We start from the raw sequence: 72,089 nt of genomic DNA on the forward strand, positions 1-72,089 counted from the left end.
TATTCAGAAAAAGCAGGATAAGAGTAGCTATATTCGGCATCGTTACGACTACATATTTTATGTACCTGAGAAGAAAATATATCCAAAGACAAGCAGCAGTTGTACTAGAAGGTGGTTTTCATCTGTAGAGTCAAGAAAAGAGAGACAAAGGGGACCGTGACTGCAGTGGGAAGGGCGCAGTGGGGCTGGCGAGAAGACCCACAATGCCATGAAGATGGTCCAGGTGAGAGATGATGAAAGTCCAGCCGTTGAGATGGAGAGAAGATGGCAGCGAGGAGAAGGCAAGTGTCTGGGAGAGGACTCAGTCAACTGCGAAGGGTGAGAGAGAAGAAACCCGAGGTGGATCCAGGTTTGTAGCTCATGCAACAGGGCGGACAATGGTGCCATGCACCAAGCCCTAGACTGCAAGCAGCACATCCTGGGTGGGGGCCAGGTAGACTCCATGCCTTTTTCACCTGTGCATGAGTTTCTGGGGAGATGTAGAGCTCTCATCAGCAATGAAGGCATTTGTAAGTCCAGGAAACAGATGAGCCTTGGAAGAGTAAATACAATGATGAAAGAAGAGGATGATGACAGTACCTGGGGGAATACCACTCTTTGAGTAACAGAACTCAGGCATGAGAGAGGAAAGCACACAGGAGCAGAAGACCAAGAGCCCAGTAGCCCAAGAGCCAAGCACCTACCCATTGTTGGGCAAAGGAAGCAGCTCCGAAGGAAGCAGGATTCTGGGAGGGCTCTAGGCATTTCCCCCTTGGCCTGCTCTGTCCTTCCATGGCTACTCATTGCATTTGGAAAAATGCATGGCCCAGCACCCAACGCTGATCTCTGCTCGATCACTCGGGGAAGGTAATAACTGTCATGGTTTTCAAGTTTACCCATTGACCTCACTGGTTTTGGCCAGGAGTTTACCGAGCTCTTCAGGTATTCATCAGAATTTTCAGTAAGGACACACTTAAAATGCAGGAAGCAGAGTATTGTGGCCTTTGGATGTGGCCCAATTGATACAGTAACCAGATCTGCGGGTATATCCAAATTCCTCGCTGGTGCACAGTAAGAGGGAGCTGGCATCATTTTTAGAATACTAAGAAAATCCTGAGAGCTCCCAGCCCTTAATTAATATTTATGGTCCTCTTCCTAGAAATTTTAGACTTTGAAAGCACCTTAGATGTCATCAACTCCGACCTCTAAAACTCATGGACTTTGGGTGGTGTCATTCGAAGGCAGGGACCAGGGGATTTTAATTTAACTGGGCGCAGAACAAGAAGAGGAACTTGATCCTGTGCAGAGCTGACCTGCAGGTGGATATAAATTATTGATGAGGACTCAGCCTGATGAATCTAGGGGTAAAGGTGGGTTGGCTGCAGATGAATCACAGACTTTCCCTCCACTGGAGTGCCCGGGGCCAGGACTCGGACTCGAATTTTCCAGATGAAGAAACTGCAGAAGTTAAGCCACTTGCCAAGGTCAAACCCAAGCTAGAGCCAGAGCTGGGATGATTTCTGGGGCTGACCCACTGCAGGGCATGTTTCCTTCTGCCCAGCCACCTGCAGGCCACCTCTGGCTTTATCTGATGTGTCTATGTCAAATATCATGAATATGGAAGGCAGATCTTGTTTTGTGTTGACAAATGCTTTTCCAACATCAGCAGCCACTTGCATTTAGGGAATATTTTTTTTTTATTTTTTGCAAAGCTTTCCCAATGCCTACCAAAAACAGCTGTGGAATACGCAAACAAAATTCATACTGCATCTGGGCCAATCTGATGGATCTTAGAAATTCAGTGCTTATTGTATACTTGAAACCGGGTTGGGAAATTAAGTAAAATTTTATCCACAGAAAGAATGTAATTGCAAACTGCTTCTCCAAATCTAATTGTTTTTATTTCTCAGGATATGGATTATAGCATCACAGAGTGCTACTAAGAACTCAGCAATTACAGCCTAAATCTCCCAGCTCCCAATGCAATGCTCCCTTCAGCAGAAAACTGCCACCAAGTCAATGCCCTCAAACTTCCCCTGGTCCACAAGACCTCCTATTTTCTTAGCCAAGCAGGCTTTTACATTCTTTGCTCTGTTTTGACTCTCTCTTATATTGAAAATGACTCCCACCCACCCCTTGCTCTGTGCAAGTCTTTCTTCTCTTAATTTCCATGAGACAGGGATAGCTCAAGGACTAAATCTGAGGACTTAGAATCACTTCCAGGACCACAGTGTTGGGAAAGACTTTGAGGCCAGTCCACACTCTGTTGACAAAATTGTCATGATCGATTAGTGATGTCTGCAGTGGGCAGACCAGCGTAGGGTAGTAGCTGCTGGATCTGGTATTCGCCATTGCTGATTGTTATTCTCAATCCTGTAAATGTTGGTCATTGCTAAACACCTGTCCTCAGCTCAGCATAGTGTCTGGTACCTTGTAGATGCTCAGAGCTTGTTAGTTGATTTCTCCATTTCTGTCTTCTCTCCCTCAACAATCTTTTCTAATCTCTTCTATTGTATCAACCTCCCACTTCCATATGCCTAACTCTTATATCTCTTGACTGAACAGACAGATGCAGGATGGACAGCCCCCTTGGACAGCACACCCACTTGAGTGCAAAATTTCTAAGACCTAATTAACCTTTCTCACCTGCATACCATTCCCCTTTTTTGCATATGTTACTTCCATTAATGGCAACTTTACCTCCATCCCATGTCTTGTTTTCTCTTAAGCATCCTCTTAATTGAATCCTGCTCACCTGGACACTGGCATCATCTCTTCTCTGTTCTGTTTGGACAGTCTATCAACCCTCTGATCTACTGTACACACTGCTACCAGATTGTTTTTCTTAAAGCCGCAAACCACATGATTTCTGTCTTTGTTTGGGTTCCCCCAAAAGCAAAGCCTTAGACAAGAATGTGGGGGGAGGTAGTTCATTTGGAACATGACCCTAAGATGGGGGGGTGCAGTGAAGAAGATAGATAGGGGAGGGGGGAAGCTGATGGAATAAGTAAGTGCTATGGTGCATTTCCAGGCTCTCCCTCAAGACTGAGATCCTCACTGCCCCACCTGCTGGGATTATTAAAAGCTGATGGCTCTTAGCTGAGCCAGGAACGGCTCTCAGCAAATGATAGCAGCCCTAACCCAAGTCCCTACCTAGGGGCAGCCACATCTATTGACTAGTCAATAAGGGGATGTACAGGCCTGTCCCCCATCTTGGTTTCAAGTGGGTCAACTCTGAAGGGCAATCCTAGCTCCAGAGTTTCCTGTGGAAGCCCCTGAGGCTTGAATTGCACCACATCTCAACAACTCCTGCTCTCTAACCCTTCTTCCCCTCTCCCTCATAGACAGAGACCTTCCTCATGTTGATCTCAAAGGAATTCCCCAATAAACTTCCTGCAGGCAACTTTCTATGGTAGGTTCTACTTCTTAGGTAACCCCTCCTAAGACAGCTAAAGAAGTTGCATTCATGAGTAAGGTGCCACTGTGAGCTACGAGGCTCATTCTGCTGGGACCCTTTGAGAAGCTGCGTAGACCTCAGCATGGACCATGAAAGAGCGAGGAAGCTGGGTGTTTATGCAGCAACACCTGTCCTTCAGTAGTGACAGATGCTCGTGGCACTTCCAGCCTGCCTACAGGTGGCCAGGCACACTCCGTTGGCCAGAGGATGCTCTAAGGCAAAGAGATGCAGGAAGGTATCAGCTTGAGGGGAATTGTCTGCAGGTACCTTTCAGGGTGGGCCAATGGGATCTGGACCGAGAGCGCCGACAGCATCCTCTACAACTCCCCTCCCCAGAATCATCACCCCAAAATCTCCATTGGAGGAGATTTTCTAAAGCAGGAATCACAAACTCACAGAGCAGTCATGTGGACCCTGACATGACTAATTGGACAATCATAGCATTCTGACATTCTGAATTGGAACAGGACAATCACGCCCAGGGACTTCACACATTTGCTTCTTATCTGGCCTGTGAAGGCATTTGCGATCTGGACCCTTGGTCTAGAAAATAAAGTCCCAACTTCTTCGGCCACACATATGACAGTATTTATGACCTGTTATCAGGCAATCTTTCTAATCCAGTGTTCCTCTAGACCAGGGGTCCTCAAACTTTTTAAACAGGGGGCCAGTTCACTGTCCCTCAGACCCTTGGAGGGCCGGACTGTAGTTTAAAAAAAGACTATGAACAAATTTCTATGCACACTGCACATATCTTAATTTGAAGTAAAAAATCAAATGGGCAAAAACACCCGCATGTGGCCCGCGGGCCGTAGTTTGAGGACGCCTGTTCTAGACACTTCGTTCCACCCAGATTTGTCTATCCTAAAGTGTGTCTGTGAAAGAAACAAACAAAATTCAAATCACGCTGTTCTTTTCTAGAGACTTTCCACTGACCAGAAGATCAACCTCAAACTCCTTGTTTGAAGTGAGGGCTCCCACTATCTGGCTAACCCCTTTCCAAACATATATCACATACAGTCTCCCTCGGTACTCTCAGGGGACTGGTTCCAAGACCCCCACAAATACCAAAATCCAAGGATGTTATGCCTCTTACAAAAAATGGTGTAGTATTTGCATATAACCTATGCCCATCCTTCTGTATACTTCAAATCACCTCTAGATTACTAACAATAACTAATATGATGTAAATGCTATGTAAATTAATAGTTTTTATACTATATTTTTTATTTGTATTGTTTTTCGTTGTTTTATTTTTTGTCCTTTTTTTCCTAATTTTTTTCTATCACAGTTGGTTGAATCCGCACATGCAGAACCCCCAGATACAGAGATCTATATCTTTCCTTTTGCCAGGGGAGCCAATCTTGTAACTCCCAGTCCAAGGCCTGAGAACCAGGAGGGGGTGTGGGTTCTGGGTAAGTCCTGGAGTCTGAAAGTCTAGGCATTTGGCATTGACATTGAACCCAGAAAGATAAGGAAAAAGCTGCCGGGGAAGGAAGATTGCAGTGGGGGCTGTCTGTCCCCTGGGTGGCAGGGGACAGGGGTGGGCAGGAAGACTGCCAAGGCTGTGGCACGCTGTTGGTCAGTAGATACTTACCAAACCGAGGGCAGACCCTCCAGCCTGGGTCCTTCAGAAACAGGGCGAGTATCTGGCTCCTTGGCTGTGTGAATGGCCACAGTGCCAAGACGAAGGTGCACGAAAATGGTGGCCTTTGAAACCTTTGAATCTGTTGAGGAATGGTGGTGGCAGCTGGGCAGTAGGGAGACTTCTGTGACTCTCAGGCTGCTTCCCATTGTTTGCAGGTGTCTCTAGGACAGCACGCACAATTTGCGATTTTTACAGTTTAGTAATAGCTTGTCATCCATTTCCAAGCATTAGGCTGAGTAGCATTGATGTGATTATTACAGGCATAAGTGGCCTGCCTATTACTGCAATGAACACTATATTAAAACAAACAGTGTTTGCGTGGCCTGAGGCTGCCTAAGCTAAAATGCAGGGCGACGTTAAAATGTGGCCAAGAACAAGAAGACTGTCCATTCCCTTTCAGAAGGGGGCCGGGTTCCCTAAGCATGTCTCTGGCCAATGCATGTGACTTGATAGAGGCCCTTCGTTGCTAGAAAGGGATTTTGCGAGAAACTTTCCATTTTACCATTCGTATAGGAAGCAACTGAAAGCCGTTAGTCATTCCACCCAACGCTACTGCAAAACACGTGCGCCATCTCGCCATATTGCGATTTGACGCAAGTTACCAAGCAGGTCAGCAACACAGCCAAATTCCAAGATTCAACCTTTTACCTTTGGATGTTTTCCAGCAACTTCCAGAGTGCTGTCTTCTGTCTGCTTTGAGAGGCTTCAGGAGAAGAGATACCCTGCCAACCGCGGTAGTTAATGTTTGGTTTTATAAACAATTAAACAACCATCTGTTAGTTTGATTCAGCGACTGTGACAGCACGGCTTAATTGCTGTAGGGATTAAAATGGACATGGCACGTCTGGGTGGTTACATTCTGGGTTCAGTCTAGTGGTTCCATTCATCGTAGTATTAAAGAACCTAGCATGTCAACCAGAGTGATTTTTTTTTTTTTTTGAGACAGATTCTGGCTTTGTTGCCCAGGCTAGAGTGAGTGCTGTGGCATCAGCCTAGCTCACAGCAACCTCAAACTCCTGGGCTCAAGCAATCCTCCTGCCTCAGCCTCCCGAGTAGCTGGGAATACAGGTATGCACCACCATGCCCAGCTAATTTATTTTTCTATATATATTAGTTGGCCAATTAATTTATTTCTATTTATAGTAGAGACGGGGTCTCATTCTTGCTCAGGCTGGTTTTGAACTCCTGACCTCAAGCAATCCGCCCGCCTCGGCCTCCCAGAGTGCTAGGATTACGGGCGTGAGCCACCGTGCCCGGCCCCAAGTGATTTTTTACAATCACAGCCCTGTCCAATGGTGAGCACCAACATGACACCAACAAATTGCACCAACATTGCAGCATTTGTTCACTCTGCAGTCTCTGCCCTCAAAAAGCAGCTAGTGCATCGAGGCAATCAATAAATTGTATTGAATGAATGAATGAATGTGGATCCTACAAAGATAAAAACTCCATTTTTAAAGGAACCTCGAGTTTTCCCTTTAAAACCTGCACTAAATGTTAATGTGAATGGGTTTATTTCTAGTCCTAGTGCTGGCATACGTGAAGCACTTGTACCTTGTCCTTAGGCGTCTGTATTTTTTTTTTTTTGAGACAGAGTCTCGCTTTGTTGCCCAGGCTAGAGTGAGTGCCATGGCGTCAGCCTAGCTCACAGCAACCTCAAACTCCTGGGCTCAAGCAATCCTCCTGCCTCAGCCTCCCGAGTAGCTGGGACTACAGGCATGTACCACCATGCCCGGCTAATTTTTTCTATATATATTAGTTGGCCAATTAATTTCTTTCTGTTTATAGTAGAGACGGGGTCTTGCTCTTGCTCAGGCTGGTTTCGAACTCTTGACCTCGAGCAATCCGCCCGCCTCGGCCTCCCAGAGTGCTAGGATTACAGGCATGAGCCACCATGCCCGGCCAGGCGTCTGTATTTATACAATGATGGGATGTTGGGGTATGTCTTCATTCCTTACTGATGAGTTTTAGACTGGTCAATGCAATCTCTTCCATTTGGTTCTAGTTCTTCCGCTGCAGCTCGGTTCAATCCTTGGGTGGATGAAGTGAAGAAGTCACCCTTCTGATGGTCCTGTTTTAGAAAAAATTGTTCAGCACATGATCCGTTGGAATTATTTTCTTCCTTCCTCTCTATTGAGGTCTAACATTGCAAAGAACTAAATCATGCATAATGTATTTCCCGATGATATTAGAATTTCTTTTCTAAAATTTTAATCTGGCACAGTGTTATGATCTGAATGTTTGTGTCCCCCCGCCCAAATTCAAACATTGAAATCCTAACCCCTAAGGTGATGGTATTAGGAGACAAGACCATTGGGGGGTCATTAGGTTATGAGAAGGCAAAATCCTCATGCATGAGATTAGTGTCCGTATAAAAGAGGCTAAAGAGAGCTCCTTTGTCCCTTCTACCATGTGAAGTCACAGCAAGGCAGTACCGTCTATGAGGAAGCAGCCCTTTGCCAGAGGCAGAATCTGCTGCCACCTTGATCTTGGACTTCCCAGCCTCCAAAACGGTGAGCAATAAATGTGTGCTGTTTATAAGCCACCCAGCTTAGGGTATTTTGTTATAGAAGCCTGAACGGACTGAGACACTCACCCATGTTCATTTTGTTCTCCTTTTACTCCTTTCCATACAGTCAAATGCAACATTGCAGGAAACATAAGTTCTCAGATCAATTTGAGAAGTTCCAGGTAAAATAAACATAGCCAGATTCCCTCACTGCAGGACTTATCAGAGCCTACACTGAGTATGCTCCCAAGTGCTGTGAATCTCCTCGTGGGGTTACAGTATGTCAGAGTCTCCAGGTTTCTTTGATCCCAGAAACCATTTTATGGTGAATTTCTCTTGGGATTAGTGTCCCACCCAGGCACTTTGGGAAAGAATAACATATCGAAGATGTATTGCTTTGGTTTCTTTACACTATCGCACCTTTTCTCCAACATTTCTCTAAATATAAAATTATTTCCCGGGCTCTTCCTCTATCCAATTGTGGGCATCCCTTAACCCAAAAGTCTGGTTTAAACAAATAGGTATTAAATACATTTTAAAAGGTCTTTAAGTGTTTTCCAAATAGAGGGAAGCTTAGAAAATATTGAGGAGGAGGGTGGGCACAGCCCATTTCCTGCCTCCCCCATGGGAGAGGGTGAGGGGGCTTCCCTGCCAGCCGGCAGCACAAGTGCAAGGGTTTCTGCAGAGTCACCGTACAAAAGCACTAGGGACACTTACCCCAATGATGGTTTTTCCAGAATCCCCATAACCCTAAATTCATGACTAAATTAATAACCCTAAATTCATCCAGTGATTTTTGGAGCCCTGAAATTATTCATTACTTGCCTCTGTAACATACCCTCTTACTCATAAAAATGCCAGATGGCACATATTCATGTTTTAAACTAGAATTAAAGTTAATTTTTGTTTTGGCAAGATGTCTTGGAGGCTGGCATGACTCCCTAGGGAAAAGAGTCTTGTTTTGAGATCCCAGGAGTCCTCAAGGCATAAAGGTCACTGGGACACGGAAGTCACGTCCCAGATGGCAAACTGTTCCCTCGCTCCCGGTCACGCCCTCTCCTGACGCCCAGTAAGAGTCACGCATACTTAACACGCCACCATGTGACACGCGCCAGCCCTGGCTGGGGATGAGAGGATGGGACCCAGTCACCCAGGAGCGTCCTCTTCCCCACCGCAAACCACGAAGCCACGTGTTACACGCTGTCCGCACATCGTGGCATCTGTGCCCCAACGTGTGACAAAGCCAGAGACGCCACCAGCAATGTCTAGCTGCCCTGGCCTCCAAGTATTCACCCACCCTAGACAAGCCTCCCAAAGCAGATTTGAATAAAGTGAATTCCTTCCAGGGTTTACTATAAAATTTCTCCGCCGCCGCCACTGCATTTACAGCAGGCTGTTTGTTCATTCATTTTTTTTATGCTGTCTCAGGACGCGGGTGTACTGGAAAAATGTTTGGGGTAGGAGGACGTTTTTTCTATGCCTGGGTTCCTCCTGGAAACAGAGATATTTGGCATGTGTTCAGCCATTGTGTTAGCCTTTCCCTTCTCTCCCAGCACAAACCTCCGAAATCTGCACCCCCCCCCCCCAAGCGTCCCTTCTTCCTCCTGGTCTCCAGCCTGGTGGTTTCCCTCTGCAGCCCCCTGCACTTCCTTCCTGCCCCCTCTGCTGCAGCCATGGGGAGGCTGTAACACCCCCCCACCCCCCCCACACCCCCCACACACCCCGGCTCCAGCCCAAGCCACAGCCCCGGTAACTTAATCACCCTTTCATTACCGCCCTCCTGTGAATGAGCTGGTTGTCCCCGCAGTCAAATCGAATCAAGGGCTATGTCTGCAAAATCCCCGAAACTTATTCTGCTGGGGCCCAATGAAGGCTCTAAAATTCAGTGTAGCAGACTGGGGAAGTAAGAAAAGGAACCCCAGAGGCGGGGCTGTCACCCTGTTCCATCTGGCTTTGGGGAACTGCATGCTGGTGTGGTGGCGACAGCCTGGACTTTGGGGTCAGACAGATATGACTCTGAATCAAGACGCTGCCATTCGCTGCTGTGTGATCTTAGGTGAGTTGCTTAACTTCTCTGAGTTTGGTTTCTCTTGTCTCCCGCTTTGCTCGAGTGGCACCAGCCAGCTCGCCAAAGACAGAGCCAAGGTCTCACCTGGGCTGCTGAGACCACACAGCGATGCACCTTCTAAGGCTGACGCACATTCCCAATGCCCGTCCAATAGAGCATGAGGACATCCTCTTGGAGACTTGGGCTTGGGTGTCTCCTTCTCACCTGGAGTGACAAGTGAACCTGTTCCCTAAGCCAGTCCTGGATACACCATCCTGCCCCTCCCTGCTGGTGACTACCTTATTTGCGGTGGGGGAGGGGAGAGAGCCCACCATGTCCCCTGGAAGGGACTCTGAGAGAGGAGAAAGTGTCCACCACGGGTGCCTTGGTGACCACGCAGGTTCCTAAGTACCTGTGCTCTTGGGTGGTCTTTCCTGAGCAGGAAGCAGGCTAGGGAGCGTCCCACCCCTTCCAAAATTGAGCTTGGTCACAACCAAGAGAAAGCAAAATAGGAGAATTCTTAATTTCTTGGAAATGCAAGGCAGCAGTAGCCACAGAAAGCTAGCAAGCTGCATGCTAACTGAAACCTGCTACAGATAACATCGCGGCCACTGTCTGTATCTGCCCTGTGCCATTTCCTGCCTATGTCCCTTAACTGAATGACACATGTGCCTCACCGGGGTGGCAAGCCTGGAAACGGTCTGAGTCGTCCCTCTGGCCCTCAGTGTCCCTCCTGGGAATTTTGTGTTCCCAACAGCAGCTGGAAGATGTCATCTTTCCGCTCTTGTTCTCTGAGTAGCATCGATGCTGCAAAGAGACTTGCTGGTCCCCCCCCCCCTAAGACAGTCTCCAGCAGGGACAATGGGATGGTGTGTCCAGGGGTTAGAGCAGGGGTCCTCAAACTTTTTAAACAGGGGGCCAATTCACTGTCCCTCAGACCGTTGGAGAGTGTGGTGCACATTCTACACATGCGCACTGTGGGCCTGGGATGAGTCAGCTGCTAAGCAGGACAGGCAGCGGTGGCAAAAACACCCGGAGGGCAAGATAAATGTGCTAGGTGGCCCGCATGTGGCCCTCGGGCCGTAGTTTGAGGACACCTGGTAGAGAACAGGTTCACTTGGTACCAGGTGGGAAACAAACTCATTGTGGGGTCGTTACAGGTGAGGAGGAGACACTCAAGTTGGAATCTCCAAGATGATGTCCTCATGCTGTACTGGACGGGCAGCGGGAATGTGCATCAGCCTTGGAAGGTGCATCTCTGTGGCCGGGCGCTGTGGCTCACACCTGTAATCCAAGCACTTGGGGAGGCCGAGGCAGGAGGATCGCTTGAGCTCAGGAGTTGGAGGCTAGCCTGAGCAAGAGCGAGATCCTGTCTCTATTAAAAATAGAAAAAAGTTAGCCAGGCAACTAAAAATAGAAAAAATTACTTGGGTATTCTGCTGCATGCCTATAGTCCCAGCTACTCGGGAGGCTGAGGCAGGAGGATCACTTGAGCCCAGGAGTTTGAGGTTGCTGTGAGCTAGGCTGATGCCACGGCACTCTAGCCCGGGGAGACCAGTGAGACACTGTATCAAAAAAAAGGAAGAAGGAGGAGATGCATCTCTGTGCAGTGTAAGCAGCCCAAGCCCAAGTGAGACCTTGGCTGTGTCATTGGTGAGCTGGTTGGTGCCACTTGAGCAAAGCTGGAGCCATGGCCTCCCACGGGGAAAGCCCAAAGCGAGCAGTCATGTTCCCTGAGAGTGGAGACGCTAATCCTAAGACCAACTCTACCGCTGCCTTGCTGGTATTTGGTTGTGAGCCAATTCATTTTTTTCTTTTTGTTTGTTTGATTAGGCTGGTTGGAGTGGGGCTCCTCCCTTTTGCAGCCTAAAGAGTTCCTGACTCACCTAAGTACCATGTACAAATGCCATGCAATCTGCAGATGCAGGAGGTGACCTTGTCCTCCAAACTTAGACCAGTGTTGGACAAAGGGATGCCAGGTGTCGAGAGCCAACTCTTCTTGCTTAGAAAGGAAGAAGGGTCCTAGGATTCCTGTATAATGAATACCTTCAGTTGTCAGTTGCTTCGCGGTGTTGTGTTAAATAGGTGTCTCCACTTACTACTGTTGGAAATTCACTGATCTTTGGATCAGGTGGCCTTGGCTTGCCTTTGGCCGGTCCACAGGCTTTGGGCACAAGCGCTCACGAACCTCAGGTGAAGACTGGCTCATGTCAGCCTGTCATTAAATCCTGCCCATCAGTGTCAGCCTGGCAGTGGGAACAGAAAAACCAGGAGCCTAGCGAGACCCAACTCAAACAGTATCTGGATCTGTGACTCTACACAAGTGATGACCCTTTTCTGGACGTCCAGTGTCCTCACCTGGAAACTGAGGTTGCTAGACTAGAAGACACAATGTCCTTTGAACTCTAACACCCTGTGGCTTGTTGATATGATTTATAAACTAAAGTCTTGACATTTGGGAAAAAATTAAGCAGTAAAGACTTGGTGTGTCTAGCTCTTCCACCTGAGCAAACACTACGCCCATAAAGTATAAATTCCCAGTGGCGAGGCAAACAATAGGGCCACCCTGGAGTGGGAGAGGCGGGTTAGAGAAAAGCCACTGGGAGGGAGACCTCTGTTCTCAGCAGCAAATAACACGACCACTGCCAGATCAGAGGATCATTAAAATGCACAGAGATGGTGAGGCATAAAATGGGTGTCTACATGTGATTTTAGAATCGCACGAAGAAACTGAGATTATCATAGTGGGTAAGATATAATATCTACTCTTTGTGAATACTAATCAGTCTCATTGCTATATTTTGTAATGTAGGGAGAAATATGGGGAAAAAAACCGGGAAATGTTAGGAAGCAAGGTCATGCACACACAAAAGTCAACTTGGCTGAATATATAATTCTTTTAGATGCTTCTCCATTGTTTTCTGATCATGAGTACTGCAAAGAGGTGAGAAGTCAGTCCGGTGTTTCTTCTTCCTGCATAATTTGTTTGAGGTAGGGTGGTTATTTCCTGCCTGGATATTTGCAGCATTTTCTCTCTCTTTTTTTTTTTTTTTTTGGTCTTTGTAACTTAAAAATGTTGTCCATATGCATGTAAGGTTGGGTTTTTAAAAGCTGATTTTACCTGGAATTTGTGCATCCAGTTAGTCAATATACTCTGGTCTTTTTCCAACTTAGAAAACTTTTCTTCAATAACATTATTGCTACTTATTTCTATTGTTCTTATTTCTTTGTTAGTAATACTGTAAGTCTTAAATTGGATTCCCATTTTCTTTATCTATCAGTATCTACTTATTTTCCCTCATCATTTATAACTCTATGTTCTCTTCCTGTCCATCCTGGAAGACTTCTCAAGGTTAACCTCCAAACCAATGATTCCATTTTCCACACTGCCAGTTTTGCTTATTTCTACCTCCATGAGAGATTTTAATTCCTTCATTGCATTTTTTCTGCCATCCATTCTTGTCTCATCTCTCTTTATATCTTTTCTTCCTAACTTTTCATCTGAGTTTTTTCTCTGTGCATGGTTTTCCATAATTCTCAGACCATGTCTACTTGTTGTCAAAGATATTTTTAAAATTTTCTTTTTTTTGTTGTTTTTTTTGTTTTTTGAGACAGACTTTCACTCTGTCACCTGGGCTAGAGTGCAGTGGTGTGATCATAGTTCACAGCAACCTCAAACTCCTGGGTCTCACTCAGTCCTCCTGCCTCAGCCTCCCAAGTAGCTGGGATTACAAGGCCCACACCTCTATGCCTTGCTAGTTTTTCCTATTTTTTGCAGGGATGAGGCCTTGCTGTTGCTCAGGCTGGTCTTGAACTCCTGAGCTCAAGCAGTCTTCCCGCCTCCGCCTCCCAGAGTGCTAGTGAAAGGGGCGGCCTTGCAAAAATAACAGGAAAATATCAAATCCTACAATTTTTCCAGTAACATCTAAAGACCAATCCTTGAGCTCTTGCTCCTCTCTGCTCTCCCTAGCTAGCAGGCTCCCTGCATGGACTCTGTTTTTCACAAACATCTGAAAAGAGACCCAAATGCAAATCTTTCTCTTTACATTTCCCAGAAACTGCTTTTAGAATTTGTTTTATAGCCTCAAGGTGTTCCTAAGAAGTTCCCAAGGAACAGCAGGGGGACAAACTCCAGGCCTTGGTTTCCTGCCCAAAACCATATCTCAGGGACAAAATCACATCTCCTGTGATAAGCTTGACTACATCTCAGAGATAACCAAGTCTCCAGGAACAGAAAAAACAAGAAAGGTGAACAACTTGATGTCTCCAAACTGCCTGCTAATTGCTCCACAGCCATTTCTGTTTCAACTGACAACAATCACTATTTTTTTTTTCCTTTCTCTTTGTCTTCCAAAAATTAGCAAGCCACTTGGCCTCACTGCTGCCTTCCAGTCCCAACTCTTTTTTTGGGATGCCATGCCTTCTCCCTGTTCTCTTTCCCTCTCTCTCTCCCCACCCTCTCCCTCTCTCTCCCCCTGTCTCCTAAGAAGATAAACTTTTTTTTACTTTTATATCTTAATCTCTGCATGAAAAATCTTTCTCCAGCTGCGCTGTGAGCATCTACTAGGCTTTCTGCTCCAACACAAGGATTACAGGTATGAGCCACTGCACCGACCTAAATTTTCCTTTTTTGTTTTCTGTAGGAAACCTATTTCAGAGGTCTGCTCACCTACTCTCAATTGAGGGGGTATCTGGCAAACTAGTGATGCCTTTGGAATATTTGCCGTGTGCTTAATAGTTTCCAAACATGTCAGCATGTGAATTGTGTTACATTCTCACACACTCCAGCACTTTCCACCGGAGGGAAAGACAGGTCTTTGTTTTCTAAGGTCTTGGCTCTTTAGCCTCAAAGAAGTGCTGACAGCTCATTCGTGTTCCAGAAAACTCTCAAGAAATTGCCTCCATACAAGCCTTTGTTTGGGGATTCTGGATCCTCCCAGGAAAGGGGCCACGAAGAGCAGGAGGGGATGGAGCCTGGGGTTTCTGTGGGTTGGCAGAAAGATCCAGCCCAGAAAGGGGGTGAATCCCTAGGATCTGTGAGCTATGGGACCGAAGTTTCTGCAGATGATGGAAACTGACACCCTGCCCAAGTGCGACATTCTAGAAGGGGCTTCACTACAGGGGTGCATGAACTTCACATCAGGACTGCTAACTGGGCGTCACCAAAGCCTGCCTCTAGCAGCAGCTCCAGAGGGTGGTGACAGCTCCATCTCCACAGAGGCTGGTCTGCAGAAGGAGCAGTCCTGAGGGCAGTGACCACAGAGTGGCCACAAAGAACAAAGGGCCTGTTCCCAGTTTTTGTGAGCTGCATAAGCCAACTGCTACCAAGCTTCTTGCAGGCCTCGGAAAGTGGAGGGTTCAGATCCAGACTTTATGGTGTTAGATATAACATTCAGAATAATCAAGAAATGTGCCTTTTGTTGCATGGGTTTTGCATGGGTTTGCGTGGGTTTTGTGAAGCAAGTCATCCTGGTTATACATAAATACTGTTGTAGGAAATCCTCAGATTAACCCCCACCCCTACCCCTACCAGACAGGCATTGGAATCCCCATTTTACAGATTGGGAAACAGAGGCACAAAGTTGGTAGGTCATTTTCTCAAGGTCGACAGCTTCCTACTGCGGCGGAATCAACATTCTCCTCCAGGACCACAGGATGTCCAAACTCCGAACCGCTATGTTTCATCATCTCCCGGATACGAGGGTTAACTGAGCCTTCATCTTCGTCTCTGTCTTCCTAGGAATTTCAGCAGGAAGTTGAGTCAGAAACTTCCTCATATATTTTGTAATAGGTTTCTTTTGCTTATAATCCATGTGTTGGGATTGTTCCGAAACATGGATGAATAATGAAAATTTCTAAGAAAGGAAAGTGAGAAAGAGAATTACTCATTTATTCATCTTATGAGAGAAATTTCTAGTCTTTATAAACTAAGGAGCAATACCAAAAACAAAAAAAAAAAAGAGGAAGGAAGGGAAAAACACAAGTGTCAAAATTGAGGAAGAAAGGCTAAATCACTATACTTTTTGGACATAAGAAAAATAAGAGAAGACAAAGGACTCTGCATTGGGGAGATTTTGCATTTGAAGATGACCAAGGAATTAACAGGAAGAAAATGGGAATCATGCCACATCATTTTTGTTAAGGCTGAATATATCGTTATAGCAATCTCTAAAGTTTAGATGGAAACAATGGCCAAGTTTGGCTTTGTGTATTTTATAGCCCTGGCTATATACCAAGCAAGACTCATACTCACAGTTAGTTATCGGGTTGTTGTTTCTGGTGAAGTATAATTTTATAATAAACTTGAGTAGCCTTCAAAACAAATGCGCTATTGTCCTCTGCATTTTTATTATACGTAGGGAAATAATAACCTCATTAGACGATGGCTCCCCCGCTGCCCTCCAAGATTTGTGTCCCCTCGGGGCACACAAGCAGGGCAAGGGGCAGAAGAGGAATATTCTCAACACATGTGACTTCCACTTTTAACTGCTCACTTCGAACACCAAAAACCGCCCGTGGCTCTGCGTGGAGAAATTTCTAACATGGATTTCGAGAAGGAAGAATGCCTTCTTTAAGTCATAATTCTCTAGAGGGTATCAAATGATGGCGAGGAAAACCATGAAGTCAGTTAGCTTCTGACTCAAGATTTCAAAGAAAAAGAGGAGTGACAGAAAATTGAAGACTGCTGGAAAATACAGTGGGGTGTTCATTTAGGAATCACTGGACACGAAAACTTAGTTTGCTTTCCTTCATCCCTCCAGTGAGTCATTGTTTTCTTAATATAAATAGATATCATTGCGTGTTCCTAAGTACACTCCAGGCAGTTTTGTAAATATCAGGAGAGAACCAGCTGAAATACAATTGCTTATACAAACCCTGAGTTGTTGCAGTCTCTACGTCCTTTGACTTCAGAGGCATGCAACAGAAACATCCCAGACCTAAGGTACCAGGCATGCAATAGCCAAGGGGTCACAATCCTAAAGGCAGCTCAACATATTTTTCTCCTCCCAGAAATGCATGCCACTTGTCATGAAATTCTGGATGCAATTTTGCTCTATGTTGCATCACATGTCTATAGAGTTACAGGTTTAAATATAATTTATGACCACACTAGTCAGGAACAGAGAGTGAATGAGCAAAGAATATAAATATATACTGGGTTCTGTCTAATGCTTTTGAAGCCTGTGGCAAGGTGGTATTCCCCAGTCTCTAGCTTCTCCACTTTTTGGATGGTCAGCCATCACTTAATACCATTTAAGTCAATAATATGTGCTATTAAGTCCCCATTCATAACACAAATTGGCTGTGTACTTCAAGATTCAAAACTAAAGTAAAAGATAAGGTGTGCAGCTATTTTCACCCAAGGAATAGACTGTATGATCCATTAGTAAAAATTTTCATATGGCTTCTTTGCAAGATAAAGAATAATTTGCCCAAAGTCCACACACAAGACCTTCTAGAACTATTTAACTTCATTTTCCCCAGTAGCAGGGATGAAAAAATCAATACTAACCTTTCTAAAAACAATTTGGGGCTGGGCACAGTGGCTTACGCCTGTAATCCTAGCACTTTGGGAGGCCAAAGAGGGAGGATTTCTTGAGCTCAGGAGTTCGAGACCAGCCCGAGCAAGAGCGAGACTCCATCTCTACACAAAATAGAAAAAGTTAGCCAGGCATGGTGGTGAGTGCCTGTAGTCCCAGCTACTTGGGAGGCTGAGGCAGGAGGATCGCAGGAGTTTGAGGTTGCAGTGAGCTATGATGACACCACTACACTCCAGCCCAGGTAACAAAGGAAGACCCTGTTTCAAAAAACAAACAAACAAACAAATGAAAATAATTTGGCAATATGAATCAGGTCTGAAGAATGTCCAGGCCGGGCGCTGTGGCTCACGCCTGTAATCCTAGCTCTTGGGAGGCCGAGGCGGGTGGATTGCTCAAGGTCAGGAGTTCAAAACCAGCCTGAGCAAGAGCGAGACCCCGTCTCTACTATAAATCGAAAGAAATTAATTGGCCAACTGATATATATATAAAAAAAATTAGCCGGGCATGGTGGCGCATGCCTGTAGTCCCAGCTACTCGGGAGGCTGAGGCAGAAGGATCACTCGAGCCCAGGAGTTTGAGGTTGCTGTGAGCTAGGCTGACGCCACAGCACTCACTCTGGCCTGGACAACAAAGCGAGACTGTGTCTCAAAAAAAAAAAAAAAGAATGTCCATACTCTGTGGAAAATAGGGTTATAGGAAATAACCAGGTATGTGGACAAATATTTAAATATGAAGATGCTTATTAAAGTATATTTATGCTAGAGAAAATTTGGGGAAAAATCCAAGTGTCCCACAGTAAGAAAACAGTTAAATAAAGTATGGTCTCTCTTCATAAAAGAAAATTATACAGCCATTAAAAAGCATATCTCAGGCCAGGAGCAGTGGCTCATGCCTGTAATCCTAGCACTCTGGGAGGCCCAGGTGGGATGATCACTTGAGGTCAGGAGTTTAAGACCAGCCTGAGCAAGAGCAAGACCCCGTCTCTACGAAACATAGAAAAATTAGTTGGGTGTGGTGGCATGTACCTGTAGTCCCAGCTACCCAGGAGGCTGAAGCAGGAGGAGCACTTGAGCCCAGGAGTTTGAGGTTGCAGTGAGCTATGATCATGCCACTGCACTCTAGCCAAGGTGACAGAGCGAGATTCTGTCTCACCAAAAAAAAAAAAAAAAAAAAAAAAAGCATATGTCAGAAAAACTATAATACTATTACGCTTAGAATGAGAAACGGTCATGAATAAAAATTAAGATATTAACCCATATCTATACCTATATCTATATAGATATATATATAGATATAGATATATATATACTATGATCCTGATAATAAATGGTTTATGCACAAAATAAATACTGAAAGAAAATACAGTGAATTACATCGGTAGTTACTACCGGGTGGTGGGGACTCTATTTTCATCTTTATATTTTCCTATATTTTCCACGATGTCTACAATGACCTTGTGTTAGTTTCATACAAATGACCCTTGAACAACACACGGGCTTGGACTGCCCAGCTCCACTTACACTCGGATTTTCTTCCACCTCTGCGCCCCCTAACCCAGCCCTGACACAAAACCAACCCCTTTTTCTCCTTCCTCCTGCTCAGCCTACTCAAGTGAAGACAATGACCATGAAGACCTTTGGGGTGATCCACTTCCTCTTAATGAACAGTAAATCTATTGTCATTCCTTAGGATTTTCTTAATAACAGTTTCTTTTCGTTAGCTCACTCTATTGTGAGAATATGGTATACAATAGATGTAACATACAAAATCTGTGTTCACCGACTGTGCATGTTTTCAGTAAGGCCTTCAGTCAACAGTAAGTTATTAGTAGTTAAGTCTGGGGGGAGTCAAAAGTTATACAGAGATTTTTTTTTTTTTTTTTGACTGTGCAGAGGATTGGCAGCCCAGCCCCCTAGTTGTTCAAGGTCAACTGTAATCATAAAAAATAATTAACAATACAAATTAAAGAAATGCTATGAAACTCATACAAAAAGCACTGCATAAAGTATGAAGGTGTGGAATAAAAGCAGCTCTGTAGTCACTTAGCTTTATAAAAGAGTGATCTCTCTACCAACCTCACCCGGGAACTCAAAAGCCTAAACAATGAGAAAAACAAATTAACAAAGCTCTCGTGGGCTCTAGAAGATTTGGCGGGTAAACTGCTCAAGATTTTCTCATAGGCTAAGCACACATTCTCCATACACAGAGGCTTATAGAGCTCCTTTGTGCATGTTCGTCTGCCTGTCCCCATAAAACACAACCTCGCAAGCCAGTGTCAGTCGAATCTGAAAGAGGGGCAGCCGGGCCCCAGGTAACATGACGCGCCAGAACATGTCTGCGGCTCTGACAGGTGCAAACAACTCCACTCGTCTAAATATAAATTGACTTAGGCAGTTTGGAAACAGTCTTTCCCACTTTCTATTCTGATCAAGCAGAAGAATGCTCTCTTCTTGAGTCTGACTTCTGATGCTGGTTATTTTTATTTAGATTAATTCTGCAATAATTTTCGTCCTAAGAGAAGCAACATTAAAACTCAAAAAAATAACAATTTCTCTTCCAGAATCTTGCCTGAGAATAGAACGACCTCGGTTTGAGCTGTTTTGCACTGAGTTGAGAAAGAGATAAAATATTTGCAGTATTTGAAAAGACTTTCTGAATGTGCAGAAAGCTAACGTTAACACAAATATAAAGGAACATTGTCTAATATTTAAGCCAGAAAGGGGACGTAAGTTTTAATCAGCAGAGTGGCAATTCTTTGGGGGATCTATAGAATTCTGCAGTCTTTGCCGATTTTTGCCATGTTCCCTCCCATCGCCTCTCGACTCTGACTCCTCCTCCCAGTACCCTGCTCAATGGTCACTCTGGGAGTGTCCTCTGATCTCCCCCATTCTTCAGCCACTCCTGCTGCAAAACACACAGAATCTTCCTCTTAATTCCCCAAACACAGAGACTCACCTTTCATATATTTATCTCAAATCATTATTTATTAGTCTATGAGCTTCTTGGGGTAAGATTCTATTTCATTCATTTTTCCATTTCCAGCATTCAGGCTTATGGTGGTTACTCAATAATGTGATGAATGAATGAATGAATGAATGAATGAATGAATGAATAAGAGAGAACTGGAGGAGCCACAGATGAGCCTAAGTGCAAGGAAGAAGACAGTGCTACCACCGATAGCCATGAAAAAAGGACAGTTTATGGAAGAAGAATAATTAGCTCTGCTTAGCTACTACTGTTTCCTGGTTTGTGGGGGAGGGTATTAAATCAAATGAAGGCTAAAATCCAATGCCAGATATTATATAAAGAATTCGGTGTGCATTGAGTAAAGGGTTGAAATTTTTTATTTTCACTTTCACTGTTTTTTGCCATAAAATGAGAAGGTGAAGCAAAGATAGTATCCGATGATGAGTCCAGCTCTCAGCTTCTGGGGTTCCAGACTGCTGTGTCTCCTGCTGGGACAGTCTCCCCTTGTCCCACCCCAAGCTTGCACCCCAGCTCTATTCTGATTGCAAAGAAGACTGTACTCTTTTCAAACTCACAGATGCCACACTCCTACCTACCAAGGCTGTGGTGTGCCACAACTAAGTTTAGCCCCACTCTGCTGGTCTGAAATAGTCACCTAAACCACAGGGGGAAATTATTGCCCATGGTTTCCTAGATCTATGTAGGAAAAAGGCTTCCAAACCCTAATTCCCTAAAGTTGTATTTACTGTCCCAACTCCTTCCCAATTTGGTTCAGATCACCCTTTGCCTGCATACATTTTGCAATACCTATTGGCTCTTGGTCTTTGTGCACTCTTTGAGCATGCTCACTACACTCAAGAAAAACTTAGCCAGCACCTGGCTTAAAAATTTCCAACCTACTCATTCAGTTAACAAGAGGGGGAATAAAGTTGGCACAGGGAATATTGCATAGAAATGCTACTTGACTACAATGCAAAATTCTACATCAACAAAAAACATAAAAAAATAAAAAAATAAAATAAAAATAAAAAAAAAGAAATGCTACTTGCCAACCGCCTACCACCTTATGATTTCCCAGGTGGTCTTTTATCAGATCTGCCCATCTAGGAGAAGAAGGAAGAGGACTAATGATCAGCCTTCATCTTTCCTAGGGGAAGACTTCTGGGGAAGCTCTATAGAGCCAAAGGCTTACATGGAATTACTGCAACCAGTTAGTGTTAAGACTTGCATTGCTAATAAAACTGGAAGCTGACCTTACATCCCTTAAATCACACATTCCCAAATGCCATATTCAACATGATGAATTCTCCTAAAGGCTAATATATCCAATGCGAAGGAAGGGCCTTTGTCTGACATTAAAGCCCCTCCAGCATTTTGTTCTTATTGCCCTTAAAGGGTACTTGAAAAATAAATAAATAAATAGATGGTAATAGAACACGGTAGGGTTTGTTTAAATTCAATGTCTTTACTTGGCACTTTAAAAAGCTGGCAATCCTATATCTGTTTTCAATAGTCTTTCTAAAAGTTTACTGGTCATTAAAACTAGAAAACTGGGAGCCTTATCCCTAAGGTGGCTAGCTCTGATCAATTTACATATAAATTGATCTCCTATGGGAGGAGGATCCTCTGATCCAAACTCTCCTAAGAAGAGAGTTTCTTCTTCTTCTTCTTCTTTTTTTTTTTTTTTTGCTTAGGTTTTTTTTCGAGGTCATCATTCCATGTAGACCTCAAGGTGCACCGGAGTTGTCACAGAGGCCCTGTAGATTTCAGTAGTTATCATAACAGATTCAAGTCAGTTCCGTCTCTCAGATAAACCTACCTGAGCAACTCAAGTTATCTGGGGCACTCAGTGCCATGGGTGTTGGTCCTCTGCCCCAATACCGGCTTTATAAAAAGCCCTCTCCTGCAAGGGGACTGCCTCTGCCCCTGGCGCCCGGCCCCGGGCTCCTGACGAAACGGTGACCCACCGCCCCCTTCCCAGCCCCTGGCCTGCCGCCTGGCACTCCGGGCGCGCTGCCGATCACGCGGCGGAGCGGTGCTCCCGGGGCCGGCCTACGCGCCCATTGGTCAGCGGCTCGCGTCCCGGGCGCGCCCATTGGCTGCGGGGCGCGTTCACGTGAAGGGGGCTCTGGGATGGGACCCCGCGGCCGGAGAGGTGGCCGGAAAGTTAAAGGGGGCAGCGCGGCCGCGGGCGGCGCGAGTCCTGGTGCGACCTGAGCCCGTTCCCACTGCTGCCGTCGCGGCCGCTGCCCCGTCCCCCTGCGCGGATGCCGCCCCGGGACTTGGGAGCCGCACCGGTACGTACGTACCCCGTCGAGCCTCGACTGCGGGGTGCGGCGCCAGGGACACCTACGCTTTCGCCGTCCGACTCGCAGTGACACGACGGGGGTGGAGTCCTCCAGGCCGGCCCCAGGACGCTGTGGCTTCCACGTGGAGAGGACGACCCGGGGCCGCAGCTGGGCTGAGCCGCGTCCGACCCACGTGTGCCGCCGGGCTGCGGGGCCGGGCGCGAGGGGTGGCCGGGGCTAGGGCTGGGACTGTTGATACCCTGCCTTGGCCCCGCTTGTCCTGGGCTCGGAGGCGGCACAAGTGTCTGGCCTGGGATCTGGCACTTCTGGAGGATGTCTCTGGAGTTGGGCGGTGGGGTCTGGAGCAACGGGCCTCAGTTTCCCCCTGAGGGAAAGTTTCCCCTAAACGCAAGGAAACACACTTGGTAGTCTCTCCGGTCGCCGAGGGCGACGGGACATAGGGCCAGCCCCGGGCCCCGGACCCCAGGCAAAGCCGTCCGGGGCGGGGGGCGTCCCAGGCGGCCGCGCGGGGGTGCTCGTGCTGCGCGCTGTGTCCGGGGTGGCCCCGCCGCCGCCCGCCCGGGCGCCCCGCCCCGGTGCAATATCTCGGGCTCCTCCTCCTCGTCGTCTCCCTCCCCCTGCCGGTCACATCTCCGGGAACGGAGCCCAGACCTTGCCTCCCGGACACCCCGACGCTCACGTAGGCGGCAGCTCTGATGCGGCGGGCGAGCTGGGGCGGGGGCTCCTCCGCGGCCCAGAAGGTGGGTGCACCGCGACGGCGACCCGGCTCGCGCGGGGAGCGTGGGGGCGGGATGGCGAGGACTGAAGGGACGGGGTCGAGGAGTGACTTGTGGGATCCTCCAGCCTGGACGCACCGGCCTGCCCCGGGCGCCCTGTTCGTGCCGCCCTTTGCAACCCAGAGAAAGTGGCGTGGGAGGGACAGTAGCTGTGACACACCAGTGGGGACCTAGAACAACATACTAGAAGACGGGGGCCCGTCGTGCCATTGTTTTCTTAAGAAGAGGCGTCCACGAAGGAAAGACTGGACTTGGGAACTCCGAGAGTTGTTGGAAGGTGTCCTTGGAAGTTGTCGCCTGTGGCTCTGTGGCCCTGCCTCCCGGGAGACCCAGGGTCCCGCAGAGGAGAAAGTTAGGGCTCTGGGCCGGAGGAAGAGGAGAAGAGGAAACGGTTCATTCGGCGGGTTTGTCCAGGAGCCGAAGCAAAAGGGAAGACAGCTGGAGGACTTACCGCAGAAGTAAAATTGGGGTATTGAGGGAAAAGTTAGTGGGAAGAGAAGCGCCACCAGGCATTGTTAGCAACATAGACTGTCAGAGCTATCAGGGACCTCAGAGGAGAAACCTCAGGCCCAGAGCAGTCGAGTGACTCGCCCAAGTGGCACAGCTAGCTGCACCGCTTCTTAGGCCAATGCTGTTTGTTTTTAGATGGCAGGGACTGTGTGTCATTCTAACTTACCTCTTTGGTAGAACATGCAGCGTCATTCTCAAATATTTATCTCAGAGATGCTTTGGATGAAGGGGACAGGCTCAAAGGGCACAAGTAACTTTTAAGGCTGTTGAATAAGGGCCCCAGGGTCCGAGTACAAAGGGAAAAGATGTCCACTCTGTCCATACTGTATCAGTCAGGCCTTTGGGGTGGAAATAAAGAATTGTTGAAGGGAGCGAGATGGCCGAGTCTTAATAATATTCTAACTTCGTTGTGAATGCTTGCCTAAAGCACTTTGGCAGTTTTCAGTGTTCCTTGTGGGCTGTGCATGCGTCTGATTTTTCCGTCTTTTCTTATCAGAAAAAAAAAAAAAAAAGGAGAGAAGAGAGAATGGAGGGGAAAATCTCTTGGCTCCAATGCAAAAAAGATTTGCTTTCTGTAAAAGGCACAGCCAGAAAGTCAGTAGCTCAGCTGCCTGAAACTGTGAATGTCATGGGGTTATTTCTGTACCTGTCTATAGTTTTCACAAGAACAATCACCATGGGTGCCTAACCTTGGCAGGCTTGAGAAGACGTGTTGCTTGTCACTAGTGGAACAGAGAAAGCATTTATGCAAAACTCTCCATATGCTCTACAGTTCTCCTGGCGTGTTAAGAGTTCGCCCTGTTTTAGCCTTGAACTTGAATGCTGAAATCTACCCTCAGGCATGGCCCTGTCCCCCATCAGGGAAAATTTATCTCTGATCTCTGAGGCATCTGTATGGGAGCAAAGTATTTGAGAATTTATAGTGGCCGAGGGCCCAGCACTCCTGTGCTCATGTTCCTGTCTTGCAACTGGTATCCAGATCCTGTGTCTTGCTCTGCTGATCAAACATGGATCCATATCTTCTGATTCTTTTTCCCCCCCTGACCAACCTTGGTGACAGATATTCTTCCTGGCCTGGTGTAGCTGCCAGAGACTCTGTTAGGAGGCTGGAGGTGCAGCCTGGTGCATCTTGTGTTGGAACTGATCATTTTCATGTCATTTGCAAATGAAACACCTGTCCAGGTGCCTTCCTTCCAGCGACTTAAGAAAGTATTACTTTGTATATGTCAGTAGCTAGGAGCACCTGTAGGTGGTCGTTGTCGTGGTCACAGTCTGTCGGGGGACTCCTGAGCAGGTCGGGAAAGCCTGCAGCAAACCAGCTCTTTGGGGCACTGATTCTTAGAGAAAAATCAGATTAATAAAAGCTGGAATCTACCTGTGAGGACAGGCAAGGTGGCCGACAGACAAGTCAGACCCCAAACTGAGGTGACAGGGGTTAATGTCCTCACCTGCAGTTACGGTAACGCACACAAAAAGCGAAGGGACTCTTGTGCAATGTCCCTGGGGTAGTTGCCCTCATGGTAATTCTCGGGCCAGCATAACCTTACTTTTGCCTCTCATGGAAGAATTTTGCAAAAGCAGTTTGGCTCACGGAAGCACCGGTGGAATTGTTTGATTAGCTCTGGCTCCGGCTACAGCCTCACCTCCCCAGCCCCCATTCCACGTTTTCTTACAGCTTGGTGATAAAAGGGACCTCAGGACAAATTTACACCACTGGGTCCAAACAGAGAAAGTTTACCGAGGTCTTCATCTAAGTTTCCTTAACCTGTAGGATTAGAACTGGGGAAAGTGGCTTTAGCCAGCTGCAAGTGTGCGGACTCTTTCATTGATCCCTTCACTGTGGAATTCTTCTTCTACAGTATCTTGAGAGTTTACTTCTTCTAGTGTGCGGGAAAGCACGGATGAGGTGGAAGGTGCACAGAGAACTTGCACTTGACCTTATGCTGACTCAGGCCAGGGGGAAGTGGTGGAGGAGGAAACACCCCCCACCCCCACACCCCCCACAGTTCACACCCAGGATTTTAAGGGTGGACAGAGTGAGAGGCACTGGGTGCAGGACTTGAGCTGTCATTTGGCTTTCATACATATTATTTTTTCTTTCTTTTTCTCATTCATTCACTCACTCACCCTCCCATACACATTTAAAACAAGACAAAACAAAACAAAAACTACGTGTGTCAAAGTGGGAGCTGAAGGTATAACTCTAATACATTCCAACATAAAGTTTCGCAATGGGCAAGAAGAACTAAAATGCAAGTAATTTGTACATATAGGATTTTTTTTTTTACATTGAACCCATTAGTCAACCCACTATTCCTATGTAAAGCCATCGTGCCTGATTCAGTCAGAACTTTCCTTTCTAGAACAATTGCATGGGTAGAAGAGCAGATAATAGAAAGCAAATTTGCCCTTAAAATTTTTGCTAGATTGACTTTTTTAGAGGGGAAACAGTAAGATATATATCCTTTAAAATGAATGTTTAAGTACTTGGTTTTATGGCCATGAGTTATTCTGTTTTATTTGACTCTGAATTTGAGTGTTTCTCTGGCTGGTCATCTCTAAGAGCTTCTTGCATCCTAGAGAAGTGCTGTACTTTTGGAAAAACAGGATCAAACCTGATATGTGTGTGTCCTTCAACATTTTTTCTTTTTATATTTGGTTAATCAAAATCAGACGTTGAAAATGAGAGATGATTTATTGGACCAAACCAGCGGTCCCAGCTTTTGAGCTTGTCACTTCTCAGGGGCTGCAGTGGCTTCCTAAGAGTGAGTGCCAGGACACGCCTATACCTTTGTCATAAGGAGGGGAGACACGTTTAGGAACTAATCCCGATCCTATGCTCTTTGATTCTCAGACTTGAGATTCTAATTCCAGTTTTGTCACTGACTTCAGTTTAGCCCATTGAAACTGCTGAATCAAAATACAAATTTGCTATAGTAATTAGAATGATAAAAAGTGCTTGGCTTTAATGAGGCAGCAGTGGTGGAATAGGTTTTTTAGCAAATCTCAAAATATTTGAGGGTCTTTTTTAATTCATTTTTTTCTGATTACAGAAGCAATATTATTTGAGAAGACATAAGAAAATACAAACCAAGAAAACGGAAATCCTGTCACCTAGATATTCTGACAGTTTTTAACTATATCTCTAGTCTTTTTTCTATGCATCTACGTAATAACATATTTTTTTTTGAGACAGAATCTTGCTAAACTAGCTCACAGCAACCTCAAACTCCTGGGCTCAAGCAATCCTTCTGCCTTGGCCTCCCAAGTAGCTGGGACTACAGGCATGTGCCACCATGCCTGGCTAATTTTTCTCTATATATTAGTTGGCCAATTAATTTCTTTCTATTTATAGTAGAGACGGGGTCTTGCTCTTGCTCAGGCTGGTTTTGAACTCCTGACCTCGAGCAATCCGCCTGCCTCGGCCTCCCAGAGTGCTAGGATTACAGGCATGAGCCACCACGCCCGGCCCATAATAACATTTGACCCTTAAAGAACATGGGGGTTAGGGGCACTGACCCCCACAAAGCTGAAAACCCACATATAACTTTTGACTCTCCAGTAACTTAACTACTAATTGACCAGAAGGCTTACCAATAACATAAACAGTATATTAACACATATTCTATAGGTTTTAGGTATTATATACTGTGTTCTTACAATACAATAAGCTAGAAGGAAGAAAATATTATTAAGAAAATTATAAGGAAGAGAAAATATGTTTACTGTTCATTAAGTGGAAATGGATCATTATAAAGGTGTTCATTGTCATTGTCATCAAGTTGAGTAGGCTGAGGAAGAGGAGGGGTTGGTCTTGCTGTGTCAGGGATGGCAGAGGCTGAAGAAAATCCAAGTATAAGTAGACCCACAAGTTCAAACCTGTGTTGTTCAAGGATCAACTGTATTGTATTCCCCACAAATCTAGTCTCTAAGTACAATTTTTTCTGTATTTTTCACATTAATAATATATTATACAATTTTTTCATGTCTTTTAAATCTTCTCCCAAATAATGGTTTTAATGATTGAATGCATGCTAAATTAAAGTGCATTGAAAACTTTAGTACATTAAGCTGCATGCATTTTTAATTATTTACATAGAATAGATGCCTCTATGTGACATTAGAACAAAAAGTGATAAGAACATTTAGAAAGGTTGTGCTAATTTAGATCAATAAAAGTAATCGTCTTATCTTTTAAATTTTTTCCTAATTCTTTTTTTTTTTTAATTTTAAAAAACATCTTGCTAGTCTTCTCTATATCATTCCATTTGTAGTATATGTGCTGGCAAACCAAGCTTGTTTTTCCTAATTAAATAGGTAAAATCAGGCATGGTGTCTAATCTAAATTTCTTAAATTAATTATAAGGTTGGACATTTATGGGCCACTTTTAAATTTCTTTCATGAATTTTCTATTCATGTCCTATTCATTTTTCTATGTGAAATATTTGACTTTGGTATTGCTCTGTAAGAAAACTTTATATATTAAGGTATTAACTAATTGCTGCTATGCTTTTTGAAAAATATTTTCCCAGTTTGTGTTTAACCTTTTCGGTTTTACTTTTTTCATTTCTAGAAAAATCTAGTTTCATAAACACAAATTTAACCTCTTTTAGCTTGATTCTGTTTGTTTTTTATTCTTGCAGAGGCTATTTTCACCTGTAGAAAAGACAAATATTCCCCTATGTGAAAGATTTAAAAATACTAAATTGCTGGTTCTTTTGTAATGAAAGATATCCTGGAATATAAAAACCTACCATAAGTTTGATGAAGGCAGGTACCCTGTCTTCACTATTGAAGCCCAGTGTCTAGCACAATGTCTGGCATATAATAAACACCAAATCATTATTCGTGCGATGAATTCATTTCTTTTTATCCGATTAAAGCAATATTTACCATTAAGACCACAATGAGCTGTCATCTCGCACCTGTTAGAATGGCTATAATCAAAAAGACAAAAGAAAACAAGTGTTGGCAAGGGTGTGGAGAAAAGGGAACCCTTGTATAGTGTTAGTGGGAATGTAACTTAGTACAGCCATTATGGAAAACATTACAGAGGTTCCTCAAAAAATTAAGAAACTATCATATGACCCAGCAATCCCACTACTGGGTATATCTCCAAAGAAAATGAAACCAGTATGTTGAAGAGCTATCTCCCATGTTAAGTGCAGTATATTCACAATAGCCAAGATATGGAATCAACCTATGTGCCCATCAACAGATGAATGGATAAAGAAAATGTACTGTATATACACAGTGGAATACTATTCAGCCATGTAAAAGAAAAACTCCTATCATTTGGGACAACATGGATGAACCTGGAGGACATTATGTTAAGTAGAATAAGCCAAGCACAGAAAGACAAATACTGCATGATCTCACATGTGCTATCTAAAAAAGTCAAACTCATAGAAACAGAGAGGAGAATGGGGGTTGGGTGGGGGCGAGGGAGGACCGGAAAGGTGTTGGTCAAAGGACACAAAATTTCAGTTAGACGAGAGGAATTAAGTTCAAGAGAGCTATTGTACAATACAGTGACTATGGTTAATAACAATATATTATATTCTTGAAAGTTGCTAAAAGAGTGGATTTTAAGTGTTCTTTGTGCACACACACACAAAAATAAGTATGTGAGGTAATGCATATTAAATAGCTTAATTTAGCCATTCCATAATACATACATATATCAAGACATCATGTTGTACACCATAAACATATATATATATGGTTTTTACTTGCCGATTAATAAATACCAGTATTTGCCAAAGTGTATTCCTCAGTGTGGCTGTTTGTGAGAGATACTCCAGAAAATAAAAGGGTTCTTTAGGCAAATAAGTTCAGGAAATTCTGCAAACAGTATGCGCTTTCCATTATCCTCTGTGGCCCATGAGCAGATGGAAGGCCCCAGGAAATCCTGACCAAAAGTCCTGGTAACTTGGTGTTAAAACTAGCGGATTTCATACTCTTTTGTTTGTTTTAACCTTGAACATCAAATACCCTCCCACCCCTGACTTAATCTTCCCCAAAGCCAGTGTTGTGCTGGACCAAGCTGGAATTAAGTCTACCACAGCCACGTGGGTGGCATGAAAGGAAACATTGTTCTCCAGTCCCTGCTAGAATGTTGCATTTACACATGTATCTGATCTCTTTGCTATTTTTTGTTTTTCTTTTTCTCTTCTGCCAGGGTTCTAGCCTATTCATCTAGCCCCATGATGGCAGTGGACATAGAATACAGATACAACTGCATGGCCCCTTCCTTGCGCCGAGAGAGGTTTGCCTTCAAGATCTCGCCAAAGCCAAGCAAACCCTTGAGACCTTGTATTCAGCTGGGCAGCAAGAAAGAAGCCAGCGGCATGGTGGCCCCAGCCGTCCAGGAGAAGAAGGTGAAAAAGCGGGTGTCCTTCGCGGACAACCAAGGACTGGCCCTGACAATGGTCAAAGTGTTCTCCGAGTTCGATGACCCGTTAGATATCCCGTTCAACATCACCGAGCTCCTGGACAACATCGTGAGCTTGACGACAGCAGAGAGCGAGAGCTTTGTTCTGGACTTTTCCCAGCCTGCCGCAGATTACTTGGACTTCAGAAATCGGCTGCAGGCCGACCACGTGTGCCTCGAGAACTGCGTGCTGAAGGACAGGGCCATCGCGGGCACCGTGAAGGTTCAGAACCTTGCGTTTGAGAAGAGCGTGAAGATAAGGATGACGTTTGACACTTGGAAAAGCTTCACAGACTTTCCTTGTCGGTACGTGAAGGACACTTACGCTGGGTCGGACAGGGACACGTTCTCCTTTGACATTGGCTTGCCGGAGAAGATTCAGTCTTACGAAAGAATGGAGTTCGCCGTGTGCTACGAGTGCAACGGCCAGACGCACTGGGACAGCAACAGAGGCAAGAACTACAGGATCATCCGGGCCGAGTTAAAATCCGCTCAGGGCCCGGCCCAGCCACCCAACGGACCAGATTTGGGGATATCCTTTGACCAGTTTGGAAGCCCTCGGTGTTCCTACGGTCTGTTTCCAGAGTGGCCTAGTTACTTAGGATACGAAAAGCTAGGGCCCTATTACTAGGGACTGCAGGTGACAGAGCGTGGCAGAGCTGCTGCAGGCAAGCCGGGCTCCACTCACCGAGGGACGCAGACGGGCGCCAAGAGAAGAATAAAGCGGAACTGCCGTTAGGCACAGGTTTGGAAAAGGAAGGATCCTGTTCACTTTTCTCTTAAACCAGCAAATCCAGCCGGGTTCAGATCACAGAACCGGTCTCGCACTCAGAGCAGAGGTGGTGTGTGCTGGTCCGCTTTGGCACCGTGGCAACCAGGAGGGTGTGAGCAGGATGGTTCCAGAAAGAATCTGGATGGGGACCAAGCCTGCGCCAGTGCCTGAGGGGCTGGAGGAGCCAGATCTCTCCTCTCCCGTCGGATGTGGAACATGAGTCACCCAGAAGTCGCTGAGCCCCCGGCCACCTCCCAGCAGACCCTCACTGTTCGTCTTTGAGTGCCGTCCGCCAGCCAGGCCTTTCCTGCACGTTGCTGCTCTTCCACGTCTGCACCTACTTCACATTTCATCTCTGTGCTGCGACACGCTGACCCGATGTTGCACATTTCTGATGCAGCTACAGAACAGAGACGGGAGCTGCTCCTTTTATTTTGCAAATTCATTTTTTGCATTTCATTTTCTTCCACGGTTCAGCTGATGTTCCGGAAAAGATAATAAAGGCAAATTAGCTTGTGACTGAGGCAGACATTTCCTCTCCCCTCTTCCTGACCTACGTCTATATGCCAGCAAAAGTGCAACACACCAGTTATCCAAAGCCACTGGCTCCTGTGCAGTGTCAGAGATTGCAGTCATGAGTGGGACACTTGAGCTGTTCCTCTTGGCTTTGGGGGGAGCTTTCTAAGTACTCACTTTTACCCTGAGTCAGCAGAAGGCTCAGTTACAAGACTGAACTTGCTTGCCTGGTTTGCGAGGATCATCGTTTATGCTGTGTGTTTAGGATATTTGATTTGCAGATCCAATATGTCTGCAAAGCCTTCGGAAAATGTTTGGTTTTATTGTGACTGTGATTTACAATATCCAGGACATTTTACAAGGACCCAGGGACATTGATTTGGGTGTTCTTATTTATGGTATGTGAGTGTGTAAACGGATAGGGGAGAAAAGCCCCACCATGTTCTTATGTTGTTTTAAATGTTTGCCAACTCTGAAATATCAGAGATTAATTGTTCTTAACCATATTGGACTGGAGTGTGTTGGTTAATGTTATTGTAAAAGAGACTGTTGGGATATTCATTGTCCGACGGGATCCCCAAAAACCTGTGATTTTCCTTGAGCAAGATTGGTTTTTACTTTGGGGTGTTTTAAAAATATTTTTACATACATATTTGTAAAAAGTTGGGGGTTTTTTCTGTTTGTTTTTGGAGTTTGGTTAAATGACTTTTATTTTGGTTTTTGCCTGATCTTATTAAAGTGAGAGTTTTGCTAAGACAAGCAGAAAGAGGAGTATAGTGTTGACTAGATTTGGAGGCACAGCTATTGGGCTTGAATTTTCTAGATTAATCAAAAAAGACCTGGTTTGTGGCTTCGTACACTACTGTCAGGCAAGCATTGAGTGGCTTGGCTCCTAGAATTTTGTGGTTGGGTTTGGGTTTTGTTTTTTTTTTTTTTTCATTTTTGAACTTTAAAATGTTTTGACTTTTTAAAAATGCTCTTAGGCCGTGTTTGATGTAATCCTTGTTCCTAAAACTGGCTGTTATTAGTCTACAATCTAGTGCTTAGTTTTTTGTGCCTCTTCCAGGTGGGTGGCTCTCTGAGATTACATGATAATATAATTTTTAGGGAAATCACATTTGTATCTTATGCTGCAATTGGGCAAAACTATGTTTTTATCTAAGCATACCATGTATCAAGTATATAGACAGTACTTTAAATGTTATAAATTTGGTGATCAGAGATCAGAACTATTGATAGCATAAATCTAGCTCAAATGGAAGCAAAACTGATTTCATGTAGGTCATGAATTTTATTTTGTGTTAAGAAGCACCCCTCACCCCCCATGCAGGAAAGGTATAAAGTGCACTGTCATTTACATGTTACCAGACTAAGGATCATTCTGTGTTCGTAAGAAAAAGGCCTCAAGTGACTCTAGAATAAAGTCGGTTTAGTTTTGTGTAATAATGATCTTAACACATTCCCCAGGTCAATGTTTGAAATATGGTAATTCGGCGATAAGTATCTCTTCTAAAACAGCCATAAACCTTCCCATCTCCCACCCTCCTTTCTCTCAGCTCACCCCAGCTTTATTGCGGGGGGCACAGGTTGCCAGCCCCCAGCCAGCACACCTGGGACGCTAACCCCACTGCGCAGCTTGGGAGGCAAGTCCTCACCTGCTTGCAAAGAGCCTTCTTCTCCAGTACAAGAATCTGCTTGCCCGACTCCCCCCTCAGGGCTGTCATTCAGTGGCTGGGGTAGGATGCTGTCTCCTATCTAGCTTCTGTTTACCACTCATTCCCCCCACCGCCACCCTCAACACGATCTTTCTCTTTTGGCCCAGTTCCTTCCCATGGTATTGTCAGATGGCCTCAGGAGCCGCACTGATGGATTCTGTCATTCTTCCACCATCAGTAAATAGGTCGGCACGCTTCAGAGAGTGACAGCTTTCTTAGGTGGAGACGTCACTGCAGCCTGACTTGCAGCTTGCCTTCAGACAGCCCGATGTTATGGTGACAAGTGGCCCCCAGTGCCAGTGTCCTTGCCCCAAAAGGACCAGCCACCTGTCCCAGACGCAGTTGCCTAGAAATGGGGAAGCAACTTCATTTTCATTTAATATTTCTTCCTCCAAATGCCTTGGGGAGCATTTGCAAATCGGGTATCACAAATAAGCTGGAGCATATAAAGATATATAATGAATAAGCTTTCAATATTTCTTGAAAGATATAAAGCACTTGAGTGGGTTTTTTTAAAAAAAATTCTTGTTATGAGGGAGCTGTTGAGAAGTAATAGAGCTATGCAGTTCTCCAGAAAGGACAACAATTTTAAGAGTCAATGGTAGAATTGATTTTATCTTTAAGATTTCATTTTAATGGTGATAAAACAGGATACATTTTTTAAAATTGCAAAGTTTGAACTGTTAGGAGAATGCTTGGTGGTTTTGATCTTTGAATATCATTTGCTTTTTAAAAACAAGCATCAGTTGTAGTCACTTGGATGTTAAATGGGCTGCTTATAAACCAAAAAAGTGTTTGTTCAATTTTTCTTAGAAGTGTCCATTTTCTGGGTCTTCCCTCTCAACGGACAGGGAATGAAAACCTTGGTTGTCTTTCATTTGTTTCATTTTATAAAATTCCTCAACTGGGTGGAGACCTGGTGGCTCTTTGTTCTGGGGGGTTCCTGATCATGTCTCTCCTGACCAGGATCACTGACATTGGAGGTAAGAAGTTACATGGATAATGGTATCTTGTAGGGTCACCCAGAGACACTTTGGCAGCTTATCTTAATTTCCTGCAGTGGGATGACACATCTGGAACCGGAAGGACAGCTGTTGTTCCGGGCAGTTTTTCCGTGGCATGGTTGGAAGCATTGCAGCACACTTTGCAAAGCTACGAACATCTTCACAATCTTGTCGATCAGTTCCTAGAGGCCACTGGGCCCCTGAGGACTTCGTGGATGCAGCTGTGATGTTTCGCTTTTACTTCAATGTGAATGTAGAACAGGGGACTCGTCTGCATTTTTTTGCCTCAAAGTGCCTTGTCAAGAAATTTCTGCATGTTTTTAAAAAAAGAAATATTTTTGTACACAAAGTTCAAGGGGAAATGCACTTTAAAATCACAAGAATGGATGTGTTTTTGTGTGTGGTAGAAGACAGTGGTTGGTTTGTATCTCAGCAGCAAAAATGTAATAAAGGCAGTAAAAACAAAACCGAAACTGTCCTTCTATTCTTAGAGCCTAGAGGAAGGGGCGAAATATTTAAAAATCGATTGGTTTCCACGTCTAGATCTTAGGTTGCCAAAGAGATAGATCACAATCAAATGGCTGGGTTACAGGTGTCAGGCACAGGGGAAAGAGGTAATTGCTTTATAAGTTGTCTTGGCGGTGGAGGCTACTTGTAGCTGAGAAGGTAAGTGCTAGGGAAGAGATACAGGGGCCAGGGTGGTTCTGCGCCCATTTTGAATGATCCAAGGTCAAGTCAGGCTCTTCTTACCCTCTCACTTGCTCTTGAAGTGTAGTGCAGACAAATGTATTCAGACAGAAAGAAAGAAAACTATAAGTGGCTGTCATAGCTATTTGATCAAACAAACTCTGCACAGCAAAATGAACCAGTTCCTGGTGGGATAGTAGATATTTTCTCCCTAAGTAACATTTCCAGAGCTGTTTTATTTCAAAGTTCAGAAAAAGGGATACAGGAAGAGAGGCAAGTGATGAACTGCCACCAGATGTTCCGTGTCACTGAGCCCTCTGCCACGGGGAGTGGCTCTCCAGTAGAAAGGCAGAGCGTATTAAAGTTTAGCAGTATGGATGCAAAAAAAGTGAGTTCCACGCATAAGTTTCTCAAGATTTTTAAACACATCTCACAATTTGCAGTAACGCTGGTTTTTATGAATGTCTATTTGAGATTCAATGCGGTTTTCATAATCATTACCTCATTGTAAGTTACGAGACCGACATCTCAGGGACATCTGGAGTAAAAAAACAAAATTAAAAAAAAGAAAGACACTTCTCTAGAGCAATGTCCTTGAAATAGCAAATATCCGGCTCTGAATAATAATAATTCAGTTGAACATTTGCTGCTCATCTTCCACAAGGCAGTGCCAGGTGCTGTTTCAGCCCAACCCCTATAAGGGACATTCATCTCTCTGGTAGGTGGTGGAGAGGTGCTGGAAGGTACTAGAAGTCAGGAAGTCTGGGTTCTATTCTGGTCCTAATCTGATACCCCTGTAGGCCACCCCGTCCCATGCCAATGGCTGTCCTGAAGGGGCCCCAAGTTTGTTTCGCAGGAACAAGGTGACCATGGGCTCTGGCAGTGCCCTGAATACTCCGGAGAGTTGGCCAACATGTTCATTTTTAAACGGCTTCTAAATATAAACTCTTGCGAGAAGCACCATGTCCGCTATTTGTGTCCTTTCTAAGAATTGCAGGAGTGGGGAGCATGCCAGACTCTCGCTTGGACTTCATCACATCAGCCGTGTCCAGACTGGAAGGAATGAGGGATGCCAGGGAGCTCTCTTTCTAGAGATAAAGAGGTGGAAGGCCAGAGTGAGTTTCCTCAAGTCCCAGAGCCCATCCGTGACCCATTTGGGAGGACAAAGCAGGTGTGTGTTTGTCTTTTTTTTTTTTTTGCAATAACTATTATCCCAAACCAGAGTCAATATCACAGAACTGAGAGACCACCACGGTGATTCTGGACAGTGGTCCCTCATACAGTTCCCCAGGAGGGGTGACCACAGTTATCTTCATACAGCAAAAGGAACATCACTCCCCAGAGCTTCCTCTGCACGCACAGGGACCACAGAGCACGTGGATGCGTGAAAGTTACAATGGAATGACATGAGTCGCTGAGGGCCTGGCTGGACCTCAGGATGGGTTGGTGGAAGGAAACCACTGAAGGGGCCCATGGCTGGGGAGGTGTTCCAGGACAGAGGCAGGATCCTTGGCCTCAGCAGTCCCTGTCCCCAGAATAGAAGCCCTGTTGTGGCACAGAAAAGCTTTAACTAACCCTCACTCCTCTTTCTTCCCGTCACTCTCCCTTGGGGAAGGAGAGAGAGGAATCTCAGTAGATGCCTTGTGCTGTCCCCATGGGGCTCTCTGAGGAAGTGACATGCTTGAGTTGATGTTGTTCCTTCTGCAAACATTGATGTGCCACTTCAGCCTCTGGCCGAGGGCTCAGCCTTGGATTTGGCCAAGGTAGGATGAGGATACACAACTGTCAACTTTCTTTGGGGGCCAAAGACATCAATAATGATCCAAGATCCCAGCCTCACACCCAAAGTTACAAGATCAGGTGGCAACCTGGTAGCCTGTGCTCACCCATCCTGATCTTGGGGATTTTCTTAGACCTTTGGAGAGCTCAGAAAGCCCAGACTGGTCTTATGTGGCCATCAGTTCTGGCTGGATAGTGCTTTTTGGGGGGAGAGTTCTAACAGCGTGGTGATTTAGTCTGCGGTCTAGATGTGTTTTTGTTGCTTGGGTTTTCTTTCCTAATTGTAGTGTGGATGGCCACAAGCCATTTGGAAATTTCAGTCCACTCCTAACAGCAGTTTGTTTAGGAAGAAAAAGGTTATCAACGGCCAGGGCTTAATTCCTCCTACTGTTTGTCATCCCCTCCTCCCGTCTCACCCCCCTGCCCAACAAATAGGGCACAGCAGAGCTCCCAAGGGAGCTGCTTATTGTGGGCAGAGGCACTGAGGTCAAACCCAGCAAGACGCCAAGCCCAAGTCCCCAGAAAGTACCATCCAAGTGCCTTTGGGAATGTTGCCAACTAGAGAATCTCAGCTCAGCAAGTTCAAGAGGCCTTAAGCACCACGGGAGACTGGAGGAGGTGGAAATCCATCCCCAAAGCTCAGCCTCTGGGCCCCAGCCCTGGACAGCTCCCTCCTTTCCTGGTGGTACCATGTAGTGCGGGCACCATGCTCTTCTTTTTAAGTTCTCTCTTTCACAGCCAGGCACGGTGGCTCAACGCCTATAATCCTAGCACTCTGGGAGGCTGAGGCAGGAGGATTGCTTGAGCTCAGGAGTTCGAGACCAGCCTGAGCAAGAGGAAGACCCCATCTCTACTAAAATAGAAAGAAATTAGCCAAACAACTAAAAATAGAAAAAATTAGCCGGGCATGGTGGTGCATGCCTGTAGTCCCAGCTACTCTGGAGGCTGAGGCAGGAGGATCGCTTAAGCCCAGGAGTTTGAGGTTGCTGTGAGCTAGGCTGACGCCACGGCACTCTAGCCCAGGCAAGAGAGTGAGACTCTGTCTCAAAAAAAAAAAAAAAAAAGTTCTCTGTCTACCATTCTGCAGCGCTGAAGGCAGGTTCTAGTGCCTGATGTCAGCGCTGAGGGGACTTGGAAAGGTTTTATGAAGCTTCAATGTATCAAAGGGGAGCTTTTTGCCACCAAAGAACAGCTAGTTTTCCAGCACTCACCCCTCTTTGAGAGTTCTTTGAGAGAACATGGAAATGCCACACATCACAACCTGCACTGCTGGAGTTGGGTGGGAAAGACAAATTGGTCACTACTTCTATTGGGCTCACTTCCAGAGCCACCTAGCGATTGCCTTTTGGTGGACACCTTGGTCCTATTGGAACATGGAATTAGCCAGATGAAATTTTACAGATTTAATGATTCTCATGCCATTTTATTAGAAATTATTTTGTAATTAATTATTCACCAAGAGTCAATTATTTATTGAACCAAATACTGAACTAGGACCCCCAAATATTTTCATAAATTCCTTTCAAACACTGCTTTTGCACATTTGCTCGTGCGAAACGCATTTGTTCATTTATATTCTCCAGGGGCATTTCTCACCAATTGATCAATCACCTCGCCACCTTGGGCCCTCATACCTTATATTGCTCATATATTATATTACGTGTGCACGCGTGTGCACACACACACACACTGAGACTTTGAAAAGAAAAAGTATTTTCTCTGAAAAAATCCCTCTCCCACTGGTTCATTGTTCTACATTGAAATGGCGTGGTGTTGCCCCAGACATACTCTGTCCTCACTGGGCAAAGAGCGACACTCTACTGGCAGGGGCAGGAGTCGGAGAGAAAGAGTGACACGAGACACCGCTCACGTCTCCTCTCAGCCTCTCTGCTATCCTCCCAGACAAGGCATCCGGAGGCTTGGGTCTCCCACTGCAACCTCAGCCCTGCGGCAGCAGACTCAGACAGGAGCCGCTGGTGGTTTGCCAACATTGTGTAAAGCAATGGAATCTGTTCTTAAACCAAATCTTACGTGAACCCAACGTGTAAAATAGATAGAAAAAAAGTTGCCCGAGGTGGAAGTTGCAGGAAGTAGGGAACCCTGCCCATTCCCCTCTGTGGACTTCCTAGGGGGCCCAGAAGGACCCAGAAATATGGGTATGAACATTTTTCTCAGAACACAGGAGTTACACCACCCCTGCTTCCTGTGCTAATGAATGTAGTTGCAGGGTAAGACAAAAAGCAAGCTAACACACAAAAACATACGGGAGAGAAACACAACTATGTAACCCAATATTATGATAAAGGACCCTGATTTTTTTTTTTCCTGATGTGTTTTTGTTATGTTATCAAAGATCATCTCCCTTCAGAAAATATTGGCTTGTTCACACAGAACCACATTTGTGTTGTCTATTGTCATACATATGTGACTTACATTACATTCATAAATTAAAGTGCTTGACAAGGCGACTTCTATCCCACACTAATAATAACACATAAAACAAAATTATTTAGTGTTTCTATGGGCGAGGTTATGATTGCGGTCAAGTACTGTCTGGGAATATAGAAAGAAAAAGACATATCACTGTCACCAAGCTGTTTAGAATCCTCCTATAGTTATTTTAGTCTTTTCCCAAATTATACATCTTTTACTCCATTTACTCTGTTTGGGCTTATATCAAACTAAGCCCAAACAGAGAGTCCTCATGTTTCTTTTTTTAAAATCCTGTTATTTTGAGATAATCGTAGATTCACATGCAGTTGTAAGAAATAATACAGAGAGATTCCACGTACCGCAGACTCAGTTTTCCCCTAGGGTAACATCTGGCAAAACGAGAATGTCGCAACCAGGGTATTGACATGAGTCACATCAGGTTATAGGACATTCCCACCATAGGATCTCTCATGTCCTTTATAGTCACACCACCTCTCCCCTCCCACCCCCACCATGGTCCTTGACCCCTGGCAACCAAGTCTGTTCTCCATTTCTATAATTTTGTCGTTCCAAGAATGTCATATAAATGGACTCATAGTATGTAACCTTTGGGGACTGGCTTTATCCACTTGGCAGCATACTTTCCTGGAGATTCATCCAAGTTGTTCCATGAGCCAGTGGTCTGTTCCTTTTCATTGCTGAGGACTATTCCATGGTGTAGATGTCCCACAGTTTGATTAACAATTATATATTGAAGAGCACTTGAGTTGTTTCTAATTTGGGGCTATTATGAATACAGCTATTATGAACATTCATGTACAGGTTTTTATGCAGATCTAAGCTTTCACTTCTCTGGGATAAACACACAAGAATGAAATTGCTGGGTCATATTGCAATTCCACATGTAGTTTTAGAGGAAACTACCAAATCGTTTTCCAGAGTGGCTGCGCCATTTTACAGTACACCAGTAATGTATCTAGTTCCTCTGCGTCCTCATCTAGCTTTTAGTGTTGTCATTATTATTATTATTATTATTCTTTTTATACAGATGGGATCTCACTATGTTGCCCAGGCTGGACTACTGTGCTCAAGCGATCCTCCTGCCTCAGCCTCCTGGGTATCTGGGACTACAGGCATGTGCACTGCACTCAATTATGGTCACTATTTTTTATTTTAGCAACTCTGAAATGTTTGTAGTGACAGTGTGGTTTTAATTTGCATTACTCTGATAGTTAATTATGTTGAACATTTGGATGTGCTTATAACTATTCTATTACCTCTTTTCATATGAACTCTAGAATAATCTTGTCTCTGTTTTCAAAATTCTTTCTGGTATTTTGATCAAAATTGCATTACATGGATTTTAGAAGAATTGACATTTTTGTATGTTGAGTCTTTCAATCCATGAACGTAGTATCTCTGTCTATTTATCTAGGTCTTCTTTGATTTCTTTCATCAGCATTTTGTTATTTTCAGCATACAGATTCTGCACATAAGTATTTTATTTTATTTGGAGTGACTTTAAATTGTATTGTGTTCTTACGTTTGGTTTTCAGGTGTTCATTGTTAGTACATAGAAATGCAATTGATTTTTGTGTATTGATCTCATGTCCTGCAAACTCGTTGAACTCACTTATTAGTTATAGGAGTTTTTTGTAGATTACTTGGGATTGTAGACAATCATGTCATGTGAAAATAGGGGCAGTTTAATTTCTTCCTTTCCAATCTGTTTGCATGTATTTCTTTTTCTTGCATTCTTGCAGTGAGGACTAGCTAGAATTTCTAGTCTGATATTGAGTAAGAGTGGTAAAAGTGGACATCCTCGTCTTGTTCCTGATCCTAGGGGAAAATAGTCTTTCACCATTATGCATAATATTCCTTGTAGGCTTTTTATAGCTGCTCTTTATCAAATTGAGGAAGATTTCCTTTATTCCCAGTTTGCTGAGAATTTTTATCATCAGTGGGTGTTGGATTTTGCCAAATGCTTTTTCTTTATCAATTGATATAATCATATGATTTTTCTTCTTTACACTGGATCACCTTGATTGATTGTTTAATGTTGACCTAGCCTTGCATACCTGAAATAAATCCTACTTGGTCATGATGTATAATTCTTTTCATACATGGCTATATTTGATTTGCTAATATTTTGTTAAGGACTTTTGTGTCTACATTTAGAAGCCTTGTTGGTCTGGTTTTGGCATCAGGGTGATACTAGCTTCATAAAATGAAGTGATAAATGTTCCCCTCTCTTTCTTTTACCAGAAAGAAATTGTGTAAAATTATTGTTAATTCTTCTTTAAATGTTTGGTGGAATTCACCACTGAAACTCTCTGGGCCTAGAAATTTCCTTTTTAGGGAACTTTTAAATTATAAATTAACATCTTTAGTTGTTATAGGACTTAATAACTAATATTTTAATTAATTATTTTTGCACACTCCCTCATACATCTGAGCACTCAATAAATATTTAACAAATTGGGTTCTCGATGGACTGTTCAAAGGCGATTTCTAATTAAATAAGAAACCTCAATAACCAATCACACAGAATCACTTAGTATAATAAAATGCTCTACTTTACTGTGCAAAGTTCTTATTTTCATGGTTTCTAATGGCTTTCATATTTTAGGCAAGTCAGAACTTGCCTGAACAAACTTTCATTAAATAAACCTTTACTGTGTGTGATCTACTCTGGTATTTTCTATTCTACCCCATATTATTTTTTAAAAATATATATTGTTTAAACTCATTAGATTGATTTCAGGACCCATTAATGGGTTACAACCTGCAATTTGAAAAATCAAATCAAATCAATGTAAAAACATTGATTTAAATATTTTCTCCTGTCCTCTCTGCTTCTCACTTTCTATATATAATTCTATGATTCATGACTCCTGCTTTTTTTCTTGACTCCAACACAAAGCCTATTAGACACCTATAGCACTGTCATTTTATAATTCATTTCCAAAGTGGACTTAAGACAGTTTACAATAAATGCAGAGTGAAAGGGTAAAGTGAGAAATCATGGAGAAAACACTTTTTTTACTTTACAGGAATGGAAACAATGGTGGAAAGAAAAGTAAAATCTCAGGACACGAAGATACCAAGTCATTTAGTCTACATTACTTTCCGCCATACTTTGTTAAAAGGGGATTGGGATTTCCAAGATTAAAAGAGGCTGCTGAGAGTGGAGGAAGTGCCCAGGCATTGCAGCCCTCCTTCCTTGGGGAAAAAGTAAGACATCTTGGGTGAACATGGGCTAGATCCCTTCTGTGGTCTAGAAGTGAAGCTAAGGGAAACAGACCATCTCCTCCTCTCCCATAGCCTGGGTCTTGTTTATCCTCCCAGCTAGGACTGCAGCAGCTCTAAGTGCCATCTGCTGCTATTTCTGTTAACTACAAAAACAAGCAAACAAACAACAACAAAAAAGATAAAAACCACTGAGAAAATGTAATTTGAATTTCAGTGTCCAGAGATTGGTCTTTCTGGTGTTATCACAGGCCACACTTTCACTCTGTCTTCCTTGTCACTTTGTCATCCTTGTGCTATCACATTCGGGACGTGATCATGATTCATAGTATTTCATAAATCCCTGCAGAACCACAGGTGTGGCGACATCATGCGGTCCAACCTACCAATTTTACAGATGCAGATGGTGAGGCCCAGAGAGAGAGGTTAGGAGACTTGCTAAATGTTGAACAGAGAGTTCGTGGCAGACGCCAGCCTACATCTGGGGCCCTGACTGTCCCCCCAAGCCTAGATGTCCTGCTCTTCAGTTAAAGTGGCACAATTCAGCAGTAGGGTCATTTGCTCACCAAGATCAGGGTCATTCTCACATCAGCTGCGGCTAGCCTATGAATCAGAGGCAGGGAGGGAGGGGAGACAGGAGGGAAGGAGAAAAAGTGAAATAGAAAAGGGATTTATTCCTCCTCCCTGGCTTAACCAGTCCAAAAGGCCTTATCTCAAATGGGAATAAGTGAGATGACTGGAGCACTGTAGAAACATCGACATGAGCCCTTACCCAGTGTGATGGTTAACAGCCAGGCTGGGAAAAATCAAACTTTGAGTCGTCAGCTATTGCTCACCTACTAATAGCAAGATACTGGGGCCAATTACATAAGCCTTCCGCCCAGTCCCTAGCCATCAAGGTCAAGGAGCTTACAATCTGGAAATGCTAGCAATTACTCATTGACCCAGTGATGGGAAATGTGAGCTCACAATTAGGTAAACAGTCATCCCTGACTATAGAAACACATTTATCTTACTGATGCTAATTTCAATAGAGGCCAAAACACAGGATCACTTGATCTCTTGCATTTTATCCCAGTGCTGTGCTGCCCACTAGCACAGAGATGGGGGCCGTGGGTTTTGTAAGCATACTGCTCTTTCACTCGGGACAGCACACAATGGGTGGGCACCTAGAAGATATGGACACAGCCCCTACAACCACTTCTATTTCTGGTAGTTATGGTTGTTTCACTCTGATCTGGTGGAGACTGGAGAACATGGTCCCTCACCAACATGGCAGCGGTAATGACATTGCAGCATTATATGCTGTACCCCTGTGGGTGATCACCTGTTTGTATCTGTTAGAGGGTTCTCCACTGGCATTTGAATGGGACAAGCCATTGTCATTTAAAACTGTCCTGTGCCATAGAACATTCACACCCCTGGCTCTTGTCCACTAAATGTCAGTGGGCACTAGGCACTGTGACAACATGGAACACCCCTATGTTTCCAAATGCCCTCTTAAAGTTGAGTACCACTGAGAAATCAATTGTCTGTTTTTCATCTTCTTTCATTAGGCATGATGCCTGTCTAGACCGGTTGATGAGCATCCTGCTGATTTAGCAACGTGAAAGCCAGAGCTGTTAGCCCTCTTCCTGTTGCTAGAGCCAAGGCTGAAATGCACTGTGGAACACACAAGCACCACTCCTCCCACCCTCCTGGCTGTGATTACAGTCCTGAAAGCAGACTTGGAGATACTTAAGCCCCTTTCATTTCAATGTTCATATCATGCCGGTAGTTTAAATCCTAGGATGCAACAAAGGAGTCCCACTCGCAGGTAATCCCAATTGAGCCTTTGCTTACTTTTCCTTCTAATTAAAAAAATAAAATTTGTCTTTCTTCCTCTCCTTCCTAATTCAGCCCAACAGTGACTGGTCAGGCACAAGCAGAGCGGTGACTGTGGCCTGCACAAGGATGGCATTGGGGCGAGGTGGCACAGGTAGCCGGTGATAGCTGGCATTGATCAGAGCAGGGCGAGAGGCAGCTCATGTAGTTGAGAGAACAGCTGCCTACAAGGGATTGAGCAAATAAACATACCAAGGATGCAGCAACTTAGAGAAATAGAGACAGGAGCATAACTATAAAGGTGTGCGTATGTACATACCTATGTTCGTGTGCATGTATTGTATAGATGGATAAAAATACATATACTTCCTAGCTCTGTCCACTGAGAGAGCCTGGGAGAAGCAACACTACAGTGACAAAGGGCACACTTTGCGTCAGATCTTGGCTTCTAAATATCCCTCTCCAGGAAAAAGGATCAAGGCTCCTTAAAGAACTGGCTGACTGATTCAGACCTGCGGCAGGAAAAGTACCAGATAGCCTGGAGGAGCTCATTGTGACGGAAGTGCTTGAAGAATGACAGGCACATGTCAAAATGATGCAGAAGCCAGCTCCATGGGAAACCAACCATCAAAATCTGAGCATCCAAATAATTAATGATAGTGAAGGTTTATAACCTACTGAAGACTAGAATAATAGAATGGGTTATACTTCATTTGTTTATAAACAAATGAGTTTAAAAATGGGAGATATGAAAGTTCTTCCTTACCATAGGATGCCAACTAACAAACACAGAGGGAATAATACAATTAGAAAATTGCATTTGGCGAACATCGCAGTAATAATTAATTCCAGCAAGAAATGTCAATGGGTGCCGAAACAAGCAGGTGAAAGTGGAATGAGTAATGGGATATTTACATAACACTTATTCATTACAAAAGAAAAAAGTAACTTTACAGTGGAGAAATGGGGCAGACACTATCCCAATCCTGTGATAAAAGTTACCACCACCCATGGGACACACTAACATCAGGGGCCACTCCATAGGATGCAGGGAGGAGACCACAGCATCACTTCTGTGACATTCTGGCCCAAAAAGCATGACACATTCTGGCCCCAAAAGCTCTAGTCACAAGGAAGCACAAGACAGCCCAAATTAAGGATCATTCTTTATTTTTTTTCCTTTTATTTCATCATATTATGGGGGTACAAATATTGTTAGGGTTACATATATTGCCCCTGCCCCCACCATGTAGTGCTCGAAGTCCTAGTGATAGCAATCAGACAAGAGAGGGGTATTAAGGGCATTCAAGTGGGGGCAGATGAAATCAAACTCTTGCTCTTCGCCAATGATATGATATTATACCTAGAAAACCCCATGGACTCATCCAAGAAACTCCTAGGTTTGATAAATGAATTTGGTAAAGTTTCAGGTTATAAAATCAATATACACAAATCAGAAGCATTCATATATACCATGAACCATCAAGCAGAAACTCAAATAAAAAATGCAATACCCTTTACTATAGCCCCAAAGAATATTAAATATCTAGGAGTATACTTAACGAAAGATACAAAAGATTCATACAAAGAGAACTACAAAACACTAAAAAAAGAAATTGCAGATGATTTAAACAGATGGAAAAATCTACCTTGTTCATGGATTGGTAGAATCAATATAGTTAAAATGTCAATATTATCTAAAGTGATCTATAGGATCATTCTTAAAAATATGATCTTCAGAAAGGTCAAGGGCATGAAACTGAGAGAAAGATCCAGCTGGAGAGAGGCTAGGTCATGTGATCATGAATTGGACCCTTGGATAGCAAGCACATCATGGGTGGTATTGAAAGGAGTGTGGATGGAAGGCACACAGGAGTTCTTTGTTTTACTCTTGCAACTTCTCTGTAGATTTGAAATTGTTTCAAAATAAATTTATTTTTTAAAATATTCAGACGAGGCCAGGAGCAGTGGCTCACGCCTGTAATCCCAGCACTTTGGGAGGCCAAGATGGAAGGATTGCTTAAGGTCAGGAGTTCAAGACCATCCTGAGTAAAAGTGAGACCCCATGTCTACAAAAAATAGAAAAATTAACCAGGCATGGTGGTTTGTGCCTGTAGTCCCAGCTACTTGGGAGGCTGAGGCGGGAGGATCACTGGAGCCCAGGAGTTTAAGGCTATAGCGAGCTGTGATCTTGCCATGGAACTCCAGCCTGGATAATAAAGTGAGAAACTGTCTCAGAAAAAAAGAAAAGAAAAAGTTTAGACAGATAAAGATGACGTCAGTGGGAGTCAGGTGTATGTCAGCACTGCTCAAAGTGCAGTCTGGAGGCAGATGTTGGTGACAGTTATTCTTCCACATCAAGAGGGGAAGCTGGCACCTAATGTGTGTCAACTGCCTCACCAGGTACGCTGTGGTCGGGTGGGCAGGGATCGTAGAGCCTGACTCTCTCCAGGAAGGAAGCAGCATGTTGATTTACGTTCTGGTCCAAGGTCCTCAAGTCATCAGAGACTACACTTTGAGTAGCACTGGTGCAAACGACAATGAAACATGAGCTGAAACTTACAAATGAGGATGTTAAAGTGGGGAGTTCTCTCCTGTGAGAGTCACAGTTAAAAACAGTCACCATCGTGTGACCCCTCCCCCCCACGTGCCCAGCTTAGAACATACTCATGGAAGCATTTTGGATGAATGAGATGGCCCCGACAACCACGTGACCCAGCGTGGGCCACAAGTCAGCCAGTGACCTCATGGGCCTTTTTGTTCAAGACAATTTCCATCTCCTGGCTTCTCTGCAGTCCTTCCTCAAAGGAACAAGATGCCCGCCACACTCCCTTAGTACATCACTGATTCTTCATCGGGTCAGCCTCTCTCGCAATTCAGGAGAAAAGGTAATAATTTAAGACTTGTTAATATTCAAATGAGTTAGTGAAGGGGAAAAGTTTCATGCAACTTTAAGAAAAACCTCTCTTGGGCCTAAAAGATATGTTTCTTGCAGATATTGTGTTTAGTACTTGTGTCTAGCAAACTGGAAAATGAACATCTGCACTTGATTTTTTTTTTTTTCTTTTTAGGGACAAAGTCTTACTGTGTCACCCAGGTTGGAGTGCAGTGGCTATTCACAGCCACGATCATAGCTCACTGAGGCTTCCAACTCCTGGGCTCAAGTGATCCTCCTGCCTCAGCCTCCTGAATAGCTGGGACTACAGGTGTGTGTCATTGTTCCCAGCTTGTAATTGATTTTAAAAGTTCTTGGTCATCTGTTTCTTTTTTTTTTTTTAATATTTTTTTAATTTCAGAATATTACGGGGTACAAATGTTTTGGTTACATAAATTGCTTTTGTATCATTTGAGTCAAAGTTATCAGTGTGCCCATCCCCCAGATAGTGTGGATTATACCCATTAGGTGTGAATTTACCCATCCCTTCTTCTCCTCTCCCACCTGCTTGATTTCCAATGAATATTATTTCCATATGTGCACATAAGCATTGATCGATTAGCTCTACTTTAATGGTGAGTACATATGGTGTTTGTTTTTCCATTCTCGTGATACTTAGAATGGTCTCCAGTTCCATCCGGGTTAATACAAGAGGTATTAGTTCGCTAATTCTACTCTTTGAAAAGAATCTTTGTTGGCATGTTCTTCTCACGTGATTGGAGCCAGTTATTCCTGCTCGTTTTACATTTTACCTCTCTGATAGATTCTACTTGCTCATTCCAAACTAACATGAGCCTTTTTTTAAAATTCCTGTTTATGCACCAACCCACACTGCTCTGCTCCTGTTGCCAAGAACCTGTGTTGCCAGAGTAAATAAGATCACCAGCTTTGCACACTGCAGTTCAGACTGGCTGGGAGGTCAAGATCCAGTGGCAGAGGGGTGGCACTCCAGGCTGGGTTACGTGGCCTTTGGACTGCCCCAGTCCACCAGTGGGAGGGACAATCAAAGGAATCAGCAGGTCTTCGCTGCCAGCAACTGCTGCACACTCGGGAAGACACAAACGCCCCTACCTGGACCCACGGGAATCCATTGTCCTTGCTGCACCGGTTCTTTTGGAGCACCTGGAGGTGCTGCCAAACACGGGGAAGGTTGCTGCCCAGGGTCGGTTGTTCCAGCTGGCATTGTCAGTCTTGATTATTCCAGAACCTTTCTCGCCAGCACTGCTAAGTCTGAAAGCGCGAACACCGCGCATCTGGACAGAGCCCTGGTGGGGACAGGGAGGATTTTGGAGATCACCAGGAACCCTGAAAAATAGATGCTCTGGGACATTCAGAGCAGCGTTGTAGCTGCTGGGACATTCAGAGCCCTCGGGACAGAGCTACAGCTGAGATACCTCTTCGTTTCCAAACTGAAAAATTATCAGGATGCTTCTTGCTATAGGTCGCCATCACCTGGCCTCTGCCTATTTACCCAGCACGCCCAACACCCGCTGACTCACACCCTGAGCTTCCACCAGTGCCAAGCTTCGGGCCCCGCACACCCACTATTTCCTACCGCCATGCTTTGCTCATAAAATCCCTTCTGCCCTGTCGACCAAAGGCAGTGCCCAGCATGGAGCAGACGCCCAGGCGTGGTTGGGGACTGAGCCGATGAGGCTTCGGCTCCTTCTCTTTTATATTGACCACACACAGGCTTCTGCGGTTTACTTTGTGCCCATTCTGTAAGGCTTCTCCTTGGCTCATTCCCATAGATGAGAGACCCGACGTGTCTCAGCAATCGGCTGAGCCTGTCCCAAAGACATAAACTATGATCAGAAGTTTAACCTGGAGAAAATAGCCCTTTGCATTAGATTAGCCAACACCACCAGTATAGCCTACACAAATATCTCAGATAATGGAAGGAATTGCCTCATCCACACTAAAAAATACCCAGGGAACTATATCTCTTCCCGCTAACAAAGCACCTGTCATCAAGCTCTTAGTTGCTATGGTAATTTTCTCTGTTGACTTGACTCACACAGATGAGGATACTAAGGCCCTTGTCACTTGCCATCATTAGAGCAATCTTATAATTCATTATCCAAAATAGGATACTTTTGAAGGTCAAAAGCATTGATATTAATAATTACACCGATACAGCAGGTATATAAGTAGGACCATTCCCGGCAAATTGGGATATATGGCCACATTTCCTATTGGGCTTTATAGAATCTCACACAAATAGACCTATAACAAGTGTTTGCTGAATAAATGTATCTTAGTTTTTTTTTTCTCCAGACTTATAATTTAAGGTTCTTAAGAACAGAGGTGATGTCTAATGCTTCTTCTAGATTACCCATAGTGGTGGATATATAATAGCTGATCAAAAATCTCTGCTGACTGACTTATGATGAGAGGTTCTTCCCAAGTGAAAATTCCCTGCAAATAACTGGAAATATAAGAATAGAATTTTGCTGAGAAGTTAAGGCTAGAATATTTGAGTGGGTCTTTAGCACAGAGGAGATAATGTTAGCAGGGAATAGAAACCCTCCCTAGGCCCTATATCTACCTAAGAAAAGTCAATGGTGAGACTTGAAATATATCCATAGGAGATGGAACTCACCTGTCTTTTGCCGAGCTAAACCAAGATAAAGGTTATGGGCTTTTACTAATCTTAGTATTTGATAGTGTGGGAAGGAGGAAGAGAGGAATGGAGATTATTTTGTTTAGGAAAAAAGTAGAAAATGACTAATTTTAGGCAGTGCCAGCCTTTGGCAAGAATAGTAGAATACAATACTAATCCAAAGATAGACTCTTAGACAGTTCAGACATGAAAGAACTGTGGACCTCCAGTGACTCTAGAGTTTCTGCCTCATTTTACAGAGGAGACAACTAAGGCCCAGTAAATTTAAATGACATCTGATTACCTGTTACCTTTCTGGGAAATTCTTGCTGTGAGAATTTGACAACATTTGATTAACCATGGGTGGTCACTTCAGCAGGTTGTGCAACTTTGGTCTCCAATCTTTATTTTTCCAAGACTCTCCTAATTATCACAAAATTAAGGGAGGCAACACCTTGGACATTCACATTAGGACCACTGAAAGGTTAAATTCATTTCCCAAAGTTACACAGTGAGTCAAAGGGAAAGTATATTTTATGCTCATAACCTCATACTAAAATCCATTTCGGGGAAGATCTGGGAGGTGAATTCTTCCACTGGCTATGTTCCAAGCTGTCATTCTCAAAACGACTACTATAGCATACTGAATCTGCACCAGGCTTTTTTTTTTTTTTTTTTTTTTTTTTTTTTTTTTTTACTTCTGCTCCACTTTTTTTTTCCCTCCAAGCAGGGTAATTTTTCCAGCACAATTATTTTAAAAAACAAACCAAACAAACAAAAAGAGCAAGGTGGGGAACCTTAGAGGGATTCCAGAAACTGACAAGATTCTGGTGCCAGGAAGGCATTAATGAGAGCTTTAGTTCTTTATTTAGTTCTTTAATTCACCTAATGAAAAGCTGTGAATTGATGAATTCCTGGAGGAGAGGCCCCATATCCAATCTCCTGAGCCATTAGTCTAGGGCTGCAGCAGAGGCCTGGAAACCGAGTTCTGCAAGGGAGTTAGAAACAGAATCAACCTTTTCCTCCCACCCCAGACTGCAGGTTAGACAGGGAGATTCTTTCTGTAGGCGGGAGAAATTAGCCACCCAACCCAAGAGCACAGGTTGCCAAGAATCAATGACTATTATACCCTTGAGTTTTTTCTCTTTTGGGGGAATTAGTGTCCTACAAGCAAAAAAAAAAAGGGATCTAGCCAAGGTCAAGGAACTCCTAAGAAATGACAAGCCAGTACCACTGACTGATACATAGTAGATCTCAGGTAGCAGGTGCATTAGATGAGTCAGAGATCCGAAGAACACCATGTTAAGAATCATATATCCTGTTTTTATTACTTAAGTTTAGTTATTGGAAAATATCTGGGACTTAAAGCTATCAATGACACCATGGGTATTGTTCAATTCATGGTCCACAAGCAAAATTTTGCCAGGAGACTTCTTTCTAGTTCCTGGATACCAAAATAAACCTTAGTACTAGGCTAAGTAACTTTGGGAAAAGATCTCAGAATTCATCCTGCCTTGCTGATGAGCAAGTAGAGGTGAAGAAAAGTGGAGTGACTTGCCCAGGGTCACACAGGGAGTTAGCAATAATGAGGACATACAGTCAGATCCCTTGACTCTCAGACACAGGCATTATCTTCCACATCCTTAGGGATTCTGACCCTCTAGGGGCCTCTTAGACCTGCATATTCTCCCTACTATGAAGGAGACAAGGGAACCAGAAAGGTAAACATTCAGGCCTGTATTTACATGACCACAAACTGTGCTACCACCTTTTGTCTACAGAGGAGACGTAAAACCTGTGTCTACCCCATTTTTACAAGAAAAGGGACCTTAAAGTCATGCAGTTCTAGATTTAGTCCCACTTCCACACATATTTAGCTGTGTGACTGAAGAGACAAATCATGTCATCTCTTTAGGTCTCACTCATTGATTTGCAAAATGAACATAATAATTACACCTAATTTAAAGGTTTCGGGGAGGACAAAATGAAATAATGTATATGGAACATTTAGAATTGTGCCTTGCAAAGAATGTATGAGCAATCGTTATTATAGTTGAATCCTGAACAACATGGGCGTTAGAGGAGCCAACCCCGCATGCAGTCGAAAATCCACGTACAACTTTTGACTCCCTCAAAACTCAACTACTAATAGCCTTTGATGACCGGAAGCCTTATTGACAACAAAGAGTTGATTAACACATATTTTGAATGTCAGATTTGTTATACACTGCATTCTTACACTAAAGTAAGCTAGAGAAAAGAAAATGTTATTAAGAAAATCGCAAGAGAAAATACATTTATAGTACTGTGCTGTATTTATCGATACCACAAGTTTATGCCATCTGTGTATAAGATGGACCGTCTGTCTGAAAAGGCAGCTACTGGCTTCAATCTCCGGTACATATCCAGCAAGTCAACTTTTTCTTGACCTTACTTTTCTCTGCTTCTTGAGAGCACTTCCAGCCCCACTAGTGGCACTCCGTATGGGTCCCATGGTGTTAGTCAAGGTTTACAGCATTGCACTAAAACCAATGAAAAAGCTTGAAATATTGCAAGGAGTACCAAAATGTGACGCAGAGACTCACAGTAAGCACGTACTGTTGGAAGAACAATGCTGATAGTCTTGTGCAACACAACGTTGCTGCAAACCTTCAATTTGTAAAAAATGCAGTATCAGCAAAGCACAATAAAATGCGGTACCACCTATATTTGCAAGCGTCATTATTTGGTACAGATATACAATTGTTTTGTCTTCCTGATAAGTTGACACTTGTATCATTGTGAAATGTCCCTCTGTATCTCTGGTAATACTTTTAGTCTTGAAGTCGACTTTTTCTGATATAATTGCCACTCAGTCTTCTTATGTTTGTTGTTTGTGGGGTATATCTTTTTCTATCCTTTTCCTTTACTTTAACTTTCAATTTACTGTTTTTATTTTACAGTATGTCTCTTATAGGCAGTCTATACATAGGTCTTGCTTTTTCATGCATTATGAACATCTCTTCTTTAATTGGAATGCTTAGTCTATTAATATTTAATATAATTATTATGATGGTTGGATTTAGACCTACATTTTCTATTTGTTTTCTGTTGGTCCTATCTGGTTGTTGTTCCTCTGTTCCTCCTTTCCTGAATTCTTTTGAATTAATTGTACATTTCAGAATTTTATTTTAATTTATCTACTGGCTTCTTAGTTATGCCTATTTGCGTTAGTTTTTAGTGGTTATTCTAGGGATTAAAATATACACCCTTAACCTGTACTGGCAACTGAGAGCTACTTTTGGACCACTTGACATAGAATACAAAAATCTTGCACCTGTACAGGTCCCTTTGTTCATCCATTCTTTATGATATGGCTGTCATGTATCTATCTACATTATACCCATATCCACATACATCTACATACATTATAAATATAGTCTTGATTTTTGCTTAAACAGTCATATGTATTTCAAAGAAATTAAAGGGAACAAGTCTTTTATGTTTACCAAAATACTCACCATTTCTGATGGTCTGAATGTTTATGCCCCCCCTCCAAATTCATATGTTGAATTCCTAATCCCTAAGGTGATAATATTAGGAAGTGGGGGGACTTTGGGAGGTGATTAAGTCATGAGGGCGGGACCCCCAGAAATGGGATTAGTGCCCTTATAAAGGGGCCTGAGGGGGCTCAGTTGCCTCTTTCACTGTGTAAGGACACAGTGAGAAGGCAGCATCTATAAGCCAGAAAATGGGCCTCACCAGACACCAAATCTGTTGATTTTCTGAGCTTGGACTCCAGCTTCCAGAACTGTAAAAAACAAATTCTGTTTATAAGCTACCCAGTTTATCGTATTTTGTTGTAGCAGCCTGAATAGACCAATACATGATGGGATAGCTTTCACAACATTCTAAAGAACTCGTACCGTAGCATTTCTTATAGTTTAGATCTGCCAGTAATGAATTATCTTAGTTCGTGTTTGTCTGAAAAATGTCTTTATTTTGCTTTCATTCTTGAAAGATATTTTTACTGGATACAGAATTCAGGTTTTTTTGGTTTTGTGTTTTTTTTGTGTGTGGAGTTTATTTTTATAATTTAAGGATGTTATTCCATTGTCTTCTGTCCCCCGTTGTTTCTGAGGAGGAGGCAGTGATAATTGATATCGTTGTCCTCTTTTGTAACCTGTGTTTTCTTTAGCTGCTTTCAAGATTTTCTGTTTGCTTTGGTTTTTAGTAATTTGGCTATTACTTAATCAATAAATGCTGCCTGTGTTCTGACTGCTCTACTTACTGGCCATTCCCCCACCCCTCTCCCTTCCTCAGGCCTCCCTGTTCTTGAAACACAGCAATGTTGAAATTAGGCCAATTGAAATGAGGCCTTTCAAGTGAAAGGAAGAGTCTCACATCTTTCACTTTAAATCAAAAGCTAGAAATGATTAAGCTTAGTGAGGAAGGCCTGTCAAAAGCTGAGACAGGCTGACAGCTAGGCCGTTTGCTGCCTAACAGCCAAGTTGCGAATACAAAGAAATAGTTCCTGCAGGAAATTAAAAGTGCTACTCCAGTGCACACACGAGTGATGAGAAAGTGAAACAGCCTTATTGCCAACATGGAGACATTTTTACTGGTCTGGATAGGAAATCACACCAACCACAATATTCTCTTAAACCAAACGCTAATCGAGAGCAAGGCCCATATGCTCTTTGATTCTGTGAAGGCTGAGTGAGAGAGGTGAGGAAGCTGCAGAAGAAAGATTGGAAGAGGTTGGGTTCATGAAGCTTAAGGAAAGAAGCCATGTTTCCATAACATAAAAGTGCAAGGTGAAGCAGCAAGTTATCCAAAATATCTAGCTAAAATAATTGGTGAACGTGGCTACACTAAACAACAGGTTTTCAGTATAGATGAAACATCCTTCTGTTGAAAGAAGATGCCATCAGGATTTTCATAGCTAGAGAGAAATCAATGCCTGGCTTCAAAGCTTCAAAAGACAGGCTGACTTTTGTGAGGGGCTAATGTAGCTGGTGGCTTTAAACTGAAGCCAATGCTCATCTACCATTTCTGAAAATCCTAGGAGCCCTTAAGAATTATGCTAAATCTACTCTGCCTGTGCTCCATAAAGGGAAAACAAAGCATAGATGACAGCACATCTGTTTATAGCATGGTTCACTGAATATTTTAAGTCCACTGTTGAGATCTGCTCAGAATAAAGAGATTTCTTTCAAACTATTACTGTTCATCAACAATGCACCTAGTCACCCAAGAGCTCCGATGGATGTGTACAAGCAGATGAATGTTATTTTCAGGACTGCTAACACAACATCCATTCTGCAGCCCATGGATCAAGGAATAATTGTGACTTTCACATCTTATTATTGAAGAAATATATTTTTGTAAGGTTATAGCTGTCGTGTAAAGTGAATCATCTGATAGATCTGGGCAAAGTCAACTGAAAACCTTCTGGAAAGGATTCACCATTCTAGATGCCATTGAAAGCACTCATGATTCATGGAAAGAGGTCAAAATATCCATATTAACAGGAGTTTGGAAGAAGCTAATTCCAGCCTTCATGGATGACTTTGAGGGACTAAGATTTCAGTGGAGGAAGTCTCTGCAGATGTGGTGGAAATAGCAAGAGAACTAGAATTAGAAGTAGAGCCTGAAGAGGTGACTGAATTGCTACAATCTCATGACAAAGCTTGAATGAATGAGGAGTTGCTTCTTATGGATGAGCAAAGGGTGGTTTCTTGAGATGAAATCTACTCTTGGTGAAGATGCTGTGAACATTGTTGAAATGACAACAAAGGATTTAGAATATTACATAAGCTTAATGGATAAAACAGCAAGGTTTGAGAGGATTGATTCCAATTTTGAAAGAAGTTCTGCTGTGGTTAAAATGCTATCAAACAGCCTTGCAGGCTACTGAGAAATCACTCATGAAAGCAAGTGTCAAGCGATACAGCAAACTTCATTGTTGTCCTATTTTAAGAAATTGCCACGGCCACCCCAACCTTCATCAACCACCACCCTGATCAGTCAGCAGCCATGAACATTAAGGCAAATCCTTCCACCAGCAAAAAAATTAGGACTCACTGAAGACTCAGATGTCAGATGATCATTAGCATTTTTTAATGATAAAGGATTTTTCAAATTAAGATATGTACATGGTGTTTTTAGACATGATTCTATTTCACACTTGATAAACTACAGTATAGTGTAAACATAGCTCTTGTATGCCTTGGGAAACCCAAAAATCCATATGATTAGCTTTATCACCATATTCCTTTTATTGCAGTGGTTTAGAATTTCAGACCTTGCAGTATGTGCAAGGTATGTCATTGCAAAAAATGAGGAAGTTGCATGGGAAATTTTATTATTCTACATGGGAGAGAGGGTGATAGTAAGTAAAGTGTTGGTGGCAGCTGGAGGAAGGTAAACACTGGTGTGACATTTCTCCTTCCCCACAGGGGAAAGTCTGGCTCATTTCCTGTAACCTTTGTATACAAGACAGTCCTATGTTCTTAGACACTCTTTGGTAAGATTCCTACAACAACCTTGGCATCACATGGAAGTGCTTTATCTGAGTAGTGAATAACTGTATATATGATAACTAATAATAATATGAATTTGAACTCTTGCCTGCCATTGCATCACATGCTATAAGTCCTCTGCCTTCAAAGAGCTTAAATTATATTTGGGGAGATAACTCAAAAAGACATAAAAGCAATTCCTAACAATGGAAGGCATAACTGAAGTTTCAAATAATCAGTCTAGATACAAAGGCATCAGGGAAGGAGGGCATTTAAGAAGGGGTAGGATTTGGAAAGGATTGGGGTAAGGGATTCCAGGAGTGGGTGTGCTGTAAGCAAAGGAAGGCAATGATCTTAGCTTCCCAGGAGACTGGCCAGAAGAGAGCTTCATATAATGTTCCTGACCTTCAGATGAACGGTGCAGATCAAGACCTAAGGTTATTGTTGGCTAAGTCTTTGCCGTTCAAAAAACAATGTACACGTTTGAATTAAAGCTTTGCAAACAATGATCAGGGACTGTCAGCCAGATGTACCCTACGGGAGGTGGGAAAAGAAAAACAGAAGTCCCGCCTCACCTCATGCAGGGAAGATATGCTTTTTTATGCCAAGTAGAGCCCCCGAAATCATGTAAAAAGCCAAGCTCTCCATGGTTGGTGTGATGGATTTCCCAGGCAGGGGAGAGCAGAGCAGCCCCTTCCTTCTCTTTCAAACAAAGGAGAATGGTTTGGCCCCAAGGAGAAGCAGGCAGGGGATAAAGATTTAGTGGCAATTTAAGGACATCAGGAAGATGTCACACTGCCCCACCCTAAGGAGGTCCTTCTCTTTACTTGACTTTCCTTCAGCATTTTTGTACACAGTTTCTACCTCTCTATCAGGCATATATAACATCTTGAGGTTTTTCTATTAGTTCTTTTGGACATGGGCACCTCACTATCATATGATTATAAGTCCCCTAGAGTCAAGGGCTACTTCCTCTTCCCCTGCAGTTACCCCTAAAGTTCAGAGCACTGCAATGCAATGAACAAGTGTATGGTCAACCCCAAATGAACGACTCTGGACAGAGCTGCTCCCACTGTAGCTTGGACTACCCAAGCCCCCACATGTGGGCTGACTGGGCACATGTTGAGATACCCAACTGCTCAACAAGAGCTCTCAAAGAAGTGGCCACTGATAAACTAACCCCTGCTGTGTTGTTCAGCAGCTCTTGCTCTGAGAGCACAACTGATTTCTCCTGTCTCATGTCAGAAATTCCATGGTACAAGAGAGGAGACTATCTTTGAGCTAGACCCAGCTTTGTAAAAAATCCAGAGTAGGACCAGAGGATGCTACATAAAAAAGAGAAAACACCATGGAAGGAGAAGAACTAAGCCAAAACCACACCACCTAACTATGCAACTTTCAAAGGAACATTTATTTCTAATCCATCATTTGAATGCAAAAGCTACAAAGATTTCTTGAAGGTCCACAAAGCACAAAGCGAGGGTCTGGCATAGAAAACTGTTAAACTGAAAGCTTAACTTTGGAGAATGGAGCAGGATTGGACTTCCAGGCCCAGAGATATGGTCAACTAGGAAGGTGAATGAGCTCTGGAAATTTCATCCCAAAATATGACTCCTTAGTATAAAGAATATTTTGAATTAAAGGCTCTTAGAGATTACCAGGCCCTTGGAAGAGGTTTTTCCTCTACCTGCATAAATCCAACTGACCAGATCGAAAAATCAAAGGTGACCATGAACTTCCCTTTCTCTCCCTGTTATCTCAATATATTGCAGGAAAGAAGATCAAGAATGCAACCAGACCTGGCCCAAATCATTTGAAACATAATACCTGTCTCTCAGGTTAATTTACAAGTCAATCTGTGTCCCCCCACCTAGTAATCCTCCCTAGCAACCATTTATTCCCCCAAACAGAATTACCTGTACTCCTCATCTCCCCCTCCCATCTAAAAGGCATGTATAAAAACATCTGAACTTCTTTGGGATATTGAGTAATTACTAAGCGTTTCTCCCCATGCTCACGGTAAATAAACCTTTCTCTTATTAATCTGCCTTAACTCTGAGTTGATCTTCCATCAAACTTTGGAGGTGGGGGAGGGCAAGTTTCCCCTCACTCCTACAAAGTATTCAATAAAAATGTTTTTAAATGCATAGATGAGCTCCCGAGAAAGAAAATGACATTCTCAGGTTTCAAAACTACAGAGGAAAGTTTAAAACCCCAAAACTCAGAAAAACATGAGCTGACATTGTAACTTCTCTAGGGGAGAGATTGGAAGAATGAACATTATACAACACGTGATCTGGGGCAGTGCTTCTCAAACTGCAATGTGCATTTGGATCACCTGGGGAGCTTGTTAAGATAAAAATGCTGATTCTATAGGGGAAATGGAGAGTGCATATTTCTAATAGCCACCAAGACGCTGCTGCTGCTGTTTCAGGGACCACGCTTAGGATCTCCGCAGTGTTGCATCTTAAAGCCGACATTTAGAGTGCATGTGAACCTCAGAGAGGCTTTGAGCCTGATAAAGATATGGAGCTGGGAATTGAAATTCTTGCATTAAGCTGAGACTTTTCTAGAGCCGCTTCCTCGGTTACAAGGTAGGCTAGAAAAACCTGCCCATCAGTACCAAGGGATTGCAAGAAAGTTGTCCTGGTTCTTGGCTGGACTCTGAGTGGGGAAATAAAGTCTCACCTGAAACATCTGAACTCTAGGCCTATATCTTGCATGGATAAGGGATTTAAATTTACCTATTTTGGTCTAGGAACCCTTAAATTCAGCAATTAATGTAAAAAAAATGGTCTTAGGTCAGTGATACCCATAGAGTCCCCGGGAGAAATTGAGGCAATAACATCAAAAGGATGTTCTTACAATCCATGGCCACAAGAAATTTTGCACACACATGCATACGCACACCTCTATTAGAACACAAATAAAATATTGCATAATACATAAGGAAATGATGCAGGGGGTGCCCCAACGCTGGGAGGAAAGCCCCCTGAACTTGCCAAGTGTGTTCTTGACTTCACGTGGGAAAGAATTCAAATGTGAGCCAACTAGTGACAGAAAGTTAATCAAGATAGAGATAGATTCTACTCCATAGACAGAGTAGGGGTCCTCTCCTGAGCAGGAGGGGGACACTTTATGGGGCAATAGTAACATTGTTTAAATGTTGAAAAATCTTGTATATGACCTACATTGTCTTGTGGTCAGGCCCTAAAGGTTAATTTCTGCTGTCACAGAAAGGTAAGTGCAAATAGTTTGTGAGGCATCTGGTTTAGTAATACATCCATCCTTATATGGTCCAGGCCAGCAACTTGCTGATGACTGACATCTTTGTTCAGGGTGGGTAGGTTCTGGTATTGGTCCAAAGGGCTGCATGCAGGCTTTCTCGACCTTTCTTTTCTGCCTTATCCCTACATTAGAAACAACCCACCTTTTGCAAGAATGAGCAGACAAAATAAACAGCAGAATGAGACTTGATGAAATAGAATGACAGTCTGAAAGAGACTATAAAAGAAATACATTTGAGATGATTAAACACATATCCAAAAAATAGATGACAAAACCCCAAAGAAAGAACAAGACCCTGTGAAAAGAGAAAAAAAAGATTTGAAAAACAATTTTCTAATACTGAATAAATCTTGTCATTGAGATTAAAATGCAGTGCACAAGGCACTGTGAAAAGAGAAAAAAAAGATTCGGAAAAAAAATTTTCTAAAAATGAATAAATCTTGTCATTGAGATTAAAATGCAGTGCACAGTGTCACTGCAGATCAGCAAAACCGAGGAGAGAATATAGGAATTGTAAAACATAAATAGATCATTGTAATCTGTGATTGTAAAATATATGCACAGATTACCTGTTATGCAGCCAGAGTGATAAAGAGATAGAAAATATGAAAAAGCATTAAGAGAAACAAAAGCTAGAAAAGAAGAGCCAACATGTAGCAGGAGTTTGAGTTTCGGGAAAACAAATGAGATTTCATATTTGAAGGTAAGGACACATTACTCCCAAGCTGAACAAGGAAAAAACCAAACCTACCACAACATGCCCTATGGTGAAGCTACAGAACACACACACACACAGATACACACAGATACACACACACACACACACACACACACACACACACACACACACATGATTTACAGAAACAAACAAACATACAAAAACCTTAAAAGTAGCCAAAGGAAAAGGTGAGAGAGAAAGACAAAGAAAAACAGAGGGGACAAAACAACAAGAGAGAAAAGGACAAATTATACAAAGGACAAAAATTAGCCTGATAAAAGACTTCTCAACTGCAGCAGTTGACACCAGAAGATAGTGGAATGATATCTCCAAATACTGAGGGAAAATAATTTTAATCTAGAAACTATACAGGGCTAACCTAATAGACAAAGGAACAAAGGAAACAATAACGTACTCAGACAAAGACTAAGAGAATATACTACGCACAGACTCTCAACCAAAAGGGTGTACTTTAAGAAGAAGGAAATTGAACCCAAATGGAAAGAATAAGGTACAAGAAGCATTGGGATCTGAATGAATAACAACATAATAAGGGTGAGGGGCATTGGAGGGCTTTTCTGGGGAAAGAAATAGCTGAAATGCACATACTTTTGACCCTCAAAGGATTCTGTTTTGTCGAAGGCAGAGGGAAGTCAGCCCGGCTGGAGCAGAAGGCTCCTTTGGTGACTTGTATATGACCTGTATTGTCTTGTGGTCAAGCCATAAAGGTTAATTTCCACTGTCACAGACTAATTGTGACTAATTGTGAAATAAAGATGTTAGGCAGATGCTCTATTTCCTGAACCTGCTGTGTTTTGTTTTGTTTTTCATAGAACTCTTTTACTACCTGACATTATACACTTTGTTTTAGTTGTTTCTTGACTTTCTCCTCTACTAGAAATCTAAATTCCAAGAGGACAAAGACTTTGTCTATTGCGTTCCCTGGTCCGGCATGTCACTGGTGCTTGTATATACAAGATTGAACACAAGGCAAAGAACCAGGTTGTGCAGGGCTTCGCATATATGGGGTTCAGACTTTTCCTTCTATGGGGAACAGGTGGGATAGGGATAGAGAAGGTAACTAGCATTTTTGAGCGTCCGCCAGGTCCTGCCACGTGACCCGTTATCTCATTTTACACGGGCTGCGGAATAACAAAAACCATATGTTAGCGAGCAAAATGAACTGGACTTTCAATCTGACTTAAAACACTAGCTGAGAATGTTTATTTCAATCCCAGTTCATTGCTGATAGATCTTATGGCCTATTTCCAAGGGAGACGTGATGTGAACTTTGATCTAATGTCCAATGCAATATCGCGTGTCCAACTGAGGCAGTCAAGATAAGATCCTGCTCTGTGTTCTGGGGTAAAGCTTTCACACTCTAGACACTGGCCACACTCAACACCACTTAATGATCTAGTAATTCCAGTTTTCCAACTCCTATGTACACGGACCCCAAGCCACAAGAACCCTGAAATTCCGGTTCTAACAACAAATCATTGAAAATCAAAAGGCCCCACCTTGAGCTCACAGCCAGCCTCACCTCGTTGTAGAGGGGCCCACTTTCCCCCGTGTTCTCAGCTGCGGCATGAAGCCACCCTCCCCGGGCCCCTTAAAGCCGACTGTCTGCAGCAAAGAAGTCAAAGGCAGAAAGCCTCAAATTCTGACAATCTGCACCCACGCCACCTCCCCCGCACAGCCCTGCGGCCAGTTTCGGATGCACCTGACCAGAATGGTTCTTTTCATGGATGGCATGGACACTGTGCTCTCATTCAAAGTCCCGATGGCATGAGGGTGACCCCCCCACACACACAGGACTGAGGACAAAGAACAAGAGCTATTTCTAGTCCTCACCTACAGCTAACGCAAAACTGGACGAGATTTTCTTTGAGAACAGGTTTAGTGGCCGGCGATGAAATGTGAAATAAAGATGTCAGGCAGGTGACCTAACCATGAAGAAAACCCACTAGCTGTGCATGTATGGGATGATAAAACAATCACAGCCCATCCTCTTGGAGAAGCCCCATGCCCCTGCCCCACAATATTCTTTTGTTTTGATGGAGTCATGTGTATGCTCCCTGGGTTGTCTGGGACCTGCAATCTCTCACCTTCTCCACTTGCTTCTTTCTCTGGGGTTGAAACAAGCACGCTGATACACACACTCACAAACACACACACACAAAACCTTTTCTTCGGCCAGGCGTGGTGGCTCACGCCTGTAATCCTAGCACTCTGGGAGGCCAAGGCAGGCAGATTGCTCAAGGTCAGGAGTTTGAAACCAGCCTGAACAAGAGCGAGACCCCGTCTCTACTTTAAATAGAAAGAAATTAATTGGCCAACGAATACATATATAGAAAAAATTAGCCGGGCATGGTGGCACATGCCTGTAGTCCCAGCTACTCGGGAGGCTGAGGCAGGAGGATCGCTTGAGCCCAGGAGTTTGAGGTTGCTGTGAGCTAGGCTGACGCCACAGCACTCACTCTAGCCTGGGCAACAAAGCGAGACTCTGTTTCAAAAAAAAAAAAAAAAAAACCCTTCTCTTCTTTACCTTTCTCTGCCATCACTCACTCTCCCTGAATTCATGCCCAGAACAACCCCTGCTGCTGAACAGCTGTGTTGCTCTCTTGACAGCCCCCAGCAGCCCAATCATCTTCTCTAATGGTCCTTTCTTAGTCCTCTGAATACAACCTTGGATAAGTCTTTTTTCCTAGATGGTACATTCTAGAAGTACAAGGAGTACATTTTCTTCTTCCCTATTAACCCAGAGCTTTGTACCCAGCAGGTGCTCATAATTGCTGGCGGGAATGGAAGGAGAGAATGAAGGGTTGGTTTGGAAAAAGATGTCACTGCCTCTAGTATTCTTTCAAAGGTGTGAATCTCTGACCTTGTGGGCCTTGGAGAAATCACAAAGGATCCCAGTTCGGATTCTCCGGAGGCTGCGAGAACGATGCCATTTTGAGTTGTGTCATCTCATCTTCCTAGGTTGATTCAGCTGGCGGAGCAGGTTCCTCCTTCCTCTCTCACTAAATGTCTTAGTGTAGGAGGTCCTGCTGTCTTCCCAGGACCCTCGGCTGGCCTGTCACCTCCAGCCTGTGGTGTGGGTCACAGCCAATTCTACTGTGTTCAGAGAAGGGGGAACATGAGCTTCAATCTTCTTCCATGTTCTCAAGAGAGGGAGATATTGGCAAGCACGTAATGTTTTCTCAGCACTGAAGAGAGAGATTGGGAAAAGGTAAGTAAAAGCCCCAGGCTCACATGCTGAGGAGTTTTTGCTTTCATTTTGACAAGATGAAAACCACACAATAATTTAGGAACCACACAGGCAACTTTAATCAGCACAACAATTACTGTAGTCAGACAAGGGCAGGGTTGATAGGAGAATTAGGGAGAGCTTCGTGGAGGAGGTAGGGTCATAGCCTTGTCTTAGTGCAAAGTGAAGTGTGGTAGCAATATCCAGACAAACCAGGGTTCTCAGGTCTTTGGCGTGATGTAAAGCCACTAGCCAGAGTCTCTCAGCGATGCTTTAGAACAGTGGTCCCCAACTTTTTTGGCACCAGGAACTGGTTTCTTGGAAGACAATTTTTCCATGGACCGGGGTCAGGGGAGGGGAGGTTTGGGATGACTCGAGTGCATTACATTTATCGTGCAATAAAACCTTTCTGCGAATGATAATCTGTATTCCCAGCTGCTCCCCAGCACTAGCATCACCGCCTCAGCTCCACCTCAGGTCTTTGGGCATTAGGTTCTCATAAGGAGGCGCAACCTAGATCCCTCACATGTGCAGTTCCCAGGGAGTTCACGCTCCTATGCAAATCTATCGCCTCCAGGGCTGATCCGACTGGAGGCGGAGCTCAGGCGGTGATGCAAGCCATGGGGAGCGGCTGTAAATACAGACGAAGCTTTGCTCGCTTGCCTGCTGCTCACCTCCTGCTGTGTAGCCAGTTCCTAACAAGCCATGGACTGGTACCAGTCTGCAGACTGAGGATTGGGGACCTCAGCTTTAGAAGGCCCTGGCGTGGGAAAGGATGTGTTAAAGCTACAGACACTCTCCAGATCCCTTCCAAGGCCCCACAGGATGGGGATGGAGTCCAGGAGAGGCGCACCTACCACGCTGCTAAGTGGAGACTGGGGGCCCTACCTGTGCCCTATCCTGGCTTTCCACCTAGGATTTGGAGGCCAGGCTTTTTCACACCAAGGACAAAGCACGAGTGTAGCCTGTGATAAGAACTGATTTCTCTGCCATGTGAAGGTACAACAGGAGGTAGCTATCTGCAAAACCAGGAAAAGAAGGCCCTCACCAGACACCAAATCTGCCAGCACCTTGATCTTGGATTTCCTAGCCTTCAGAACTGTGAGAAATAAATGTTTATTGCTTCAAAAAAAAAAAAAAAATAGAACTGATTTCTTCCTGGCCCTGGCCCTGGCCCTGGCCATCCCTCTTCTCAGTGACAGTTTCCATTTAAAAGTGAACTGCCATGAAAGTAGCACTGGGGTGGAGTGTGCAAACACACTGAAAGAGGGCTGACATGTATGGGTGCCTCTGGCGATAGCAGTGGTTATATTTAGTCCCGAGCTCAAGTTAAACACGAGGCCTCCTGCAATATGTATGAAGAGGGCCAAGAACAAACACAAGTGCAGGGCCAGTAAAAATAAAGGAGCAAAGTGCAAGACTAGAAAGAATAAACACGCATAGGCGCTGGTATGCGGGCGCAGGTGGAACTAGACACTGTGGGGATGGCGCCACTGCAGAGGGGCCCTGTCCCATTGCTAGGTGCTCACAGCAATTACAATGACTCTTCCAGAACCGCCCTGCCTGAGCCATCCACTCTGCAGCTGCTGTACTGATGGCCACCAGCCCCTGTTTGAGAAAAGGCCATGAAAGCTTGGAGAAGTCACCTAAGCTCCCAGGCCCCAGTTTCTTCATCTGTAAAATGAGGGGATCGAGCCATATACACCCAAATTCCCCTCCAGCTTTAGGGATTTACTAACTGCCTGGAAAGACAAGGCTGAATCAAGATAGTTCCTTTGTTCTCAAAACACTGTTGACATAGTGACCCCACTGTTATCTTGATCATATCTTGAGTCTAATAGATCAATTGAGCAAAGAGCACATATTTTTCCCCTCTAGAGATAGACTTGATCCACTTTAAAGTTTAACAGCTCAACTCCTAAAGGGAAATTTTACCCTCTGTGTAGCAACAACAGAGGGGGCTGGCGGCCTATACAGCACGCTGGAGAAAATTAGAAAATCTTGCCCCCTCCAGGTAGGCAGAGTCCTGAGGGCCCTCGGCTTGGCCCAACCTCCACCCCCCAGCTCTCAGCTGCTACATCTGTGTAGGGCAGAATCTCACTCTGCAATACAGCAGTTGGCTGAGTCAAATATCAAAGTCAGGAAGGTTTATTTCCTTGATTCCTGAGCCTTTCTCTGCTTGCATGGTAACATTTTCATCTCCACTCCAGCTACCCGGGACTCTTGTGCTTTTGCTTCATGTACCGATCTTTCTCTCTGACGTGTAATCGCATGAATATAAGTCAATAGTGTGATAACACACAGATTCACAAAATGTAGCATATTTTTCTTCACTACTCTAGGCTGTACATTCCTTAGAGTCAAGGACAGAGTTTATCTGTGCAAAACACTTGACTCGTAATGGGTATTCCATAAATATTGTTGAGTGAATGAAGAACTGTTTCACTGTGGTTGTGATTTGTCTTTGAATCCTGGATTTCTTTGAAAGCTGATGAAAGCCAGCCACATTTTCCCACTAAAATGCACATGCACAAATATACAAAATTTTGCATATAGCTTGAGAGGGATCACCAACCCCTCAGCAGGAAGGGATTTAGATTTTGAGCCAGGATGAAAAAATGTGAGCTCTTGAAAAATAAAAAAAAGTGAATGGAAAAAGAAACTAGGAACTCACCCTCACCAAAAACCTAATGCTTTGCCAGGAAATGGATTTGTAATCTTCTTTAATCCTTACAACAACCCTCTAAAATAGACCTTACTATCTCCATTCTACCAATAGCAAAACTGAGATTTCAATAACTTTTCCATTGTGAACTGTTGGCTGAGTATTCAACCCAAGTCTCTATCACTCCCAAACTTGTACTCTCTCTGCTGTATCATTCGCCTCTAAATATTACAGAGTCTCAGGATTCCACGTACAGTTGATTCCCATTTATTGTGTTTTGATGTATGAAGCCCTCTAAGGAACTATAATGTAAACCAAGTAAACAAATTCATTTTAAGTATAGTCATATATTTTGCATTAGACAACTTTATAAATGATTCCTATAGAGTTCTGTAGAAATCTATACAATGATTTGTAAGTGTATCTTGTGCATTATATTTTCCTTAGATTCTTAGCCTAACAGTTAAAGCAAAACAAAACCAACATCTCCACTAATCATAAACCCCCTCATTGGCACCTGTGACTAACAGAATGAGATGCTGTCTACTATGAAAGAAAGCAAAACAGAAGGCAAGAGCCTTGACTAACTTACTCACACTGTGGTTAGGAACACAAGCTTTATGGTCAAAAAGGCATTGATTTGAGTTCTGCCTTCATCGCTAGTTAGTAAGAGACCTTGGACAAGTTATTTAATTTTGGAAAGCCTTAGTTTCTCATCTATAAATGACAATAATCATAGTACCTATCTCAGAGGAATTATTGGAGGGAATGATGACTAATGCTCTTAAAGTTCATAGCACAATGTCTGATTCACAGTAAATGTGCCATAAGTGTTGGCTATTATTGTTCCTCTTTGCATCTTTGACTGCACCCACATTGTTCCACAATGAGCTGCCATGAACAGAGTGATGGCCCTGAGGTCCAGCAGACCTGGTAATTTCATAGAACATTAAAACATCAATTTACCATGTGAGTCAGCAATTCCACTCACAGTTGGCTACCAAGAGGAAATGAAAAGATATGCCCACACAAATATTTGTATGCAAAGGTTCAAAGCAGCATTATTCATAATAGTCAAAAAGTAGAAACAACGCAAAGGTCCATGGATAAATGGTGAATGGCTATACAAACTGGCATATCACACAATGGGATACTGTTTGTCAATATAGAGTGTGAACTACTGACACAGGCTGCAACATGGATGAATCTCAAAACGAATACGCCAAGTGAAAGAAGTCACACAAAAAAACAGTATATACTGTATGATTATTTATAGAAAATTCTAGAATATTCAAACTAATCAGTACTGTTGCAGCTCAGTTGTTGCTTGGGGAGAAGCAAGAAGGAGCACAAGAGATCTTTAGGGAGTGATGAATATGGTCACCATATTGTGGTGATGGTTTTATGGGTACGCACAGATGTCAAAACTTGCCAAATTGTATATTTTAAATATGTGCAGTTTATTGTATGTCAATTATAACTCAATAAAGTTTTTAAAAAAATTTTTTAAAGCCTCTGCAATGGCTTTCATTGCTTTCAGAATAAAATCCACACTCTTTATGATGTATTATATAATGCTTATTTATTCTTTCTTTCTTTCTCTCTTAGTTTTTTAAAAAATATCCCACCTTATGACTCAATGGCAATCCTTCTGGGGAAAGACCATGTTTGGTTCACCACTGGGTCTCTAGTACCAAATACAATGCCTAGCACAAAGGCACTCAATTGTTAATAAATTAATAAGAAATAGAAAATCATAAAGGGCCAAAGAGTAGTATGGAAAATATGTACTATATTGGGGGGCAGAGGAGGGAGAAAAGATGGGGAGGGCTCCCAGAGGCAGCTGGAGAGTTAGAGTAAAGGCAGAGCAGATGCGAGGCCATGGGTTTGTTTGGGACTTTGGTGGGAAAGATGGGCTTCATCTAGATAGTGAAGAGCCTTAGCTCCCATCACAATGGCAATATATAAGATGTGTGGGATGGGCTCATGAGATTGGAGAAAAGAATGCTAGTTAAGAAAGTCAGATGGAAAATGGCAATAGAAGGGAAGAGATAGACATTTCAAGGAACAGGACTATGGATTGGCTGAGGACCCTTCTGAAAGCAAGTCTGAAATGTACCATCAACGTCAAGTTTCTGGACCAAGCTGCCTAAGTCAGGCCCAGGCCACCACCCCTCCCTCCTCATCATCCTCACAGTGACACATCCCATGGTCCAGCAGTGACCTTGTCCAAGTGCTTTCATGGTGTTTCTCCTGTGATTATCCCCGTGGGTGAGAAGGCAATTGCCTCCAGGGTACATAGCCCTTGTTTGGGACTTGAGAGAAAGCCCTCATGTCCCTTGATGAAGAACCAAGTGTGGGTGTCCTCAGACACCCTTGTTCTGATGCCTCACTCTTCCCCCAGCCTCCAGGGTCCTGGGAGCCTGGGCTGGATCTGTAATCCAACACCTCTTTATAAGCTCAGCAGGAAGCACTTCAAGGGCCTGGCTTTGTTCTGAAGGGAAAAGAGAGGAAGCAGAGTAACTGAAAAGGTACTGTTTGCTTTTCATTCAATGCTGAAGCCAAATAGAATGTGTTTGCTCCGTGCAGAATGCCACAGAATGCAGAGTTTGTATTTGAACCTCATGAATGGCACAGAGTAAATGTCCTGTCGGCTTCAGGTCCACAGCAGTACATTTAGACAGTACTTCAAGTTTACCAAGTATGTTCACAGACATTATCTCATTTGATCCTTGGGTCAGCCCTATGACGCAAGTGGGAATTATTATGATTTCCATATCACAGGTGCCCCAGTGCCCTGGAGCTGGTCAGTAGGGCTCACTAGATGTTTCTTTAATGAGGCCTGTAAGGCTAAGTGACCTGCCCACAGAGCTGGGTTCACATGTTCTCCCCCTTCCTCTATAGATGAGTCTTAAACACAGAGCAAAGCTGTACTATCCACATCTGTTACATGGATTTGGGTATTCTGGGGCCACAGCTCCTATATTTGCAATGCTGAACCTCTTGTCTTTATGGCTAGATTTTAATAAGAGGTATTGCTTATTGAACACCTGAAATGTGCCATGTGCTTTTATTTGGCATCTCATTTAATCTTCACAACAATCCTAAGACGGTAGATTGTATTATCCACATCTTGCAGATGATGGAAGTAAAGCTAGCTGAGTGAGGTGAATAATCTTTCTCAAGCCACTGCTATTCCAATAGCCAGTAAAAGAAACTTCCATCTCCAAGGCATGTTCTCTTTCCATGTGCCATGATGGCTTTTACCCCGGGAATTAATTATCTTTGGGTCTTTTCTACCACCTACCACCCCATTTCAGGTATCTCCCAACCTCCATAATGTATTCACACACCAGCCATATAAAGGGATTATAAGTTTTGTGTTTTTTTTTTTAAATAGGAAAAATCTCTCCAACCTTAATATTTGCTGGAGCCTTTAAATTTAGCAAAACACTTCAGGCTTTCCTGTCTTCAGACAGACTGCCATTGTTAAATGTTAAGGAAGGGCCAGTCCTATATGAGATGAAATACCTTGTAATTCCCAAAGCAATGAACCCCAGCAGGAACTCACATTGTAAAACAGAGCAAATAATGAGAAACACATTTATGTTTCCCAACCAGCACACAGAGAAAAGAGAAAAGGAGCTGTGGTCTTTGTTCTGAGCAGTTGGGTTGCTGGAAACCCATCATCTATCAAAACACAGGACATAGAAAGCCAGAGGGAGGGGAGCCCAGCTCTCTCCCTCGTGGGCAGAGCAAACAGGTAGGCCAGATGGTTGGGAGGGTTTTTGCCTCATCAAAGAGGTTCACAGATTGAAAAGTTTGAGAGACTCTATGCTTGCAGCGATTTCAGACACAGGAATTGCTAGGCAAATATCAACACCTCACTCTTGTAGACAGGCCTCTGGAATGTTGCCCAAGCCAGCACTGAGAATGGGGGTGGGCTCCCTTGAGGAGACTCTGCTGGTTGCTTGGATTAGTTATGAGAGTCCACAATGATCCCTAGGTCCATATTCTAATATGCTATTGTTTTAGGAATTGGAGCTTCTCAAGAAATCCCCTAGATACGAAAATGGAAGCTGAAAGAAAGCAGGAGCAGCCATGCTCATATCAGATAAAATTAACTTTAAATCAATAATAGTAGAGAAAGACAAAGATGGTCATTATATAATGGTAAGGGAACAATTCAACAAGAAGACATGACAATCCTAAATATTTATGCACCTAACACAGGAGTACTCAAGTTCATAAAGCAGACCCTGCTAGATCTAAGCAAAGATATAAATTGTAATTGCCAGGGACTTCAACACCCCACTGACAGAACTGGACAGATGATCCAAGCAGAAAATAAATAAAGAAACACTGGACTTAAATGGCACTCTAGAACAAATGAGCCTAACACATTTATAAAACATTTTACCCAAAAACTACTGAACAGACATTCTTCTCATCAGCACATGGAACATTTTCCAAGACTGATCATATTTTAGGCCACAAAACATTGCTCAACAAATTTAAAAAATATAGAAATCATATCATGTATCTTCTCAGACCACATTGGAATAAAAGTAGAAATCAACGCCAAGAGAAACACTCAATTCTACATAAAGTCATGGAAATTAAACAACCTGCTGCTGAATAAATATTGGATCAATAATGAAATGAACATGGAAGTTAAAAGATTCCTCTAACTGAATTACGAAGGGGACACAAGCTATCAAAATCTATGGGATTCAGCTCTTGGCCTTAACGCCACCTTTGTAGAAACCTCCGCACCATGAGAGCCAAGTGGAGGAAGAAGCGAATGCGCAGGCTGAAGCGCAAAAGAAGAAAGATGAGGCAGAGGTCCAAGTAAACCGCTTGCTTGTGCACACGTGAAGGCCACAGGATCAGAAACATGGAATGCCAGAGTCCGGGGACGCTAGTACAAGTTGTTGGACTGCATGCTACTGTCTGGAACTTGCCTCTCAGTGGATCTAGAACTTCACCGCCATCTGTTCGCCAAGGCCACCTCTGAGAGAACTATCTTGCTCATACCAAAACAGTCCCTACTGGTCCTTTGCCCTGGACCTGACATACTGGACTAGTTCTGTTCTCAGTTGTGGCAGAGTGTAACAAGTATACAATAAATCACCTGCTGTTTCAGCTGAAGAATCAAAAAAAAAAATCTATGGGATTCAGCAAAAATAGTTCTAAGGGGAAAAAATCATAGCCTTAAATGCCTACACCAAAAAGATAGAAAGGTCACAAATTAACAATCTAATGGCACGTCTCAAGGAACTAGAAAAGGAAGAGCGACCCAAGGCCATGCCAGCAGAAGAAAAGAAATAACTAAGAGCAGAACTAAATGAAATCAAAAACAAGAAAATAACACAGAAGATCAATAAAACAAAAAGTTGTTTCTTTGAAAAGATAAACAAAATCAATAGACCTCTTGCTAGATTAACAGGACTAGAAGAGAAAGGACCCAAATAAGTTCAATCAGAAATGAAAAAGAGATATTACAACTGAATCCATGGAAATACAAAATATCATCTGTGGATACTATGAAAATCTCTATGCACAGAACTCCAAAACATAGAGGAAATAGACAAATTTCTGGAAACACAGAACCTCCCAAGACTCAATTAGGAAGAAATAGAACTCCTGAACAGACCAATAACGAAAAATAAGATTGAAGCAGCAATAAAAATTCTTCTAACAAAGAAAAAGGCTTTGGACCAGATGGATTCACAGCTGAATTTTATCAGATTGACAAACAAGAGTTGGTACCCATTCTGCAGAAATTACTTCATAACATTGAGAATTAGGGAATCCTCCCCAACTTTCTATGAAGCCAGTATAACCTTGATACCAAAGCCAGGAAAGGACACACACACAAATAAAGAAAACTACATACCAAAATCCCTTATGAATATAGATGCAAAAATCCTCAATAAAATTAGTAAATGAAATTGAACAGCACCTCAAAA

At 43.5% G+C, this 72,089-nt stretch overlaps 1 protein-coding gene across 2 annotated transcripts; it reads left to right on the forward strand.

Moving 5' to 3' along the window:
• The first annotated feature begins 22,355 nt into the window (after positions 1–22,355).
• Positions 22,356–34,651, forward strand: PPP1R3B (protein phosphatase 1 regulatory subunit 3B). Of its 2 annotated transcripts, none has more exons than XM_012739826.2 (2): positions 22,356–22,445; positions 29,926–34,651. In XM_012739826.2, the coding sequence occupies exon 2, from the start codon at positions 29,951–29,953 to the stop codon at positions 30,806–30,808; it is 858 nt and encodes a 285-aa protein (XP_012595280.1). In that variant the 5' UTR covers positions 22,356–22,445; positions 29,926–29,950; the 3' UTR covers positions 30,809–34,651. The 2 variants fall into 2 exon arrangements, with proteins under 2 accessions (XP_012595280.1, XP_075853445.1); XM_075997330.1 differs by having other exon boundaries at positions 22,388–22,445; positions 29,934–34,651.
• The last annotated feature ends 37,438 nt before the right edge of the window (positions 34,652–72,089 follow it).

Source organism: Microcebus murinus, chromosome 24, assembly GCF_040939455.1.
Source record: "Microcebus murinus isolate Inina chromosome 24, M.murinus_Inina_mat1.0, whole genome shotgun sequence".
Lineage (NCBI taxonomy): Eukaryota > Metazoa > Chordata > Mammalia > Primates > Cheirogaleidae > Microcebus > Microcebus murinus.

What these genes read in the sequence shown, in the direction of transcription:
- PPP1R3B (XM_012739826.2), top strand. Translation starts at nt 29,951, where the DNA reads ATGATGGCAGTGGACATAGAATACAGATACAACTGCATGGCCCCTTCC.